Source organism: Triticum urartu, unplaced genomic scaffold (assembly GCF_003073215.2).
Source record: "Triticum urartu cultivar G1812 unplaced genomic scaffold, Tu2.1 TuUngrouped_contig_489, whole genome shotgun sequence".
NCBI lineage: Eukaryota > Viridiplantae > Streptophyta > Magnoliopsida > Poales > Poaceae > Triticum > Triticum urartu.
In genome coordinates this window covers 13,531-85,619 of record NW_024115516.1, presented here as the reverse complement: position 1 = coordinate 85,619, position 72,089 = coordinate 13,531, and the positions used below count along the sequence as shown (strand labels likewise).

Here is a 72,089-nt window from a genome sequence, read left to right as displayed (position 1 = left end):
CGCCAGAACAATGCACGTACCTGGACACAAGGGGCTTCTTACAAAGGCCATTATTTAGGCCCAGTTTATACCACAAAGACCAAATGCCTTAGGGAGTTTTCGGCGTCGCGAGTTTGGCCCTATATGCATCAGCTCCAAATCATTGTCTTTGGTCAAATGTTGGGTTTGCCCGGCTCCTGTGTTTTGGTGCCTTACGTTCCGCTTTACCGGCTAAGGTAGCACCAGGAGAACTACTGCGATTGTGCCCTGGTTCATCCGGACGAGCACCTCAGTAGAGAAAGCCAAAAACTGACTGTCATGATATAGCGTGAGACTGGTCAACCACTTGATGACCTGTGGGAATGTTAGAATTCCTCCGCCTTAACGAAGGGCCGTTTTTCGGCCAGATATGTACGCACCCTGGAACCGGGAGAGTGCGGAGCCACCAGGGGCTATCTAGTAGCCCCACTGTCAAACTCCTATGGCTAAGTGAAAGTGCTAAAGCATTATAGTCCGGTTGCCTCGCTCGCTCTGCTATCACCTCCTTAATAGGACCAAGACATTGGGTTAAGTGTGAACGCGTGTTTTTGCGAGCACCTCCGCATTATATGCGTGGGGGCTGAAGCCAACGACTGCAATCTTTCAGGTTATACACATGTATACGTAAACGGCCGCCTAGGAGGCATCATATTACTTTCAGGCAAAAGTATAAAAATAGCCTTATAAAAATTTATAAAAGCATTTCGCTTACAATGAGATTACATATCACTCAAACATAATATTTTTTGAGCACTGGGTCTCTATCAAACGGGCACCCTCAAGAACTTCTTCAAAATAGTGCTCAGTAGCCTTTCGACCTATAGCCGAATCCCGCGCTGCAACATTGGTAGCATCCATCTCCGCCCAGTATGCCTTAACACGGGCAAAGGCCATCCGTGCGCCCTCTATGCACGCCGACCTCTTCATCGCATTAATGCGCGGCACCACGTCAAGGAACTGCTGCACCAAGCTGAAATAGCTGTTCGGTTTTGACCTTCCCAGCCACAGCTGATCCACAACAGACCTCATAGAGAGTCTGGACAACCTGTTTAGTTTGGCCCATTTGGCTAATTGGTCAGTCAATGAAAGTGGACGCTTGGGAGAATGGAATTGTCTCCAAAATAGCTGGTCTACTCCACGGTCTGTCTGACCCTGGAAGTACTTGGCCGCATCGGCAGCGCTCGCCGCCAAATCCATATACACATCCTTCGAACTCCACAGTCGATTCAGAGGGGCATACCGTGGATCTCCGAATTTCCTCCGCAACATAAAGGATTTCCCAGCTACAATATCCCCGGCTTCCCGCAGCTCCTCCTTCTTTGCCCTCATAGCAGAGCGGAGATCCTTTTTCGTCGTAGCAGCCTTCTCAAGGTCTGATGCCTTCGCTTGGTTTTCCTTTTTGAGAACCCGGCAACGGTCGGCGGCGGCTTTTAATTCCACAGCCATCTTGGCCATCTTGTCTCGGGTCTCGCCATGCGTGGCCTTCTCGGCTTGCAACTCTTCGGCCGCCTTCACAGCAGCCGCATTACCTAACCTCGCTTGTTCCTTGGCTCGGGCAAGTTCTGCCCGTAAGGCTTCAACAGTGGCACCTCCATCTGTAGTCACAACATATTTAAGATACTGGCATCATGCTACTCTTCCTATGTGGTGTTTACCAGATATTGACACTTACCCTGTGCCTCGTCAAGCCTTTTGTTAACAAGCTCGATGTCGGCGTCTGCCGCATCCAACTGCCGTTCTAAATGGGCAAACTCGCTAGTCCGGCTAGCCACCGGAGCTTCCATCACCTACACATAGAGGAAGTATGGTTATTACCTGGGAATATGATCCTCTGTTCGTCGCCGTTTCCGACAACAACCAGAGTATCAGGGGCTACTATCTACACAGGGCACACCTAGCATGTGCAGGACTATCATACATTCTTTTATGTACCTCGAAGCCTGTTAGTAGACTCATAAAAGCTTCATGCAATCCACTTTCAGCGGACGATATTCTCTCCATCACCGTATTCATCAGCACATAGTGTTCATCTGAGATGGCCGCTCGCCCCACCAACTCCCTCAGAGCATCTGATCGCACACTAGACGGTGCCGTACTCTTTTGTCTGCTCTCTTCGGGAGCCGGACATTGGGAGCTTCGGGGGTCAACGGGATTATCTTCTGGCCTCACCGGACTCGGAGAGGCCCTCCGCGATGACACTTCAGGGTCGCCCGCTTCCGGAGCGGAGGAGTCCGGAGGAAGGCCTCGCACACGATAATAAATGTCGTGATATGAAGAAAAGAGTCCGGAGCTAGATCATGAAAATCTAGCCCGTAGTAAAACATCAAATCCCTGAAGAAAGGATCCAGGGCAAGGCCTAGGCCTCGGAGGAAGTGGGAAACAAACACAACATTCTCGTTAGATTCGGGGGTGGGGACAGCCTGCCCTCGGGGAGGCAGCCGATGCAAAATCTCGGCGGTCAGATATCTGGCCTCCCTCAACTTCTTGATGTCTTCCTCCGTGACGGTGGAAGGCATCCATCGGCATTGAAGGCTAGATCCGGACATGACTGAAGGTTCGGGGCGCCTGACCTGAACTTCGGGCGTTTAAGCTTGAGGTGGGGGAAGGATTCGATTGAGCACGGGAGGGAAAAATAAAAGCCTTGTCCCCCTTTATAAAGAGGGTGAATATCAAGCGTCCTCTCCATGTCCGTTTGGACTTGCCTACAATCTAGGAGTCCTAGAAGCGGTTGGGTTACCCACGCCCGTATTGATGAGAATCCCGGAATAAGGGGACACGATCTCTGCTTTAACAAGACGTGCCAAGGAAACCGCCTCGCATAACGCACTGAGATGGGACAATAAAACGGTTCGAATAAAAGCTTGGCCGTGGTGTGATGTCACACTACGGAATACGTCAGCAGATTAGATCTGTGTGAATATTATTCTTTCTATGGCAATATGTGGAAACTTTTTTTTCAGAGCCGGACACTATCTTTGTGTTCAAAATCTTCTATGAAGTACTTGGAGGAGGAACCCGCCTTGCAATGCCGAAGACAATATGCGCGCCGGACTCGTCGTCATTGAAGCCTGGTTCAGGGGCTATTGAGGGAGTCCTGGATTAGGGGGTGTCCAGATGGCCGGACTATACCTTCAACCGGACTCCTGGACTATGAAGATACAAGATTGAAGACTCCATCCCGCGTCCGGAAGGGACTTTCCTTGGCGTGGAAGGCAAGCTTGGCGATACGGATATGCAGATCTCCTACCATTGTAACCGACTCTATGTAACCCTAACCCTACCTGGTGTCTATATAAACCGGAGGGTTTTATTCCGTAGGACGACATACACATCAACAATCATACCATAGGCTAGCTTCTAGGGTTTAGCCTCCTCGATCTCGTGGTAGATCTACTCTTGTACTACCCATATCATCAATATTAATCAAGCAGGACATAGGGTTTTACCTCCAACGAGAGGGCCCGAACCTGGGTAAAACTTCGTGTCCCTTGTCTCCTGTTACCATCCGGCCTAGATGCACAGTTCGGGACCCCCTACCCGAGATCCGCCGGTTTTGACACCGACAACAACACATTGTTCTTCTCTTTGAGAACCTACAGACATAACGATTCTTAAATCGGTTGGTCTAATCCACTTCAAGTCTCGGGGGCTACTGGTATATATCTATTAAAAAATTACACAAAGCATTACTTGCATGTATTTTGAAAACAAGTGAGCAGCTCCAGCAAGTCCATCCCGGGCGGCTCGGATATATGTGTCCACGGTGCTGAGGGCAGTAAATTCCTTCTCAGTAGAAAATGGAGCGTGCATAGTCTCTTTCAGTCGTCGGTGATTCATCACGCTCTCCACTTCGGAGTTTGTGACGGATGCTTCATCTGAATCCTCATGAGGTGGATGAGCTGGCGCCTCATCTGTATTGGCTCTTGTCCTGGTTGATGAGTCCGGAGCTGGATTAGTTGATAATCGGCTAACGGGGACTTTGGACAGGGTTTGCCGTGTGCTCCTCCTGAGATAGGATGGGAGGAGAAATATGACAATCTGGTCTTATGCCTAGGCATATATTAAAGGCTATACCTCTTTGATGAAGGAGGGGCTCGACGGCGCTCCCGGTTTCCTTTGATTTTGAAGGCTCACCCTACGTAGATGCTACCTTCCTAGGGGCCACCCTCGATGGGGTGTGGCTCGCTGAGCACCGATCCTGTGAAGTACGATTCAGTGTGATGGATGAGACGCAAGTGGGAGGTTCCTTTTTGAGGATGATCTCCGAATACTTACATTGGAGAAAGAGAGGAGGTTGGGGTAGTCGGCCATAATGGCCACTTCCGAGCCATCAAGGCTCGCTTGATAAAATATTCCATCATCAAACTTTATAAATATATCCGGATCCTCGCGGAGGCTGGGGTCCTCATTGCGATCATAGTCCTCGGGCTATGGGGAGGGGCAATGAATATTTTCGACCACCTTCCTCCATGTCTGTTTTAAGACGACCAGAACAATTCGATTAGCATACCTTGATAAAGAGGTGGTACAATGTTGATAATCAAAAACTTACCCATTCAATGGGGTTATACATGGAGAAGCCTTCCCGACAATTTAAACGGGTGAATTCTTCTTTCTCCCCCTTATAAAGATCTGCCAGAATGGAGGCCAGAGCGGCTAGGGTATTCGGGACCTCGCGTTTATAACGAGATGTGTCGTCCTCTCCATTGTAACACCATAAAGGGGTTACTCTGGACTGAAGGGGCTGAATGCATCGCTTTATCGTGGTGTCCATGACTTCGACTATCGAGAGTTCAGAATGGGCAAGTAACCTGACCTTGCTGACCAACCTCATTACTTCCGCACTGTCCTCTTGTTTGGGGCTCCGGGGGCGCCAGTTGAAGCGTTTCTTCAAAGGAGGGCTGGAGAATTCGGGAAGTCCACGTCGAACTGGGTCTGGAAGGGGAACATCTTCAATATAAAACCATTCCGAAGTCCATTCTTCGGATCCCTTTTTGGGAGTTCCGATGAGGTAGCCTGATCCGGCTATGTGACATACTTCGGCGCCGCCCACTTCAAATATGGAACCCCCTTGATGACGAGGGACGAGGCAAAAGAACTTTCCCCATAGTTTAAAATGAGCCTCACAACCCAAAAACAGTTCGCAGAGAGCGACAAAACCTGATATGTGCAGAATAGAACCTGGTGTAAGGTTGTGCAGCTGGAGCCCGTAGAATTCCAATAGACCTCTGAGGAAGGGGTGGATCGGGAATCGTAAGCCCCTCAGATGAAACAGGATGAAGCACACCCTCTCCTCCTTGTTGGGGTTGGGGAAATTCTCTGCTAGCACGTCATTGCCAATTGAGGCCAATCCCGCCCGCACGGAGACTAGATCTGTGGGAGGGATATATCCCTGCGTCCGAAGTCGATTCAGTTGGAGGTGAGATACCGAGCAGCTTCGCCAATCGCCCGCTTGAGGGCCATGAGGGCGCGAAGAAGAGCTAGGGGCGCTGGCCATGTTTTGCTTTTTGTGGCTGGCTTTGATGAGCTCTACGCGATGTGGATGGCATTTGGAGATCTAACCTCCTTATATAGATGCCGCCCCCGCATGATAAAGGGCTTATTTGCAAAACAATATTATGGACCATTCGCATTCACCCGGCGCGTGGAAATCGAGGCAACGACGGGAAGGAATCATGAAGGCAGAACATGGAGGTCAAGACCGGACTATCGTCAATCCGGAGTATGATGAAGAACCCGCCTTGCAAAGTGAAGACATAAGGCGGATACTACATCGTCATTGAAGGCAAGTTCGGGGGCTACTGAGGGAGTCCTGAATTAGGGGGTCCTCGGGTGTCCAGTCTATTTGATATGGGTGGACTGATGGGCCGTGAAGATAAAACAGAAGACTGTCCCCCGTGTCCGGGTGGGACTCCTATATGCGTAGACGGCAAGTTTGGTGTCCGGATGTACTATTTCCTTCTTTTGCAAACCGACTCTGTAAAACCCTAGGCCCCTACGGTGTGTATATAAACTGGAGGGTTTAGTTCGTAGAGGCCATCAGAACAATCATAGGCTAGACAGCTAGGGTTTAGCCATTACGATCTCGAGGTAGATCAACTCTTGTAACCCCCTATACTCATCGAATACAATCGAGCAGGACGTAAGGTTTTACCTCCTTAAAGAGGGCCCGAACCTGGGTAAAACATCTTGTCCCCATCGTCCCTTGTTACCATTGATCCTTAGATTCACAGCTTGGCCCCCCTACCTGAGATCTGCTAGTTTTGACATCGACACCGGCCATGGTGTGGAGGCATTTGACAACGAATACCGGAAGAACAAAAGGATGGAGTGGGCACATGGAATGTGAGATGACAGAGGTCAGACAAGGATCTGAAGTCAAATATTGATTTGTGAAAACACTTTGGTGCCATAGTTATGATTTTCACCCTTCCTTCCATTCTTCAATACTTGCATGTGTATACTATCTAATATTGATTTATGAAAACACTTTGACGCCATGGCTATGATTTTCACCCTAGTAGATGTGATTTCAACTTTGTTCTTCAAAGTGCACTGTTTTTTTTGCATTATATGATTTTATTTTCGTTGCTAACATGTGTTCTCTCGCTGTACCAAATTTGAGACTACGACATGGACGCTTTTGTCACAAAACTTAGTGTGCACATTCAGTTTTGGCCATTGGAACTTGTGCCTATTCTGCTGAATCATTTGTTGCCAATTTATTACTGCGCACAGGCAACAAGTTGGACGCCAACTTAGGTACTCCCTCCTTCCATCTATATAGGGTCGCTTATTGAGTAAACAAAATGTAGATCCAACAGTCTTTAAATCGCCTTTGTTTATTTCATCATTTTTTCAAAATTTCACTTACCTGACATGTTCTTTTAATGTGTCCTCATTTCATACAAATTCAAACCTAGAAACTGGTACCAATATTTTACTTAATGCTAGATCATGACCAAAGGATACATAATTTTTTTTGAGTACCAATTTTTATATGCATGTCTATGTATCCGCAATTTTGAGGTTCTGTCACATGACACTTCTTACATTTTAATTTTAAGCCTACACATCATTATATGAAATATAGTCTTTAAACAAAATAATATCAACAACATACATTCTTCTTTTCATAAGAATATTCACTTCATAATTGTCACATTTTCCTGTATAATGCCCTGCTTTGTGGGATGTTGATCTATGCCCGGAATATGTATAGTTCTTTTATTTACTTACATTTTCCTGTATAATGCCCTGCTTTCCAAGGAATGATTCCTTATGTGTGTACCACCTGCATTTCTGTCAGAAATCCTCTCCCATGACACCACTGTCACATTTACCACCATGAATCTTTAATTTTCATGTTCTGTCACATGACACTTCTTAGATTTGGATACTGACCATACATATCATTCTTTATAATATAGTATTTACACAATAATATCACCAACATGCAGTCCTATTTTTTGTATGAATATTAACTTTATAACTGCCTGTAACAAGGCTTATTTTTATACTTCCATTTTCATAAGGTCATCCCATGCTTTGCAAGGAATGATTTCTTAAAACTTGCGGGATTACAAGATCTGCCAAAGTTCAAAAAAAAAAATTCTTCAGATAAAACAAGGATTCAGTTTTTCTATCGATGCCATCAACACTAAAGAAAAAACATGTTTCACTGGCAACGACTGGAGATAGCTCTTATATGTGTACCACCTCGATCGTGGATTTAATGAGGAGATGCACATCAATTATTTCCCAACCAAGTCGGCTCCTTAGATGTCTAGTTGTCGACTCGTCCTAGTTTTCATCCATGTATGTACCTATCAGAACATTTTCATACTGTTATCTCTAGTTACTACGTGTACTTGTACACCATTATTTCCTCTCCCCTTCTTGTTTGAACTTACTTTCTAACTAAGTTTCTCATATATTTGTCATAGCTTATTTCAAACTGAATCCAACCCAGAAAGAAATTGTGACGAACATTGATACTACATATACCTCAGATAATATGTGGATATACATGGGCTGTGCAATTAAATCTTCTATTCTTAAATAGTTGCAACTCACTACCTATTTTTCCTCATGCAACCATGCCACATCATCAAGTCATGCATGTTGTCATAAGTACTTGTTTTTCCTCTTCATGTTACCATGCCGCATCATCAAGTCATGAATGTGGTCATAAGTTACAATTTATGCACCAATGTACCCATTGTTTCACTAATTTTGTGTGGGCAAAATGGTATATACATTGGACGCTTTAGAGCAAATATATGTAGACCGTGTTACACATTTTTGTTTAAAATGGTACCATGTTTACTTCAATTCAATAGTTTATAATTTTTTATACATCATTTTGTCAAATGCTTCATATGATTTATTGTTTTCAAAATAAAAATAATGAAGTTTACTATGAAAGAATGAATTAGTGGCATTCATATAAACCTTCAACAAAATGAAACAAAAAATAAACAATGACAAAATTTGCACACAGTTTACACATAAATTGCACTTTTCTATAATATGCAAAAATAAACATATAATAGTGGAATTTTCGTTAAAAAATGGAAGTTTTCAAAGAATGAATGAATTAGTGGCATTCATATTACCGTTAAAGAAGACATAAATTGACACAAAAACTAAAACAAAATAAAAATAAAAAAATTATAAGGAAGAATGAATTAGTGGCATGGTATTACCCTTTAAGAAAAACAAAAGGAAATTAAACTAAAATAAAATAAAATGAAATTTACTAGGAAAGAATGAACTGGTGGCTTGATATTACCCTTTAAGAAGAAAGAATATGAAATCAAATTAAACAAAATCAAAACAATAAGGTTTTCTAAGAAAGAATGATTGATGGCATTGGTTGTCCTTTAAGAAAAAGCAAAATGAAAAAAAATCTCCATACAAAAAATCAAAAAAATTGCACACAATATACAAGAAATTGCGTTTTTTTAAAATACCTAAGAATAAGCATATAATGCTGAATTTTTCAGAAAAAAATATTGTAACAAAGAATGAATCAATGGCATCAATATTACCCTTAATGAAGAAAGAAAATGAAATAATAACTAAATCAAAATCAAAATAACAAAGTTTTATAAGAACAATGAATTAGTGGCATTGCTATTGCTTTTTAAAAATAAATATAATGAAAATGTGAAAAAAAAACTTGCACACAACTTTGCACTAAAATTGCACTTTTCTAGTATACAAACAACAATCATATGATAGTGTAATATTTACACATATTGTATAGCATTTGTATGTATATATTTACACTCACCCAACACCAAAAAATACCTACCAAAGAAAAGAATAAAAATCCAACTAATAAAGAATAACAAAAGGCACATAAAAATAGATTTCTGTTAAAGAAAAAAATGAAAGGGCGGAGAGGAGGGCTGGGCAGCATACGTGAGCTTCAGCCCAGTAGAAAGTTGACTGACCCAAATATTTGGTCAGTCAAAACACAAAACCTAAGCCAGCTCACAGAACAGTACGAATCTCAAAGCAAAAATCAATGTCCAAAAAATTGATTGACCCAAAATTAATATTCAGGTGACTTTCATATAGTTAAACTGAAAAAAGTTATCTCATGTAAGTTTGACAATGGATCGACGCTATACCGAAAAAAGCTTTTGTGCTGCTTTATAAATAAATTGAGAACCGAGAAACATACAAAGGTAACGCACACACTATCTCTGCTAGCTGGGGATTCCAGCTATACAAGAGAAGCTCAAAACAGCTAAACAGGAGATAGGAGCTAAGGTAAGCTAAGCACAAGCCTAGCAACAGAGATCTTGATGGTATCATTTGAGTAAACGCATAGTGGTCATAGACATGGACAGCGGGGCACCACTATATATACAAAGCTCTTGAACGCCTCTTAGCAACTGAGATCTTAATCGTATCAATTGAGTAAACGCATAGTAGTCACATAGACATGGGCAGACGTGGGTTAAAAGCATGTATACAAACATTGCGTTGTTCGGTTCGTGTACTTCCATTATGAAGTCGTGGGTGAAGTCCTGACACAGCACAGGGTCCTTGAATCCTTGATGCTTCAGTAGCCAGCTCAGAACTTCAGATCATGTACATTACTTGTTTCTGCGTTTTTTACGCAGTAGGCAGTCTGTGTTACTTGTCTTTTTCTTGGTTAATAGTTTTGCATTTTTCAGTGGCAGCAAATAGCAGGTGTTGTTTGGTAAACAAGTAATCACGGAGTAGATAAGAGTGACGACGTGCGTGCAACCCGCGCTGTACGCTAAGCCGTCCAGAGTTTGTCTCCTATAAAACCCGGATGACGACTGCGAGCGATCCGATCGAAAGCGAAAGCGATGGGATCGAGTACTAGCAGTATTTGCATAGCAGTGGACTGGATTGATTAGTGGGCACGCGCTCTGTGGAGTATCGAATAAGACTGCTCATAGTGGGGAGTAATATAGAGTAGTAACTTGTTGATGTTATTAGTCTATGTGTTCACACACGAACACGTCACCGTGTACTCTCGACGCCGGGGATGATACACCGCAGCTCGCGTCGAAGGAGGTCCGACCGGCAGCGCGATACACAGGACAGCCGGCAGACGCTTTTGTAGACCCGAAGCCCCGCTTACCCGGGAGGGACCCCGTCAGGGCTCGCGGCGGCTATGGGCTACACCAGGTCGATTCGCTCGCCCCTAGAGCCTCGTGATTCCGCAGCCCTCCGACATTAAGAACTAGCGAAGAACGACAAAAAAGATACAAGGGAGAGATAAAAAAAAGATGAACACGAAAAAGTAGTAGATGTGTTTATTCGATTGTTGTTGTTCCATCGGCCATCATCCCCAACATATATAAGAGGCGGCTGGACTTTCCGTACAAACAAAGAATTCATCTAGGCTTTCCTTACAAAAAATTACATCAATTCACGTCCTAGAGTTTTAGTTCTATTCCAACTCGGATTTAGTCTGAATCTGGCTCAACTTCTGTCTTTCTCTTTGCGCGGCCCGCCGAGCTTGCATATGACCTCCGATCAAGACGTCCCAAATATGAAACTTGTGCGCCTCGACGAGACGAACAATTCTTATGTTGAACACTTTTCCAAAAAAGACCATCTTGAATATTCTACAAAGCCATCTTTAATATCCAGTCGGACTCGGTCATGTAACGGACTGGATTGTCCGAGTCTCGTAGTGAACTTACATGCCGTATACTATCTCATATGATAATGACTCCAAAACCAAAGTTCTCCGTTTTGACGATGCGCACAACTTCCGTGTTGGTCACTTTTCCATCCGAGGTCATCTGGATTACCTTTCGGGCACATCTTCAGTTTCACTCGGATCCGAACTCATCCACTCGGATATTAGAGTTTTTCGTTCGACTGGATCTTTTCACTCGGATGTTAGAGTCTTTCACTCGGAAGACAATATTTCACTCGGATGACTATAATTTCACTCGAAACACAATCTTTCACTCGGATGACTATATTTTGCTCGGAAGGTAATATCTTACTCGAACGTCAAGTTTTCATTCCGACGGTAATCTTTTCACTCGGAATAACTTCACTCGGATGATAATTTCACTCGGATTACTATATTTTCACTCGGAAGCCAATATTTTACTCGATAAATAAGTTTTTCACTCGACCTTTTACTCGATCGGTAGGTTTTCACTCGGATGGTAAACTTTTCACTCGGATTTCCCGACTGAAAACACAGCCTGATCTTGATTTGTCTCTCCAGGTTGCATACGACCTCGGATTGAGACAAATTTTATATGAAAAACGATCGGCTCGACGAGACAAAACTTTTTCATGTTGAAGGTTTTTCGATTCAAGGCCGTCTTGATGGCCGAATTACTCGCGCAACCTATCAGACAAGTGTGTGGCACCTCGCGCCATATTTCCGTCGAGGTTCGGTCTGCAGTGTATTGCCTCTAACTTTTGCATATGAACTCGGATTGAGATGATTTATATATTAAAATCGATTGCCTCAACGAGACGAAGTCAATTTCTTAAGAGTGCTCCTTCATCCGAGGTCATCTTGAAGACGTGATTGGCCAAAAACCACTCGGAACATTGAATTATGCCACTCGGAGTATAGTTTCGGTCCGTAAGATAAGGTCAAATGAATACAACCGAAACATCAAAGTGGTTCCACTCGGCGACGTGAATCTTTTCATGCTGAAAACCCGTTCACTCGAGACCATCTTCATTGCAATCTGTATCTTGCCAAAATTGGGTGTCAACACATGCCCCCCTGTTTTCTGGCAGAGCTTGCGTGCCAGAAAATACTTTGTCTCGGGTATTTTTTAAGCACGATGTCAACACTCCATCAGCTGTGTATGCTGAGGATGATAATTGTTATCGGCCATATGCTTGGGCTTGTTGCTGCTTGAGTAGAACTTCTTCGGATGATAGTCGTTTGAGAACAACCATTGAATGTCACAAAGGCCTCCACACAAATTTCTCATGTCAATTCAAACCTTACTTTGTCCAGGTACTCCTTGGAGATATTAGAACTGCTCGACGATACATCGCCAAGCCGTCTTGCCAAGCAATTATAACCATGCACCTCAAAGGAATACTGTCAACCGTTTGGTGACTCAACTCATTGTTGACCAAAGTACACCATCAAGCCCCCGCCAAACATCGTCTGTCTCCTAACATGGATCCCGCAGATAACTCAAAGGAGCTTGAAAATCCGTCCACCAAAGTGTGAATAGCCGAAATAAATCAGATATTTCAGCTGGGGATATATTGTTGGGCACCAACTCTGATGTGACGGTTGCAGAACATGGATGATGCGCCGTTTGGAGTCTCATATAGTGACATGAAAATCGTTGTTTTCGCCTACCGGCTTCACGCTTGTCCTTCCTTACTCCTGCTGGCTTCACAACAGGAGCTGGCACATCATTCTCGCCTTGACGGCTTCCCTTGGGGACCCATGCCATATTCCTCTTCTCCAAGTCTTTGGCCCTGAGCCGCTTCAGCTTTCTTTCTTGCCAATGTGATAAGCGAGTGAGCATCCCGGCTGTGATTTTGTTTTGTGCACTAGAAACTCTTTCCTGACCTTTGGCACTTCCGGCTTGGCCTGTCCAGACTCGATGATTGGGTCCTTGAAAGTTACCCGCTTCACTTCCTTTCCATTAGTAGCCAACGTAGACCCGACTATCTTTTTGTCATCCGGAGTCGAATCTGAAACAACACACTTGCGGCCATCCTTTTTTACTCGGTACACTTACTTGACCACGTCCATCTTCTTTGCTGACCCCAGACCGATTCTTTTTGGTTGAGTCGGTCTTTCACATGTGGTTGTTGAACAAATGATGATCCTCTCGGAGCTGCATAATTTTGGTGATGTGGTTTAGAATATGATGGACAGTGTGCCCTTGATTTATACTTGTTCCATGATTGATCTGAATAATAGACAGCATGGGGAGGTATCCATGACATCGGCATTGGTGGCCCAAAAGGAGGATATGGAGTCTGTTTGCTCAACTTCTTCCTTCGCCAATCCTGGTCCTCAAATTTATGCCTTAGGGGTGACTTCGATGCTTTTGTTTCACTCGGCCGATAAGCACTCTTTGCCTCACTTATATTCTGATATTTTTCTAATAACTGCGCGAAAGTGACTTTCAGCTTTTTACCTTTGTGCTTACCATTGCCTTTGCTTTCTTTAACTGTGCGTGCATCGCTCTTTGAATTTTCTTGTTGCCCCCCAGTGATAGATGTCGCCATTGTAGCTTTGATGGAATTCCCATCTTCAAGATTGTTGTTGATGCACTTTTTAACCATATCCTTGCTTGAAGACTTGACCCCATCATCATTGGTGTGTACATGTTAACCTTTAGGTGAATCGGCTTGAGATAGCTGAGTCAACATTTGATCGCCATCAAAACCAATCTGATCCGACTGTTCATATGATCGTGCCTCAACAAACTTCAATCGTCTCGATTGTGCGGCTTGATGAATCACGTTGTTGTCTTCGATATTCTCTTCAAACAAACATTGAATTTGTTCTTGTCCTGATGGCTCGACATCATGATCAATTATAATAGGATTAGTCGACGATGCACCAACGATGTGATCAACTATGCCCGGACTGAAGGTACACTGCTCGTCCATTAATTGATATTGTGATACTAGCTCTGAAACAAAACAACCGAGCAGTGCTGGCTTAGCGTCATCCGACTCGGCTATGCATTGATTTTCATCCTCTTTTCCCGATGCTTTTGAATCGTCTTCGAAGGACTTTGGACCTGGCTTTACGTTTCTGCAACCAAAATAATTACAGAATATACGTCTCATCTGAGACCAAATGTTAGCCAGGCATGAAAAAAACAAAGTTGTCCATATGAATACAAAGTTCAGTTGGCATGACAAGAACAACTTTGGTTTTGATAAGTTGTCACTATTAGCCTCTATGAATGATACCATGTGTTGACTATCATGATTAGTGACAAGATCATTCCTAACAAATAGATTACTCATTTCAATTGGTCTTTCAAAATTAATTAGAATCTTACTAACAGGTGCATCAACAATATGATTTTGACCGAATCGAAAATTGAGTAAACTATCTCCTAGGTGTACCTTTGTGAAGACGTTGGAAGGAGAAGATGGTTGCACCACTAGAACAATACATTGCTCCACTTCTGAATAATTCTCCAACGCATGTTCCTCTTTTTCTGGATCTGGTGCCTCATCACTCGGATTGCCCGAGTATATTTCACTCGAATTGCCCGAGTATATTTCAGTCGGATTGCCCGAGTGGATTTTACTCGGACGCTCTTTGTCAGTTGAACTTTGCTCGGCCGCATTTTCTTGGTCTTGATGTTCATCGTTAACTGAACTGTGTTCAGCCATATTACTTTGTTCTTGATGCTCATCAATATCTTTAGCACGAAACTCATAGGGTAGCATGTAAGCTCCCTTACATCCAGAAAAATCGAGCACAACCAATTTGTTGCATTTGTCGTTCCTTTGCTCAGCCAAGCTTGCATCTTCTATTTTGGTACACACGGCAATAGTTGGCTTGATGCACTCGGCTTTATCCGGTGATGCACTCGTCTGGAACGATGCATTCGGCTGGCATGATGCAACGCACTGAGCCTTAAACATCCCAGTGCTTAATCCGGTTTCAATCGAATCCACCGTATTAGCCGAGTGAATCCTTTTTTGCTGGTTTGCTTGCAAAGCTTCTTTTTTATCTTGCCTCAAAAGTTTAGAAGGGCCAAAATGGTTGCTACATGGAGGAAGGCACTTGACGTATTCTTGCAAATATCCCTCTCCACGCTTCTTCTTGAGTGCTTCGTAGGCCTGTTGATATGCTGCTGGTAATTCCTCAAGGGTATGTGTAGTAAATTCATTGACTCTATTCCCTGTGAGCTTTGGCTTGATCTTGTCCACTTGGGCCAGATATTTTTCTTTAGACTCAGCCCTACTTGGATTCGCTTGCCCCCCAATACTTTTACGATCTTTCGGCAATGAATTGATGTTGCCGAAATTTTGCGATTGTATAGGGGGGGTATAACATGCTGCAATGATAGATGAAGACATGTGCACTGTTGTTGAATATTTTCTCACGCCAATTTGATCAATCGGCAACACTTCGTCTTCTTTCAAAACCCTATCTCTTATTGCCTCATAATCAGGAACCAATCCCTTTTCGTGCTGCTCAAGGCAAATAGCACTAATCTTATTATTTTGGGCTAAACTTTTTAATGCAGCCAGAGCCACCTCATCTCCTGCAATATTAGGCACATATGCTCCTGCAGAATCTCCATTCACTCGGCCAAGGTGATCCGAGTCATGAATATTTTTAGTTTCATATGCCACTGAACAATTAATATCATGAGGTGTACTATATGATGTTTGAGGATAACCGGCCAAATAGCTAATGGAAACATGGCTGATTCCCCCATCCATCGGCATGTTTGGGGATGAACCCACATATTGCGAGTCGGCTGCCGATGGATAAAACTGCGAGACGCCCTCCTGTACATGAGGTGTCATATATTGATCACTCGAACAAACCGTGTTGTTCACCGGCATATTGAAAGATGTTGCCGATGCACGAAAGTTCATATTCATAAGTTGGATGCCGCGATTCTGTAAATTCCAAGTTTCTCCAACGGAATAACTAGTCAGCCTTTGCTCGTTAGGGCTAGCCGACATGACTTGTCCATTGAAAGATCTAGCAACATCAACATAATGGCTATTTGCATCTACGTAAGGAGATTGATGATACATGTTACCGTTGTAGATTGCAGCCGCTTGATGACGCCCGACTCGTAGCAAGAATAGGCTGGAGACTGTTCAAAGCTTTGTCCCCAGCGGAGTTGCCAAAAAGTGTGTTCGCACACGAACACGTCACCGTGTACCCTCGACGCCGGGGGTGATGCACCGCAGCTTGCGTTGAAGGAGGTCCGACCGGCAGGGCGATACGCAGGATAGCCGGCAGATGCTTTTGTAGACCCGAAGCCCCGCTTACCCGGGAGGGACCCCGTCAGGGCTCGCGGCGGCTATGGGCTGCTCCAGGTCGATTCGCTCGCCCCTAGAGCCTCGTGATTCCGCAGCCCTCCGGCATGAAGAACTAGCGAAGAACGAGAAGAAAGATACAAGGGAGAGATAAAAAGCAGATGAACATGAAAAAGTAGTAGATGTGTTTATTCGATTGGTGTTGTTCAATCAGCCATCACCCCAACATATATAAGAGGCGGCTGGACTTCCCGTACAAACAAAGGATTCATCTATGCTTTCCTTACAAAAAATTACATCAATTCACATCCTAGAGTCCTAGTTCTATTCCAACATGGATTCATTCTGAATCTGGCCCAACTTCTATCTTTCTCTTTGCGCGGGCCGCCGAGCTTGCATATGACCTCCGATCAAGACAACCCAAATATGAAACTTGTGCGTCTCGACGAGACGAACAATTCTTATGTTGAACACTTTTCCAAATAAGACCGTCTTGAATATTCTATGAAGCCATCTTTAATATCCAGTCGGACTTGGTCATGTAACGGACTGGATTGTCCGAGTCTCGTAGTGAACTTACATGCCGTATACTATCTCATATGATAATGACTCCAAAACCAAAGTTCTCCGTTTTGACGATGTGCACAACTTCCGTGTTGGTCACTTTTTCATCCGAGGTCATCTGGATTACCTTTCGAGCACATCTTCAGCTACACTCGGATCCGAACTCATCCACTCGGATATTAGAGTTTTTCGTCCGACTGGACCTTTTCACTCGGATGTTAGAGTCTTTCACTCGAAAAACAATATTTCACTCGGATGACTATAATTTCACTCAGAAGACAATCTTTCACTCGGATGACTATATTTCGCTCGGAAGGTAATATCTTACTCGAACGTCAAGTTTTCATTCCGACAGTAATCTTTTCACTCGGAATAACTTCACTCGGATGATAATTTCACTCGGATTACTATATTTTCACTCGGAAGCCAATCTTTTACTCGATCGATAAGTTTTTCACTCGACTTTTTACTCGATCGGTAGGTTTTCACTCGGATGGTAAACTTTTCACTCGGATTTCCCGACTGAAAACACAGTCTGATCTTGATTTGCCTCTCCAGGTTGCATACGACCTCGGATTGAGACAAATTTTATATGAAAAACGATCGGCTCAACGAGACAAAACTTTTTCATGTTGAAGGTTTTTCGATTCAAGGCCGTCTTGATGGCCGAATTACTCGCGCAACCTATCAGACAAGTGTGTGGCACCTCGCGCCATATTTCCGTCGAGGTTCGGTCTGCAGTGTATTGCCTCTAACTTTTGCATATGAACTCGGATTGAGATGATTTATATATTAAAATCGATTGCCTCGATGAGACGAAGACAATTCCTTAAGAGTGCTCCTTCATCCGAGGTCATCTTGAAGACGTGATTGGCCAAAAACCACTCGGAACATTGAATTATGCCACTCGGAGTATAGTTTCGGTCCGTTAGATAAGGTCAAATGAATACAACCGAAACATCAAAGTGGTTCCACTCGGCGACGTGAATCTTTTCATACTGAAAACCCGTTCACTTGAGACCATCTTCATTGCAATCTGTATCTTGCCAAAATTGGGTGTCAACACTATGTTACTACCTCCATAGTGGGTAGTAACATATTTTTTTTGAAAGATCCAGCCCTAGCTGGCATTGATTTCATTAGCAAAGAGAAGGCGGGAAACAAGTTTGATCAAGTGATCAATGGGGTGAAAATGAAGAGGTACAAGTGGCCAGCCTAACGGCTATGCTGGCACTGATAGTATCGGGATATCTCTCATGGCACATCCCCGAAGGGGTGCTCTATGCAGGCTGCTCCAGCGATCCTCCATTGCTCCATGTCGCGACGGCACGCTTCGATAATGGTGCTAGAGCACGGCATCTTACCGTGGAAGGTGCATGCATTACGCTCAAGCCATATGTGCCAGGCAATGAGTGCAAGAATTGATCTGGTGCCCTTCCTGTCTGTTGGGCTTGCCGCGTCCGTGATCAGTCTCACTCTTTCCGTCGTCGTCGTTCCGGAGCTCCAGGTAGCGTGTGCCAGGGAGTGACAGCCCCGCCATGACGCCGCCGTTGTCCAGGCCTGGATAGCAATCGGGCATTCCTAGAAAAGGTGGGAGGAGGACTCCAAGCTTCGCAGAGAGAGTTGGCATAAGTAACTGTTCTCCCAGCCGCACCACTGCAGGCGATCGTTGCACCATAGCCTGTCGAGGTGGAGCATCCACAGGAACATCTTGAGCTTCCCAGGTGCCCAGATACGCCAGACGTTTTGGAGGGGAAGGGTGCCATTGGCGCCTGGAACTGACCCGCGTAGGCGGAGCGAGCGGAGTAGCTCCTGGAGGTGGTAGCAGTCCAGCGGATTGTGTCGCTGAGGTCATTGTTTATGATGCTGCCCGCTCTCCGAATCACCCTTGCTAGCTGGAATACAGAGGGCGCAATGCTACTGGTTTCCCCATGGCGGAGATCAAGGATCCATCGCCCGTCGAGCAACGTGTCCCGGACGGACCTGTTCTTGCGGATGGAGTGGGTGAAGAGGGTGGGGTAGTCCAGCCGGAGTGGCCTGCCGTCAAGCCATGGACTTGACCAGAAGGACGCCGTCATGTCGTCCCCGATGGTGACCACCGTGTTGGCAGCGAAGAGGGCCTGGTCCGGCAGGTTGCATGGCGTGTTCGTGCCAATCCATGGCCGCTCTGGATGGGTCCAGGAGATCCAGAGCCACAGCAGACGGAGGGCGCGCGCGAATTTGTCCAGATCATGTATGCCGAGGCCTCCATGGGATTCTGGCGTGGTGACCGTGCTCCATGCTACCTTACACTTTCCTCCGGTTGCTTCTTCGTCTTGTGCCCAGAGAAAACGTCGTCTGGCTTTATCTACCTCCTTGAAAAACTTCTTTGGCACTCTCAGTACCGTGAGGGCGAACGTCGGCATGGCGGAGAGGGCGCAGCGGACGAGCACCCTACGGCCGACGATATGCATTAGTCTGCCCTTCCAACGAGCAAGGCGCGCACGAATCCTATCTAGGATGAACTGCAGGTGGACTAGACGATCCTACTGGTAGTGATTGGGAGGCCCAGGTACGTGATTGGTAGTGACGCCATAATGCCGCCAAAGTTTTGCAAGATGGAGCCAAGGTCGAGGGCGCCGCAGCTAATCGGCACTGCCGAGGATTTGGCCAGGTTGACGTGCAGGCCCGTGGCCTCGCCGAAAAGGTGCAGGATGCTGAGCAGAGCATCGACCTCCGTCCTTGTGGGGTTGATGAAGATCACGACGTCGTCGGCATACAAGCTTGTACGCATACGCATGGCCGTACCAGGCAGACGAGATAGCTGGCCCACCAAGGTTGCCGCCTCTAGAAGACGGTGCAGGGGGTCGATGCAGAGAATGAAGAGCAGCGGCGAGAGCGGATCCCCCTGCCGCAGCCCACGACGATGCATGATGGAGGCGCCCGGAGAACCATTCAGGAGGCAAGACGACGAGGATGTAGAGAGCAGAAGCGCAATCCAGTCTCGCCATCTTGCAGGGAAGCCCATTTTTTGAAGAAGTTCAAAGATATATTCCCAAGAAATGCTGTCAAATGCCTTGGCTATATCTAATTTCAGAAGCAGGGCAGGTGTCTTGCGGCGATGAAGAGCTCTGACGGCGTTTTGAAGAAACTGTCATGTATGCACTTAGAACGCTGGAAGGCAGTTTGGGTAGGCGAGATCAGTGTGCTGATGATCGGGGCCAGCCTCATGGATAGAACATTGGCGATTAGTTTGGCGATGGAGTGAATAAGGCTGATGGGCCTATAATCAGCCATACTAGTTGCCCCGTCCTTCTTCGGCAGCAGCACAATCATGGCAGAGTTTAGGGCCGCAAAATCACCCCTAGCTAAGTTGTAGAAATGATGGAAAACAACCATGATGTCATGCTTAATGAGGCTCCAGCATGATCTGTAGAAGGCGCCCGAGAATCCGTCAGGTCCAGGTGCCTTCTCAGAGGGGGATGCTTTGATCGCCTCCCAAACTTCAGCTTCCGTGAACGGGTTGTCTAGCCCAGCATTCTCAACTGATGGCAGCAGAATGGAGTCCTAGTTGATCGAGCAGGAGCGTGGTCGCCTTGTGCCGATCAGCTGAAGGAAGTGGGCGTGAGCAATGGTGGCCTTGTCTCCATGCACGGTGGCCACACCAGATTCAGTTTGCAGCGAGTGGATGTGGTTTTTGTGCCTCCGGGAGTTAGTTCTGCTTCCGGCCGCCCTCGCAACGTGCAGGTGTGCAATGGGTGATGGGCCCAGACCCCTGCGCCATAGGATTTAGACCGGCGTGCTGACCTCTCTGTTGTGCCTAGGTAGGGCTGCGACGTGTTGATCTTCCGAGGCCGGGCATGACCCAGAAAAGTGTGTCCAGCCAAATGGGATCGAGCGTGTTGGGTTATGTGGTGCACCCCTGCAGGGAAGTTAATCTATTCGAATAGCCGTGATCTTCGGTAACAGGACGACTTGGAGTTGTACCTTGACCTTATGACAACTAGAACCGGATATGTAATAAAACACACCCTTCCAAGTGCCAGATACAACCGGTGATCACTCTCTCACAGGGCGACGAGGGGAGGATCATCGGTTAGGATTATGCTATGCGATGCTACTTGGTGAACTTACCATCTACTCTCTTCTCTTGCTGCAAGATGGAGGTTACCAGAAGCGTAGTTTTCGACAAGACTAGCTATCCCCCTCTTATTCCGGCATTCTGCAGTTCAGTCCACATATGATACCCCCTTTACCATTTGATACCAATGCATACATTTGTAGTGTAGCTCCTTGCTTGCGAGTACTTTGGATGAGTACTCACGGTTGCTTTTATCCCCCTTTTCACCTTTCCTATATCCGATTGCTGCAACCAGACGTTGGAGTCCAGGAGCCCGACGCCTCCGTCGACGACGACTACTACTACTCGGGAGGTGCCTACTACTACGTGCAGCCCGCTGACGGCGACCCGGAGTAGTTTAGGAGGATCCCAGGCAGGAGGCCTGTGCCTCTTTCGATCTGTATCCCAGTTTGTGCTAGCCTTCTTAAGGCAAACTTGTTTAGCTTATGTCTATACTCAGATATTGTTGCTTCCGCTGACTCATCTATGATCGAGCTCTTGTATTCGAGCCCTCGAGGCCCCTGGCTTGTAATATGATACTTGTATGACTTATTTTATTCGTAGAGTTGTGTTGTGATATCTTCCCGTGAGTCTCTGATCTTGATCGTACACGTTTGCGTGTATGATTAGTGTACGATTGAATCGGGGGCGTCACAGCTGGAGCCCGCCACAGCCAGAGGGACCGACCACCGGGGGCTGGCGCCTGCCCTGTCCCTGGCCATCCTCAATGTGCATCGACCACGTCCCCGGGTAGACCCGCGGGAACGGGCGATCATCTTCGGACCCAGAGGACGGGATGCCGCTCTAGCCTGAGTGCGAGCAGCGAGGCGTCAGGGGCGTCCAGTCTTCAACGCGGTCGACGTGGATGAGCATGACGTTGCGTCGGACGCGTGGTGGAGGGGGGACCTCACGGCTGGGCGGCGAGAAGCCCAGCATAGCCTCGACGCGGCCGGCACCACGCGTCGCGTGCCAGATGATGTGCTTGGTGGGGATGAAGGCGGCGTCGTACACCCACACCCAGCACGCGAAGGTCCGCGTGTGGCCGCGCTTGTGCGTGCGGCTGTCGAGCCGGTCGATGATGCATTTGCCGCCGAGCACCTCCGCCGCACCGTCAACGGACCACAGGTGCATGGGCATCTTCTCGATGACGACACAAACGTGGAGGAGGAAGTCTTCATGGTCGGCGTGGACGTCCTCGTGCCACGGCTTGATGATGAAGGCGACACCATCAACGTTGATGGAGCCCAGGCGGACGGCGTTGTCCCGGTGCGCCGGCAGCTCGAAGTGGACGAGGAAGTCCTCCGGGTCGTGGCTGGTCACTCGCAGCAGGTGCACCGGGGTGCGGAGAACGGCGTCGAAGGCGCGGCCGACAGACATGGGGCTCGCCGCGTGCCGCTCAGCCGTGGAGATGAGGAGGACGGCGTGTCGGCGGAGGAGGAACATCTGATGCTCCATCTCCGGCGACTCGATCACCACCTTGTGGCCGTCCCTTGGCCGGCGCGAGGGGTCGGTGTGGCGGCAGCGGTCCATGGCCGATGCGGGCGGAGGAGGCGAGGGGAAACGGAGCCTCTCGCGGACAGGAGCACGGCTAGCAGCAGGCGCAAGACCACCACTATGGCCACGCCGGATTTGAGGGCAGTCCTTGGCGATGTGGCCCGGCAGCTTGCACTCGATGCAGTGTATGGGATCTCTACAATCGACGCGGCGGTGCTTGGAGCTGAGGCATCGGAAGCAGAGCCCCCTGGGGCTCTTTCATAAACTGATTTAAAGATCAGTTAGTCCACCATAGTTTTTCTTTACGAAAAGATAATGAGATGGCTCCCTGTGCTCTGATTGATTTTTTGTATTATGATCTATCTAGGAGCAATGAACGCCTTAAGAAGGCCGCGCGGGCAGCGTCCGCATTGAAGGAGAGGCGCTGGCCTCGGGGACGCCGCGAGCGCGCGGGGGAGGCATGGGCGCGCGCGACGGCGCGGCGCGCGTTGCGGGACAGGACCGACGTCCATCCATCAGCTTGGCCGGGAGAGGAATGGTCGGTGCGGGGGGAGGGGCAGACCACGATGGATTTTAGGCGGAGCGGCTCCATTGGGCGATCCCTGCTAATATCTGGCGTGGATAGTGCGGCAGCGGCCCCAGAGCACCCCCCCCCCGGAGCAGAAGGCGCGGCGGAGAACCGGGGTTGACAGCAGGAGGGCTGGGGGGCGGCGGAGGGACCGGATCCGCGGACGGACCGCCGGACGGACGCAGATCTGGGACGGAGGCGGGTTGGCCCCATCCTTCGCTGCCGCGTGAGCTGGAGCGTGCAGAGCCGCGGGAGTGCACCGAGCGTCCGCGCCCCATGGATTCGGGAGGGTGGCGCCGGTGGCCAAGCGGCCAGCGACGGGGAAGGTGGCCGCCGCGGCCGGAGTGGCCGACGGCGCAGGGGGAGGGGAAGGGGAGAGACGTTTCCCGGCGTAAGTGGAATGTGATGTTTGCCGGGTGGTAACGTATGAGTGGTATCATGAAAGAGTTTATTTATTAGGCTACAGACTCATTATGCTTTGAAATGTGTGATGTTACAGTAACTACTCTCTCCTTATTAATTAGCTGTCACATAAGCAATCTTGTATTGAAATGTGTGATGTTACTAGTTAAGTTATTCTCATTGTGACTAGTCTAACATAAGCTGGACATCAGATTTGTGTTGTCGAGACGGCGCGGCTCATCTTGTTGGCCACCTCGGTTTTCGCCTATATAGCCCAGAGAGCGCGCCGGTTAACTCGCAAGGAGGCAGAAGCACCAAGTATCGTCTCCTCGGTCGGGCAGTTGACTGGTAGCTGCCGCATTGCATTCGTGGTACCGATACCGCACCCTACTGGCAGTGGCAGGCCACATATTTTCCTTTTCAGACCGGTCCAGTCCAGTGTTGACTCTCTTGGCATACAGGACAGGAGAGATCATCGATCATCGATCGATGGCTTCCTGTGCTGGCGGTGGCGATGAGCCGCTGACGGACGCGCTGCTGGCGAGGGCGGGCAGCGGCGACAAGGATGACCTGGAGGAGATCCACAGCGTGTCGGCGTTCCTGCGCTGCGCGGCGGAGGAGAACCGGCGGCTGTGGTGCCTGGCCGGCCCGGCCATCTTCACGTCGCTGGCGCAGTACTCGCTGGGCGCCATCACGCAGGTCGCCGCCGGCCACCTCACCACGCTGGAGCTGGACGCCGTCTCCACCGAGAACTCCGTCGTCGCCGGGCTCGCCTTCGGGATCATGTACGGCATGGGGAGCGCGCTGGAGACGCTGTGCGGGCAGGCCTACGGCGCCAAGAAGCTCCCCATGCTCGGCGTCTACCTGCAGCGTTCCTGGCTGCTGCTCACCGCCACGGCCGTCTGCATGCTCCCACTCTACCTCTTCGCCACCCCGATCCTCAGGTTCTTCCACCAGGACGACCAGATCGCCGTCATGGCCGGCCGCTTCTCGCTCTACATGGTCCCGCAGCTCTTCGCGTACGCGCTCAACTTCCCCATCCAGAAGTTCCTGCAGGCGCAGAGCAAGCTGATGGCCATGGCGGCAGTGTCGGCGGCGGCGCTGGTGCTCCACGTCGCGCTCACCTGGTTCCTCGTGGTGCCCATGCGGATGGGCCTCGTCGGCCTCGCCGTCGCGCTTAACGCGTCGTGGTGGTTCGTGGTGCTCGGCCAGCTCGCCTACATCGTCATGGGTTACTGCCCCGGCGCATGGAACGGCTTCGAGTTGGACTCCCTCGCCTTCACCGAGCTCTTCAGCTTCGCCCGCCTCTCCATCGGCTCAGCAATCATGATCTGGTACGTGCATTTCGTACAGCTACCTACTTATGGTCCAATGAACTGCCATGAACTGTTGTAATTAATCACCTATGTTCCCGCTCTTTAGCTTGGAGTTCTGGTTCTACATGTTCCTGATCGTGATCGTGGGCAACCTTCCCAACGCTCAGGTCGCCGTCGCCGCGGTCTCCATCTGGTGAGCTAGCTAGCTGTTATAATTTCCACTTTCCAAGCTGAGCAAAACGGTAGCTAGCTTTAGTAAAGAGTAAATAGTAGTATAGTAGCACTGACATGTTGCGATTTGTGGATGTGGCACATTGGCTGCCGCGTGCAGCACCAACCTGTTCGGGTGGCAGATCATGGTGTTCTTCGGATTCAATGCAGCCATCAGGTAATCTCATCAATCAATCAACCAATCTGCATCAAAACACATTCATGCCTGCGCGTTAATCCAATCTTTGGAGCAGCGTGAGGGTGTCGAACGAGCTGGGCGCGGGGCGTCCGCGGGCGGCGAGGTTTGCGATCGCGGTGGTGCTCATGTCGTCCGTGGCCATCGGGGTGGCATTCTTCGTGGCCGTCCTGCTCCTCCGCGACGTCTACGGCGCGCCCTTCACGGAGAGCCCCGAGGTGGTGCACGCCGTGGCCAGCCTGGGCGTCGTCTTCGCCTTCACGCTGCTGCTCAACAGCGTCCAGCCCGTGCTGTCCGGCGTGGCCGTCGGCGCCGGGTGGCAGTGGCTGGTGGCCTACATCAACCTGGGGTGCTACTACGGGGTCGGCATCCCGGTCGGGTACATGATCGCCTTCCCGCTGCGCCGCGGGATTCAGGTACGCGCTCCGCTCCGTGCATGCATGTCTTTGTTCGTTTTGTTTTGAACCGACCGTGGTTGCTTGACTTTGGATGGGATGCAACAGGGGATGTGGGGCGGCATGCTCACCGGGGTGGGCCTGCAGACGGTGATCCTGATCGCGATCACCATGCGCACCAACTGGAACAAGGAGGTGAGCGATCCTGGTTTGACTGCTGGGTTTCAGCCCCGGGCAAAACGAGACAAGTCCTGATACTACCATCTTTTTTTATCTGAAACTCACGCTTAAACTACCATCTTGGAATGTGTTTGGCACTTGGCAGGCAAGCGAGGCGAGCTCCAGGATACGGCAGTGGGGTGGTGGCGGTGGTGCATCGCCCAGGATCCCGGACAGCTTCTAGCGCCTCTGCCTGTTTCTTGGTGGCCAACCGAATTATTTAAATCATGTGCGTGTTAGGCGAGCTATAACCAAAACTGGTCCCGTGGGCAGTCCCTCTTGTCCCGTTTGTGTTTTCTTGTCGACAACACGCAACACCGCAAGGTCCTTGCGCCGTGTTATGAATGAAGACGGAAAAGGAAAAGGTTCCAGGAGATCCCCGTGATGTGGTTTGGTTTGGCCTTCTCCTTTTCTTTTTGGAAGCTCGATCGGTGAGGTTTGCAATGAGTTTGTTCTGGCCATGTAGTACGTCGTGTGACAGTGTGCCCAGCTGGCTCTGTCTCGTCCGAGCCTCTTTTTTTTTCTGACGCTTGAGAAACTCCAAGACTACCCGGCGCTTGGTTTGCCGGTTGGGCCCATACGCAACCCTTGTTTATGCATTTGCAGCGACATTAATAAGACGGATCTCGTTTGTGCTACGGCGCAACAAGGGGATGTAGCTTAGATGGTAGAGCGCTCGCTTAGCATGCGAGAGGTACGGGGATCGATGCCCCGCATCTCCATCTGTTTTTTCGTAGTTTTATTTCCTGGGATTTCAGATCTCAGAGTTCCATAATGGTCAACCGCCCGATCGTGCTTACCCGTGCTGTTCGCCATGGCCACGCCGGCCTGAGCAAACCACCAGGCCACGCGCAAAGATCACCGCCGGTCGAATGGTAGGGCGGCGCGACCACGTTGTTTTGTGTGTTGCTGGTGTACTATTGGCAGTTTGGCACACGCGCCTCAGGCCGTATCGCCTCCTCAATGCTCGACCTTGCAGGAACGCACGGCGTTGCCGGTGTTAGGCCAACTCCAACGGGCTGAGTCCGTTTGTTGCTAAACGAACACAAAGTACGGTCCAATTGTATGGGAGCAGATGGTATTGATTCATTTTTTGTCCAAATTTAGGCCATATTTACGTTAAAACGGACAACGCGTAGACAGACACGACGCGGGCCCTTGTCCTTCCTTGATCTGCTCGTCGATGACACAGATTTTCCTTTTCTCTTCCCCTGCTCCTCCCTCAGCCTTCCGCCATCGTCGCTGCCACTCGTCGACACCCATTTTCCACGCCATGCCATAGCCAGCCCACGTTCTCGTTTCCGAGGACTTTTCTCTCAGCGTTCGTGGCTCTTTGTTGCTGCAGCCGGTGTGAGAGAAGCTACGGCCGCCGACGACGCCCATCAACCCCAACACCTTTCGGCAGACGCTGTATAGCCGGAGGGCGCCACCCACCAATGCCAACCTTGCCTTGCTGCCCATGAGGGGAATTAGCAGAGGAAGTTGCTGATATATACAAAACCAACTGGCCTTGGCCCATCAATGCTCTGGATGAATGGTCCTTCTTAATTAAATTCCCACCAGAAATTGATGTTGCCACTGTTGCAGGTTACCCTTGCTTTGGACTGAAGAAAGACAATGTCATTGTTAATGTGGAGGTCTGGAAAGGTAATGCAGAAGCAGAAAAGGAGCTGCAAAATGTCTGAATCAGAATCAAGAAGATGAACCCCAAGTGGTGTGAATGGAATATGCTTGATCAGATCACTTCCACCCTATGAGTGTTACTGGATGTTGACTGGCAGCATAACTTCAAGACGTTCTATGAATCTGTTAGAGTGAAGATCTCCTGCAAAGATCCCGCAAGAATCCCTGCTGAAAGGCTATTTGGGATCAAAGGAAAAATTTACAGACTCCTGATTGAGGTTGAACCAAACCCACATGAGGTGGAGGTGGTGACAGCAACCATCCCCCCATAGACACAAACACTTCCTTGGAAACCAGGTCGAGAGACAGTGCTTCTACTGGGGGAAGATCTCAGCAAGACTCTAGGACTGACTCAGAATCTGGCTCTCTCACTGGACAGGGTAACACTAATCATAGAACGCAGCCTTCAGGGCACCAAAACTCCCAGGAGAGAGGCGCTCCTACCTCCTTGCTCAAGAATCAACTCCCAGAGACACAAAATCGGCTCAGGATGGATATGTTGGAATAACTCCTTAACACTGAACAGGGGGACTCGGTGGGTTTCAATCTGCTGAGGGAGATGGAACTAGCTGAAGATGATGAGATTTTATCTGAAGATGGAACAGAAGACCACGACTCTGCTGCTGGGCCTGAACAGCCAGACCTGGAGATGTGTTATGACACAAACTTCCCTGCTTTGGAGGTGGCGAAGGAGAACAAGAAATGGGGGCCAGTTCAAGTGATACGTCTCCAACGTATCTATAATTTTTGATTGCTCCATACTATATCATCTACTGTTTTGGACATTATTGGGATTTATTATCCACTTTTATATTATTTTTGGGACTAACCTATTAACCGGAGGCCCAACCCAGAATTGCTGGTTTTTTGCCTGTTTTAGGGTTTCGAAGAAAAGGAATATCAAACGGAGTCCAAACGGAATGAAACCTTCAGGAACGTGATTTTCTCATCGGATAAGACTCAGAAGACTTGGACCCTACGTCAAGACACGTAACAGGAGGGCACAAGGTAGGGGGGCGCGCCCACCCCCACCAGGCGCGCCCTCCACCCTCGTGGGCCCCCTGTTGCTCCACCCACCTACTTCTTCCTCCTATATATACCCACGTACCCCCAAACGATCAGAATAGGAGCCAAAACCCTAATTTCACCGCCGTTACTTTCTGTATCCACAAGATCCCATCTTGGGGCCTGTTCCGGAGCTCCGCCGGAGGGGGCATCGATCACGGAGGGATTCTACATCAACACCATAGCCTCTCCGATGAAGTGTGAGTAGTTTACCTCAGACCTACTGGTCCATAGTTAGTAGCTAGATGGCTTCTTCTCTCTTTTTGGATCTCAATACAATGTTCTCCCCCTCTCTTGTGGAGATCTATTCGATGTAATCTTCTTTTTGCGGTGTGTTTGTTGAGACCGATGAATTGTGGGTTTATGATCAAGTCTATCTATGAATAATATTTGAATCTTCTCTGAATTCTTTTATGTATGATTGGTTATCTTTGCAAGTCTCTTCGAATTATCAGCTTGGTTTAGCCTACTAGATTGATCTTTCTTGCAATGGGAGAAGTGCTTAGTTTTGGGTTCAATCTTGCGGTGTCCTTTCCCGGTGACAGTAAGGGCAGCAAGGCACGTATTGTATTGTTGCCATCGAGGATAACAAGATGGGTTTTCTTCATATTGTATGAGTCTATCCCTCTACATCATGTCATCTTGCTTAACACATTGCTCTATTTTTAACTTAATACTCTAGATGCATGCTGGATAGCGGTCGATGAGTGGAGTAATAGTAGTAGATGCAGGCAGGAGTCGATCTACTTGTCTCGGACGTGATGCCTATATACATGATCATATCCAGATATTCTCATAAATATGCTCAATTCTGTCAATTGCTCAACAGTAATTTGTTCACCCACCGTAGAATACTTATGCTCTCGAGAGAAGCCACTAGTGAAACCTATGGCCCCCGGGTCTATCTTTATCATATTGATCTCCTACTACTTAGTTATTTCCTTTGCTATTTACTTTGCCTTTATTTTTACTTTGCATCTTTATCATAAAAATACCAAAAATATTATCTTATCATATCTCACTCTCGTAAGTGGCCCTATAGGGATTGACAACCCCTATTTGCCTTGGTTGCGAGGATTTATTTGTTTTGTGCAGGTGCGAGGGACTCGCGCGTAGCCTCCTACTGGATTGATACCTTGGTTCTCAAAAACTGAGGGAAATACTTACGCTACTTTGCTGCATCATCCCTTCCTCTTCGGGGAAAACCAACGCAGTGCTCAAGAGGTAGCATCAAGCAGTTAGAATGAGTACCGGGATTGCTGGGGACAAGAGGACCATTATGGAGAAAGCACATCACCTTAAGGAGGTTCAAAACCTGGAGATCCACAAAACTCATGGTAAGAAACAGGCCTCCTTTACTCTGTTCAATAATCTTTCTTTTCTTTCTGTTGCATCTAACATTGGAGTAGAAGTAGATTTAGTTAATAATGGACAAACTAATACTACTACCCACTCTGATAGTTATTACTACAAAAAAGACACATCTGTGACATTTTGGGCCGAACGAAATTTTTTCCTGTCATACATATGACACTTCTATGACGATAATTGTGACAAAACCCGGTATCATCATAGATGTGGTGGGCTCCTACTTCTATGACAAAAAATCATGACAGAAAATGGGCTTTTCGTCCTGGGCGGGCCGGAGATGCAACTGCATGACATTCTTTGGGCCGTCCATGACAGAAAAAACCGTGGTAGAAGCGAGGGCGAGGAAAATTTCGGGGAGTTCCCGGTTACGGTGGGAGGTCAGGGGCCGAGCAATGCGTGTTTCTCTCGTACACGTACGCGCGTGTGTGCGAGGCGTTGGCTCTAACTGAACCCGAGCAAGGCGTTGGGCTCTAACTGAACCCGAGCGATTGCACTGCAGGCTACGCGTTACTGAACCCGAGCGATCTATCGATGGCTGTTAACTGAACCCGATCGAGCGATTCCTTTGCTACTGCTGCTAACTGAAGCCGATCGATTGGATGAACAGTGAGTGTTGCAGGGGGGGTGGATGAACAGTGAGCGGTGGCGTTGCCTCTGGATGAACAGGACCCAGTGGTGTGGTGGAGGCCTGGATGAACAATAGACGGTGGAGGTGTGCCCGTGGAGGGGTGGTTGAACAGGACCCCGTGGTGTGGAGGGCTGGATGAACAGTAGACGGTGGAGGAGTGGTTGAACAGTAGCCGGTGGAGTAGCGCACGGTGGAGGCTGAATGAACAGGAGCCCGTGGAGGCTGGAGGAGGTCGACAGTAGCCCGTGGAGGCTGGAGGAGGTCAACGGTGGAGATGACCAGTATCCCGTGGAGTCTCATTTTGCGGTACGCCACACCCCTCCTGATGAATAGGACCCCTGTTTCGACCGTAGGAGGTCCGTTTTGTCCGTTTTGTGGTACGCCACACCCCTCCTGATGAACAGGACCCCCGTTTCGACCGTAGGAGGTCCGTTTCCTCCGTTTTGCGGTACGCCACACCCCTCTCGATCAACAGGACCCCCATTTCGACCGTAGGAGGTCCGTTTCGTCCGTTTTGCGGTACGCCAGACCCCTCCTGATAAACAGGATCACGTTTCGAACGTGGCCGGTCGAACACAAGGTCGTTCCCTCCGTTCTGCGGTATGTCAGGCCTCGTTTCCATCACCTGTTCTGTCCAAGACCTTCCGATGAACACGACCACGCATTCCGTTCCGACCCAAGTGGTTGGCTCCCACGCATTCCGTTGCCTCCCGATGAACACGACGTATTCCGTTGCCTCCCCATGAACACGACGCATTCTGTTGCCTCCCCATGAACACGACGACGACGCTGTTTCTCCGTTCTGACCCAGCCATGTCAACGAGCCCTCGCCGTACGTATGCGCGAGTAGGCGTTTGAGACCCTGCCCGTATGTACACACACGTGGTTGTATTTTCTTTCTTGCACCCTGGCCACTGTACGTACGTGTACATGCTACGTGCGCGCCTCTACTACGACACGTGCGCGCCTCTACATCCATCAGTATATATGTACGTACACGTTCGCGACCAGAATGACAATGCTACGTACGCTTCGACCAGGTGGGTCCCGACTGTCAGGCACTTCCTTGCGTGCGAAGATGTAGCTGGTGGGTCCCAACAGTCAGGGGGGGCGAATCATTTTGTTTTTTTGCCCAGACGCACTTCCTTGTGTGCGAAGGTGTAGCTGGTGGGTCCCAGCAGTCAGGGGGGAAACATTTTTTCGCGAAATATGGTGGCCCGTCCGGTGGGTCCCTGTTGTCAGGTGGAGGAATAATTATTTTGCGCGTAATAAGGAGGCACTTCCTTGCTGCGGCCGTGGACCCAGCTGTCAGCGTCTCCACGCACAGTACTCTTCCGATGTAAGTCGGTCGTTGACCACATTGACCACGCCGTGCCGAGAGCGCCACGGCGGTGGACGACGGCGAGGCCTAGGAAGGGGACGACACGGAGGCAGGGAAGACTCGGCAGTTATTTCCCACGCGGAGGGGAGTACAATTGTACGAGGGTTTACTGGTTCATCTGTCATCGCCGGAGAATAACAACAGGTGTGGATGAGTAGAGGGATGGCTAGGCCAGCGATGGGAGTACGATGGGGCGGTGAGGCCTGCGCGGCAGCACAGCCGGCCGCGGGGAGGAGGGAGCAGGCAGTCGCGCTGGCGCTTGTTTGAGCGGCTGGAGCAGGAAGAGCAGAGATTGAAGAAGCACGACGGCCGTTGGATGGACATCCAACAGTCAGTGCTTGTGCGTCAACCTTTTTTTAGGAAAGCCTCAAATCTGTGGAAAACAACATACAACCCATCTGCCATTATTTCTAATAATTTACAGCCCATTTGCTAATTCTTAAGGGTTTTTTTGGAGCCCATATTCTTTTTGTTAGCATTACAACCCATATTATGGCCACGGTTAAAAAATTATACGAAATTTTGCATATTTCGGTGCGGTTCGAACTGTTTTTAATCCCGAAATTTCGAATCACATTCAAACTGATTTAAAAAATAAATGTATATCAATAAAAAATCCAACAAATTCTCCACGCATAAAAATTAATGTAATTTAAAATCTTGAAATGAAAAAAAAGATATTTGAAACTAATTGCCGGTTTGATGTGTTTTAAAAATGTACAGCCCATTTCTCATTACTGATGGGCCATTTTCTCGGCCAGTCGATTGAAATCTCTCCTCGTCTTGAAAGATTTGCAGCCCAACAGGTATGACAAAGCGACTTACTTGGCAAATCACAAAAAAACTGGGCTGTGGCCATGGACCCAGTTGTCCGCCTCTCCATGTACAGTACTCTTCCAATGGAAGTCGTTCCTTGACCACGTTGACCATGCCGCACGGAGAGCACCACGGCGGTGGACGACGGCGAGACCTAGGAAGGGGATGACGCGGAGGCGGGGAAGACGCGGCAGTGGAAGCCCGCGCAGAGAGGAGTACGAGGGTTCACTGGCTCGGCTGCGGTGTGAGGCTGTCGTCGCTGCAGAACCTGGCCAGCGATGGGAATAGTCGGGGACGGTGAGGCCTCTGCGGCAGCACAGCCGGCCAGGGGAGGCAGGAGCATGCGGCACGACCGGCGCTGCTTTGGGCGGCTGGAGCAAGAAGACCAGAGGTTGAAGAAGCACTACGGTCGTTGGATGGACATCGTACGGTCACTGGAGCTAGAATCGTTCATATTGAAGAAGTTGACAAAGCCCTTCGTCCCCGTTAACTTAGTGGGCCCACAAGTCAGCCTCCCACCAAGGTGGGTCCAAGCTAGCCGGGGGAGTATTCATTTTTATGTGCGTAATAAGGAGGCACTTCCGATGGGTCCGAGCTGACAGCGGGGGGAACGTTTTTTTCGTGAAATACGGTGGCCCGTCCGGTGGGTCCCAGCAGTCACGGGGAAACGATTTTTTCACAAAATACTGGTGGCCCATCCGCTGGGTCCCTGCTGTCAGGTGGAGGAATAATTATTTTCCGTGTAATAAGGAGGCACTTCCTTGCGGCTGCCGTGGACCCAGCTGTCAGCCTCTCCACGTACATTACTCTTCCGATGGAAGTCGGTCGTTGACCACATTGACCACGCCGCGCCGAGAGCACCACGGCGGTGGACGACGGCGAGGCCTAGGAAGGGGACGACGCGGAGCCGGGCAAGACGCGGCAGTGGATGCCCACGCGGAGAGGAGTACGAGCGTTCACTGGTTCGGCTGCAGTGTGAGGCTGCCGTCGCCGCAAAATAACAGGGGGTGTGGGTGAGTGGAGGGATGGCCTGGCCAGTGGTGGGAGTAGTATGGGGGCGGTGAGGCCTCCGCGGTAGCACAGCCGGCCACGGGAGGCAGGAGTAGGCGGCACGACCGGCGCTGCTTTGGGCGGCTAGAGCAAGAAGACCAGAGGTTGAAGAAGCACTATGGCCGTTGGATGGACATCATACGGTCACTGGAGTATTGACTAAGTTGACAAAGCCCTCCGTCCCCGTCAACTTAGTAGGCCCACAAGTCATCCCAACAATATGGTGGGTCCCAGCTAGCAGGGGGTATTCATTTTTTTTGGGTGTAATAAGGAGGCACTTCCTTGCGTGCGAAGATATAGCTGGTGGGTCCGACCTGTCAGCGGGGGGAACATTTTTTTCATGAAATACAGAGACCCTTCCTGTGGGTCCTAGCTGTCAGGTGGAGGAATCATTATTTTGCGCGTAAGAAGGAGGCATTTCCTTGCGTGCGGCCGTGGACCCAGCTGTCGGCCTCTCCACGTACAGTCTACTTCCGATGGATGTCGTTCATTGACCATGTTGACCAAGCCGCGCCGAGAGCACCAGGGCGGTGGACGACGACGAGGCCTAGGAAGGGAACGACACAGAGTCAGGGAATACTCGGCAGTTGTTTCCCACACGGAGGAGTACGAGGGTTTACTGGTTTGTCTGCCGTCGCCGGAGAATAACAGCATGTATGGGTGAGTAGAGGGATGGCTAGGCCAGTGATGGGAGTACGGTGGGGCCGTGAGGCCTGCGCGGCAGCATAGCCGGCCGCGGGAGGAGGGAGCAGGCAGTCCCGCCGGCGCTTGTTTGAGCGGCTGGAGCATGAAGAGCAGAGATTGAAGAAGCACGACAACCGTTGGATGGACATCCAACAGTCACTGCTCTCGTGTGTTGACTAAGTTGACAGGGCGTTGCGTGTGCGTCAACCTTTTTTTATGAAAGCATACGCGTCAACTTGTAGTAGGCGCACAAGTCAGCCTCAAATCTGTGGAAAACAGCATACATCCCATCTGCCATTATTTCTAATTATGTACAGCCCATTTGCTAATTCTTAAGAATTTTTTTGGAGCCCATCTTCTTTTTGTTAGCATTACACCCCATATTGTGGCCACGGTTAAAAAGTATACGAAATTTTGCATATTTCGGTGCGGTCAACTATTTTTAATCCAGAAATATCGATTCACATTCAAACTATTTTGAAAAATAATTTATATAAATATAAAATCCAAATAATTGTCCACGCATAAAAATTAATGGAATTTAAGATCTTGTAATGAAAAAAAGTTGAAACTAATTCCCGTTTGATGTGTTTTAAAAATGTACAGCCCATTTCTGGGCAAACCGAATGAAACTCTCCTCGTCTTGAAAGATTTGCAGCCCGGCATGACCGATAAAGCAAGTAGGCCTTGTTTGCGTATTTCTTTAAAAAAATAGAACTGAGCTAGCCATTTTCAGCAAGAAAAAAACACAACTGGGCTCATGATGTGGTAAACATAAATAAAACCCTGGCTAGACAGGCCACAGCCCCCGCACAGCCCCGTTGTTACCCTGATCCGTTGCTAAAACTAGTATAAATAAAAACTGCTTGTTCCTCAACAAAACTGCGCGACTTGCTGGGTCCCTGGTGTCAGCCGCTCGTAGTGTAATTCTCTCATTTATTGACTACGTTGACAATGGCGTGAGCCCCAGATGTCCAACCATTAGGAGGAACCATATTTTGGGGCTTGTACTATAGAGGCACATGCTTGCGTACTGCCATGACGCTGGTGGGTCCCTACTGTCATCCTCTCCACGTACAGTCATCTCCTTGTTCCTCTCGGTTGTTGACGACGTTGACAACGTAAGAGGGCGGCGCACCGCGCACGGCGAGCGAACCAAGGCCGCAAGGCGGAGGACGACGGCGAGGCCTCAGATGAAATGAACATGAGCCTTTGAAGATGCGCCGGTCCAGTCGCAAGCAGAGGGGAGTACGAGGGTTGACTGGTTCGGGCGCGGGTGCGTGTTGGGGCTGACATCGCCGGAGAATAACATGACGTGTGGGGGAATAGAGGGAGGGACTGGCCAACGTTGGAGGGTACGTACGGTAGGGCGGCGGAGGCGCAACCAGCCATGGGAGGCAGGAGCAGGCGGAGCCGACGGGGTGGTTTGGTTTGGGCGGCTGGAGGAAGAAGAAGACAAGAGATAGAAGATACACGATAGATGTTGGATGTCAATCCAACGGCTGGTAGGCAGAATCGTTTGTTGACTGTCTAGTAAGTCGACACCACCTTGGATAGGCTATTTCCTCGCGGGTCCCAAATGTCAGAATCCAAATCTGTCATGGTCATGCAGCCTTTCCTATGAAAAGTTACAGCCCATTTGATGTGCTAGTTCAAAATAAGTTTGTGGGTGCTGGTGGGGGCTAATCACTTGGCTTATGTAATGCACAGTGAGCTCAAGAAGCCGGCGAGAGTGATGTTATTTCCCTTGGTTGGGATTTGTTACAATATTTCACTCTAAATTAAACGAATGGCAAGCCATTTGCCTTGTTTCAAAGAAAATATGATAGTCACAGCCGAGTTGAAAAGGGCAGGAACATCTAACTCCAGCTTACAAACTGTACAAAAGCACGAGGGTTAATTGTTCATCAGGTTTACAAAAAAACAGATTGAAAAGCGCACCAACATCTAACTCCAGCACTGTTTTCGGCAGTCACAGTCAAATGAATCGGTCAGGTCCATAGAATGAACATCCTGGGTCGTAAAATTTACTGGATTATGACCACAATATGTTGTAAATAGAAGCCCGGCACATTCAGAAGCTCTTTTGCCCACCTGAAACTCCTTTTTTGCTCTTCGACATACCCATCCGTCAATTCAATAAATATATGGGCTTTTGAATTGATTTTACTATTTACTAGTGTGGATGGGCTGTTTTGTCTTGGGCCCAGAGAAACAATTACTACTAGTACAGTGGAGACACTCTACAACTACCCAGAAAAACAATTACTACTTGTACAGTGGAGACACTCTACCGCTTCTGGCTCCTCCTAGGTCATTGAAACGTCTCCCTCTACTGAATGTCGTTATACTTTTGTTCACCGACATGTGGGCCATGCAGCGCGCGGGCCCAAATGCCATCCACCAAATTAGAAGGCAGTATGCAGGCGGAGAGTCACCCCGGTCGTAGCGCGGCAGTAACGAGCCGTCGTATCACAAAACCCCACCTCCCTGCAGTCTAAGTTTGACGAACGAAGCAACGATCATTTCACTCTTTGTTGAATCCCCTTCTCCCTCACCGTCTTCAAGAAAGGCAACACTCACATCTGCCACTGTTCTTCTCTCCGAACAAAGGGAAGGTAAGCAGATCTGTGATGTTGGTATATTTTCGTTCAGAGAAAAAAAAGAACTTTTGCAAAGCAGTAACCGATCCTCACTCTCTTTTTTTTTCATTGTCATTGCGATTGTGTTTTCCTTTTAGTGGTCTCCTAGTATTCGTCAGTTTCATTATGGACCAAGGAGAACTAGGCAAAGATCTGCCGATATTGGAGCAGACACAGGAGGATGATCCCCACGAGACAGAGAGCTCCAAGAAGATGGAGGTAACCACCGAGCCGACCCCTGATACGCTCACGACCACTACTGAGATGGTCAACGCCCCGTTTGAGGTTATAGCCCCCGTGGCACTGCAGGAGCAGTTTTCCCCCTTCGAGGATGTGTCCCCCCCCCCCCCGCCCCCCTGCCCAAGGTGATTTCCTTCTTTGCCGATCTCGATTGTGGTTTTTCATCTAAGTATGTGGTGATTTTTTTTAGACAAGGAAGTATGTGGTGATTAATAATGCAAAATTTTATTAGCTTCAATGCCATGCTATACATAGTGGTTTAAATAACTTGTGTTTCTTATACTGAAAAGTAATTCAGAATTTGTTTCTGTTTCAATTAGAGCCCTGATGCAGACAAGGATTGTGTGGTTGTACATGTCACTCGCTATGAGGCGGATGACCTGAATATACGCACTGGGAAAACAAAGTTCTTAGGTTGTTGGATCTTGAAAGCCATTTGCGGTTATACCAATGAAGAGTTGTATTCCAGCCTCACTGTTGTCAGGCGTGTTGTCCAGGGTGTACTGAAGCACCAGAAGTTCAAAGCTACTCCTTCGTTTGTGAGGCATACTGTTCTTGTCAAGCTTACACAGGAAGATGACATGGCATGCCTCCACAAACAAGTTTATCAGTGGCAAGGCCACAAGGTTGTCTTCATGAAGGTTCACAGGATTGAGCTACTGCGGGACGTCCTCGATGATGTTCATGGCAAGGTCCATCTTGTGTCCAGCCCAAATTAGATCGATGCATGAAATAGTTGCCCCAGCTAGTGTTTAATAGTAGTTTGGATTGTGTCTAATTATCCGAACCTTGCCTGTTATCGACCCCTCTGGGGCTAGTACTCTGTTTGAATCCGTCTATGGGAACTGCTGCTACTTTTGTGTGCCCGTGAATCATGTGAGAACCATCGTAATTGGTGCCAAAACAGATGCGTCCTCACTAGTTTTTTCATGAATATGGCATGGTAAGACATAAGTTGTCGGTTTATCATACGAGCAGTGTGTGTTTTGATGAAATAGAGCACTTGTTCGAGAACCGTGCACCGACGTATACATAAGTACTTGTAAACACTGTTGGTAGTACCCCACTTGTAAGCAGTTGTGCAAAACACGGCACATTGGCTCAGCTCGCTTCAACACTAGGCTATCGACCAGCTAACAATCAACAATCTACTGTCTGACATATAAGCAACTATGTATCTTGTTACAGTGGTTCATGCAGTTAATTGAGGCCACAATGTAATAAATTCCAACGTTCACACACTAGTCCAGCGCTCATGTGGAACACTCACATTAAACTCGTCTTCATAAAAAACTTGAAAAGCATAAGTTAAGCAATTTTATACATCTCAATGATTCATAGAACATAACAAACATATACTAGTTCACAGCAAAAGACAAAGTTGTGAGAAGGTTTACAAATCAGGAAAAAACAAGCAAGGCTTCTTTGAGCAAAGCGCCTCCCGGCAGGCTTAAATTTCTTGGAGTTCACTTTGGTTTTTTCTTGTTGCCACCATCCAGGGTTAGGTTCTCTCATTCCAGAATAACCAATTATAATTGTGGTCTCAGTTGGAATGCTGAACTGAACCATGCAGTGTACTGACCAGCTGAAATGCTTGTGCATTCCACTAAATTTAAGCACCGCTATTTGCAGAAATAAGCAGACCACAATGCCTCTTGTCCGCGCACCTGTCCAAAAAACCGCCATGCAGCCATGCCAGCTAGTCCTCGGTCCATGGATGAACTGGTAGAAAGTGCATTCCAGACTAGGATGCAGTTGTTTTCGCTTGTCCCTGCACTGTAATCAGGAAATAAAACGTATGAATCAGCTTCTTTAGATTGCGTTGGTCATTCTACCTTAGTTACTACCAATGTAGGGATACCTTGAAGACGGGAGGTTAGATGACGGCAACGAGGGATAGCCATCTCATTTTGCACAGTTGTACTAAAACCGAGGTGTGTGCTTTTGATTGCGCGGATAGAAACGATACGGAGACAGACATCCCGAAACGATATGGAGACAGACATCCCTGTTTGCGCAAATACGAAATACGGTTATTTAAACAGTGACAGATATTACTACTTTCCCCTGTTTCCTCTTAGAACCAAGTCCTAGATTCATGCTACAGCTTTCCCACTTTCTTCCCTATTTGAACCAACGCTTTGAGTCGACTATATGAACTAGCTTTACTTCTAATAATAGTAGAATTCTAGGTGGCTTTGGAAAAGCGGACGGAAGTAGAAAAGGATCCACACGAAGGGAGCTGGGGCAGTAGAGCAAGGCAGGTTTCGAAGGAATATATACCTGAGGGTCGTCGGCATGTGGCAAACACGGCGTCGGGAGGCTGCATCTTGGCCACAATACCGCAGGGAGGAAGAAGGGGTCGGAGGCCCTCCCGAGCCGGCGCTCTCTCTGATAGAACGGCATGGCCGTCGATCGGGACGTGCGGGCAGCCGTTGGTCTCCTCCCTCGTCGCCGACGACAGCGTGAGCGATGCACCTACACCCCTGCCCTGTTCGTGGTTGTCCGGCCGGATTTGTGACCAGTCGTGAGCTGAGAGAGAGTGTGGCCACCTATGTGTTGCTTAGATCTGGAGAGCATGAGAGAGTGAACGAGAGGAACCCTAGTAAAGCAAGCGCAAAGGCTCCTACTTTTATATATGGTGGACTGATTTTGTTGTACCAGCTTCAAAATAATGTGCTCCTACATGTACCCGCGAGTGGGTGTGAGAGAACTAGTGCGTGCGTGCACCGCTTCTCTTCGTGAGAGTACAATATACTATGCCCAAAGAACGTTCGCCGCAAGAGTAATAGTATAAGTGTGTGACGTGTGAGCTAAAATAAAATGTGCACGTCGTCTTTTGTTTTTTAGAAGTTCTGAGCGTAGGGTGTGAAGAGCACATATGTGCGTGACGTCTACCTGCAAATAGACGGTGGGTGCGATGTGCGAGTCTACGAGAGGACTCGGGAGAGTCGTGACTCGTGAGGGTGCGTGTGCATGAGAGAGAGGGGGGCATGTATCAATGCAATGCATGTGTCCATAAATCATTATCCGACAAATGTTCGCCACAAGCCTTTTCCTGACGAACGCCGTAAGAACCGTTAGATCGGCATCCGACAGTGTCAGTTTTGCCATGTCAGTTAACAAAACAGCCACTCCTCCTACACACAAATCTTCCACGTGAGTGTTAGCAACTGTCGTATGCTCCCTCCGTTCCGAAATGCAGTGCATATAGCTTTATTGAAAATTCAAACCTCGCAAACTTTTACCGAGTTTTCGTGTACCAAATTGCACATGTAGAATACCATGTATATATCATTTCATTCATCTTCGAGAGGTAACTATAAAGATGAGTGAGGAATCTACAAAGAAAGACCATCGTATCACCCGCAGCAATTTCAAGCATCCTTTAGTGTCGAGGAATATCATAGGAACACTATATGAAATGTTTTTGTAGGATTTTTTCCTTTAGAGGCAATTGGTTCATAGGAATAGATTCATATACTCCACATTTCAAAGGAAATAAACATGATATCATTTCTATAGCTTTAGAGCCACTTGGTTCATATGAATGGATTCCTATACTCCCTTAATTTCAAAGGAAAATAAACATTAGCGTATATTCAATTGAAAAGTTCCTATGATATGAACCAAATTACATCTCTTTTCTAATCCTTCCTCATAGGAATTGAGATACATGTCATCTCTAGATTCAATAGAAAAGTTCCTATGATGTGAACCAAATGACATCTCTTTTCCAATCCCTACTCATAGGAATTGAGATGCTCCATGTCATCTCTTTCCCTACAACTTCCATGTATACATCTTCTATTCCTAAATAGATAGTACAACCCACTAGTAGTTTTTTTCCAAAACATGCAACTATGGCACAAGAACTATATAGTGTGCCAATAACTTTGAAAGATGGTCGCTGGATGAAGCTAACCCGACAGTGCAGAGATAGGCAAATCCGAGCACTACTGGCGTTGGATATCATCAACATTCCACCAGATCTGCCACATGTATAATTTAGAAGACTCCATGGTTGAACTTAAGCATAATGCACAAACCTCAAAACACAAGCACTTCTCCTTTGTTCTAGAATCTTCTGTATCACAATTGATTATTTTTTCTAAATGAATTGCCATTATTTGTTTTTTACTTTATGATTTACAATACACAACCCCATGAATCTTAACATTTTGATAAAACTAATTGATTTTGAATGAGATGAACTATAAGAACTAAACGGACATCTACATCATGCATATATGACTCAAAGCTTTACATGCTATAGTGTGTATTTATTCATAATTTGGTTTCGAAATCTCATGCGTTCAATACATGTGTACCTTACTAGTTTTGAGTAGAGTAGCAAATTTCACGTGGCCCCGGGTATATCAAAATGCAGGGCCCATGCATCATTGCCTTTCGGTCGAACCTACGTCCACAATTTTTTGTACGTACTATATCTCCACTGGTCCCCGAACCCAAAATGTTGCCTCGTTCCCGTAAAACCAAGTGGCCCACACATATTTAAGGCATCGACTCGAACCCGTTTACTACGACGTGGCCCCACACGTCGTAGTACTCCTAGAAACCCTACCGCCGCACTAATCATCGGTTTTCTTCAAGAGGACGAGGGAGAAGCCGATTTGTAGTGGAGGCACTTTCAAAAAAAGGATCTTTGTGGAGACCCCTACCCTAGGGTGCCCTAGGTAGCTGCCGCACGCATCATTGTTTTCTCTTTTCTTTATGCTCTTGCGCCCTAGAGTGAAATGATGGTTGCTTCGTCCGTCCAGCAAGGTGGGGCTTTGTGATTTGACGCCTCATTGCTCATTTTCTACTACGGCGGCGCTATGACCGGGGTGCCTCCAATTCCAACCGCTGCTCCGAACTGTAATTTGGTGCATCGCACATGGAACAAGACGGTGGATGAGCCAAATGTTGGCCAAAGGGGTCCTGTTTAGTGTGTCGCCATTTCGTGTGCGGACTGACCTTGCTTGGGTTGCTACGCCAACACGACAGGAGCAGCCTACCACTTGGTTTTGCTCCTTGGTGAATCCCGACTATATTGATCTAAAAAGATACGTGCTGAACTACCCTCTCCGTCTTGGTTTTTTTATTTTTAGGCGTCTCGGTTTATAGGGCTTGCACGTAGTTCTAGGTCATCCATTTGACTAACTAAATATGAGTTACTATGCCACAAAAAGTATATCATTGAATTCTTAAGCGGATTTAGTTGTATTTAAAAGTCGAGGGCGGGGCTTTTCCTGCGCGGTAGGCGGGGCAGTTCCGCCTAGTCGGTTCGACAGAGATGCGAGAAGACAAGGGAGTAGGCTGCTGCAAACATAGGGCTGTCTGATTTGACAGTGAGTTACTGCTGGACAGGTGGGGCCCCGTGATTTGACTTGCCATTATCATTTTAATTGCGGCGCTACGACTGACGTGAGTCTCCCGATTCCTGACCACCTCCATACAGGTGCCTCTCCCAATGCTCCACCATGTAGTAGAGGCTGGCTCTTGCATGAGAGCCCACTTCTCCACTTTTTCCTTGCCTCTCTTTGCTCCACATATGCAGAAATGCCATGTAAAGCGCACTATTGTACTTACTTTTACTTGCTCCTACATGTGCTTAAGCTTGCCACATAGGCATAAAGTTTGATGTGGCAAGTTAATCAAGAAGAGAGAGACTAGTTTGGTGACCCAAGGAAGAAACGGTGCTAAGCACGTGTACCTAGGTGAAAAGACAATTTTGAGTCTATAGCTAATTAAATGAAGCAAACTTAGCAACACCATTTCATTGGAAGAGGTCACTCCTTGGCAAATGCAATAAATACTAGTACTCCATGTGTCCAATAATATAAGAACATTTTTGGCACTACACTAGTGTCAAAAACGTTCTTATATTATGGGACGGAGGGAGTACGAAGAAAGAGATAGAGAGGAGTAAAAAATACACTTATAGCCAACCTTATAGCCAACCTTGTTGTAGTATGAGTGACTAAGTGATGACTATGTATGACATGCCAACATCAGATAGCCTAACGCACCGTGTTAAATCTCCAAGGGCGACCATGTGAGCGACGCGACGGTCGTGGTAGGCGCGACCATGATACGGGCTGCTGGCAGCCCTTGGATCAGAGATCAAACGGTCACATGCTAAGTTGCTGAAAATTTGCAAAATAACCCTTCAGGATAGGATATTCACCCATAGGTCTAGAATCACGCCATGCAACCGTTCGATCTCAGATCAAAGGGCTCTCGGAAGCCCGTATCATGGGAGAATGGAAAGCCACCACCCTACCGTTCGCACACTGGCAGTTCGCTCCTACTCGTCCCCGCACGTCCTTCAATACTACGGTGGTTCGCTCCTAGTCGTCCCGTCCATTCACATTACGTCAGTTCCACTAATCTAACCCTCCTCCCAAATCCATGGTGTCCCAAATCTCCATGACCGGCGGTGAGTACAAGGTTAGAACCATCACCGGCGATGAGTTCGACGTCATCTACACCGTTCTTCCGCGACGGTGAAAGGATGCCTTTCTCGCTTCAGACGCATGTTCGAAGACTCAGATGATGAGTGGGTCACTGGGCTAGATATTGAGTACACCACCGTCCTGGGACCAGAGAAGGATCGAAAGGACGAAGAGAGGAAGAAGCCCGCTGTGATCCAGGTTTGCGTGCATGACTTATGCTTGGTCTACCACATATGCCATGCCGACGTTGAGGGCCAGGATTTTAAGGACTTCCTCCAGAGCAACCTAGTCAAATTCGTTAATGTAGACTTTGGTAACGACAAAGAAGTCCTGCGTCGGTTAGGCCTCGTTGTAGGCAACACCTTCGACCTCCAGAAGAATCGGTTGGTGTCCTCTCGTCAGCCTTCAATCCTGACCCTGGCAGGAGCCATGGTTCATCCTTCGTATGGTAAACTGGAGAAACCTCCATACACGTTTCATCGTCATGCATGGCAGCGGAATTTACTAGATATAGACCACATCCACTATGTTGCAATGGATGGCTACCTTTGCTTCAATATCTACAAGGGTTGGATGAAGAGAAACAACCAAGTGTGCGGTTCAAGCAAAGAAGTATCGGCCAAGAGGGAGAGGGACAAGGACGAAGTCGAGGACGTGGACGAGGACTCCGAGTAAGGTGGCAGTGTCGTTGCTCATGGTGGTTCTAAACTTCTAATGCAGTGTCTACCGGATTAGTTGCATAGTTTAATTTCAGGTGTGCTTAGTTTAATTTGAGGGGTGTGTTGTGCTGAGCCCCCAGCAGAACTATGTTATGTTTCTTCTCGTTACTTTAACTCTTCAGTATGTACATACTACTAGTATTTCTTTAATAGAATTTAGCACCCCAATTAAGCACGTACTAGCTTTTTTAATAGTACTATATGCATAATTTGGCGACGAGCGCTCTCTATATGTACCACCTTTTTTAATTTTCAATTTTTGCTCCATGGTGCAATCCATCGATAGTACTACTGTACAAAAGTATACATTTTTTAAAAGGCTAGAGTACTGTTCATCACATATATAGCCAGTTAAATTCTCAACCTAGAACGACGTGCATGCCATGTAGTAAACCGATACGGAGGAAGTATAGTAAAAATGAGGTGATTTTACCGAGCGATCGGCGGGGGAGCATCCCACGTGTCATGATATACCAAGGCGATGCGCGTGTCCCTCTTGAGGCAGAAGCAATACTACGTGGTTTGAGATGATGGCGAACCAAAGTGTGAAATAATGGTTGCTTCGTCCGTCTGGGAAGGTGCGGCATTGTAATTTGACGTCTCATTGCTCATTACTACTACTGGGCCGGTACGAGTGGGGTGCGTCCCCCTACTGTTCTGCACTATTATTTGGTGCTTGACACGTCGACCCGGTTGCTATATGTCCCACATGTCGGCGACAAGAAGTACATAATTCATGAAAGGGAGCATCGACGGAGGAGTATACTACAGAATTCATGAAAGGGAGCGACTTAGTTTTGGAAAAATCTGTTTTTATGGAGTACGTACCCACTAGGGTTTATAGGGCTCATCTAAAAAACATTTGTTTTTCCGTTTGATAAGTCTCAATTCTACTATACTAGTAGTAGTACCATTACATGTTGGATTTTGAGGTGCGTTAGATCACCCGATGCAAGTAGTGTCAAGAGGAAACTAACCAATGCATGTACAAGTTCATGGAAATTTAGTGTCATTCATGCATTCGTTCTAATTAATGCCTCGGTAAACATAACTTCTTGAGAAAAACGAGCGTACTAATTACTTGTGCAAACTACGAAATTAATTCGACCACTCACCGTCTACCTTGGTTGGAGAGATTTTGTAATTGAGCCATAAACTGGAAAGGAGGGAGTAGTAACTTTTGTCTCGATTACTATTTGTGGCCTTGTATAGATGCAAAATGTATTTTTTTATAGTGGCCTTGTATAAGTAAATGGTGGGAGTACTAACCAAAGTACGTAGTAGGGACGAGGAGTAAACGGAGGGAGTAGTAAATTTTTCTCCTCGTGTTGCGAGCCACCACGCGCATGGGCGAGGGAGCGGGCGTAAAGGCGTATAGTAGTAGTAGTACTACTACTCGTAAGCAAGCTTCACCTCATCATGTGAGCCACGGCGCCCGTGGCCGGGGGAGACAGCGTGCTAAGCAATCTTCTCCTTGTTCTGTGAGTTGACGGGACACATCAAAAGTACTCTAGTGTATAGAGCCTTGCCTCTAAGGTAGGCCCCACATGGTTTGCCTCTTTTTTAATTTAACATAACTCGTCAAGTCGCAATTTGTTTTTTCACCCGTGGTAAACGATCCTCCCTCCACCAAGTGGACAACCAGTACACGTGCCAAATTACCATGTGGGCTGCCTTTTTCGTACAGAAATGAGCTCTACCGTGTACCCGCGCGGGTGTGGTTGGGAAAGAGACGGGAGTACGTGCGCCGTGCGTGCACCTCTTCTCTTCGTGCACGTCCCCCACCTACGTGGGTGTGTGTGAGAGAGATACAAACCTAGACATAATGCGCCGTCCATCCCCATGCCTCCGCCCAACCCGACCACCAGTCACCAGCACGCCCCACTCCTCCTCACCTTATCTCTCATCTTTCTCCCTCCATTTTTATATACAAGGGGCCACTATCAAAATTACAATTTGCAGATATACAAGGCCACTAACACTAATAGATGCAATATTAATGGTGTTTGCCTCTGGTACTAGTAAAGGAGGACATTAATTATCCCTTGCATGCATGCGGGAGTTTGTAAAAAAATGCATCTTGATGTTCCGTGCAATGCACGGGCATCTTGCTAGTCCATGAAAACAACACATGGCAAAATTCCACGGCGAACGAGGGATTTGAATCTATTGGGAGGGGCCGTTTGGATCTTGCCCGGGGTAGCCAAAATATTGGCGACCCTTTTGTCCACTGGTGCCTTTGCCACCGATGAACGAGTTATGGATCGGGTGCTCATGCTGTCATAAAACCTCCAGCGCGCACGTTGGAGACGAGCTCGCACGAGCTGTGTTTTTTTTTCCCACAACGCCGCCCGCAGACCGACCGGCGACCCGCAAATTACGCCATCCAACCGTAGCCGCACACATTACGATAGCAACTCAACCAACCGGACGATATTCATGCAAACACGTAGACAAACTGATATTTCATATAAACAACGACGGAAAACATATAAAATACCGGATTTTCATACAAACATGACGGATTTCATTACATTCAAATGAACTACGCGGTGCTAGTTCTGGACAGCACATGTATATAATACCTGGCCTAAATGGTCGCCCACCGATCGATTTGTGTTCCTCATGTCCGACAACACCATCACCGGACTGCCGGGAGCCCCGGAGGTATATGCTTCAGCGCAAAGGACGGCTCTCTTCCCCACTGCCCAACTGATATCATTGGCTGGTGCCAAAGATGATGGTGGCTGGCACCGGTTCGAGTTCATCATCGGCCACTGCTTCGCCATGGCCAGCACCGACTCGAGTTCATCCTAACATTCCCCTCTTCCGTGGAGCCCATGCGGGGTCGACGAAGGTCCTCACAACAAAAGGATCCGGCAAGACACCTGCTGTGTACGCCGGCGTCGCCTCCGCGGTGGCCTTCATGGGACCCAAGCGGCGGCGGCCTCCCGTGTTCTACTTCTCCTCGATGATGGCGGCGGACGCGGAGGCGCTGGCCACCGACTCGTCGCTCTCCGCGCACCCAGCTTCTGTCGCTGCTTGCATGGCGCGGCCGCCGGCATGGGAGTCTCGGCCACAGAAACGGGAGACGCGGTACGAGGCGGCGGCGTGGATGGAAGCAACGACGCCCTGTGCGCCGCTCCTCTTCGAGCTGGCCTGGAGCGGCGAGTTGATGAACCGCGCGCCGGCTTGGGGAGGCAACTGGCTCCGTCGGGCGAGGGGAGGGAGGTGGATCAGTGAGCTACATAGCTCGTATCCGGCGGGCTACCCAGCCGGCTTGGATGCGGAATAACTAGTCTTCGTAAGCCATTGTAAGAGTGGACAAAATGGTGGAGGAGATAGGGGAGCGACGGAGGTGTGCGATTCTTGGTCGGCGTTTGGCCTCGTTTAAATAGGAGATTAAATAGACGGCAGACGGGAGGGGCTCGGCCGGCGTTCCGTTTAACGCCGGCCCCGTCATGAACGGACGTGTGTCCAGAGTCGGTTTCTCGGCTTCCACACAGGTGGGTTTCATGGAGGTGTTTGAATGCGGCACGGAGGCGTGTTCAGCCGGGCATGCCATGACTGGCGCCCTTGACTCTGACCTAGGACACCATGTCGTTCTTCCACTGACGTGTGAGCTCTTTGGGTGCATGGCATGCATGTCAGTGACCCAACACAGGCAGCGCACAGCAGAGGAACCTTTGGTGGGCCAGGGCAGTCAGAAGCGGGCATTTCATAAACCGATGATTGTTCATTGAGTGTGACGTCATCTTTTTCATGTAGATAAGCCTACTAGGTTGATAGCCCGTTCATACGTTGTGATTCATAAAGACCGCTGCAAACATCAATGTTCTGCTTATCACAGATAAGATTGATTAATACCCATAACAATCCATGTCCTTAACAAAAGGTGCATGCACGTATAGGTTGAGCGTGTGTCTTGCGTCGTGTGCTGTGTGCATGAAGGCGTGCGAGTGCTGCGTGCGTGCAAGGGTCCATTTCAGTGTTGCATGCATGGGTGCGTATGTGCGTGTGTTCGTGAGTGCATGTGTACGTGTCAGTGTTGCACGCCAGCATGCCTGCGTGTGTACGTGTCAGTGTTGCACGCCTACATGCGTGCGTGTCTTGCGTGCGTGCATGTGTACGTGCAGGGTGAGGCTACACGTCAGTCGACTGACTTTTTCATCTCTGTTCATTAGATTTTCCAGCCATTGGATATGAAATCAAGGGCCTCCAGTTTAACATCAAACTCCACCCCGCTGAGCCACCAGCCACCACCGGCCGAACCGCCCGCCCCCGCCGCCCGCAGCCGGCCCGCCCTCCCCGAAACCACTCCCCACCGCCGGTTCGCCGCTGCACCGGCCATCCCTCTAGCCCCCCTGCCGAGCTTTTTCTCCGGGGATCCCCACCCCACTGCCCAATGAATGCCCCCCAACCGCCGGTGACTGCCAACCAGAGGTCTCACGACTTCGAATACCCACCGACCACTAATTTATTACCATTTCTGTCCTTCATATACGCGCTGACGGGTGGGCCCTATGGTAATGTGCGCTGCTGAATGTGGACCGTTTGACTGGTCAATTGATCGTGTTATCAACAAATTACGGAGCTGTATGGTGATCTAGTGACCGTATGATCACCCTAAAACGTACTCCTATTTTATTAACACAGTACAGACTCAAACTACCATTTCTTTCTTTCATATACAGGCTGACAGGTGGGCCCCACGATTACATGCCCCGATGGTGCAACACTAGTTGCACCACGTGAATGTTTGACTGGTCAATTGATTGTGTCATCAAAAAATACGAAGTTGTACGGGTGAGCCAGTGACCGTATAATCATGATATGTATTTGTTTAACACGGTATAGACGCAAGGGCTCATATATACGCGCAAGCACTCACCGCTATAAGCGCACACACGTGGACCCTACCCCTAGAGCACCTTCGAGAGAGTGGGCCAGCATATATGATCTTGAGATTTTACGAAGTCACCATAGGTGCCTCGTAGTCGAGTGGAACGTCTCCTCCCACTGAACGTACATCGCCGGAAAATACTGAAATTAACACAAGATAAATGTGAGCACCGGGACATTAACCTTGGTGGGCTCAAGAAACCACTATCCTCTAACCATCCAACCACATGTTGGTTAGCACGACAAAATGTATGTGGTGACCGTGATCAGCTTATTCTGAAGTCCAGTGACCATATCGTGCTTTCGCTTCAAATACAATGACCGTGTCGTCAACAAAATATGGAGCACACATCAAATGCAAAGTCCGTCAGTGTCATCAACAAAATATGGAGACGTATCGTGAGCTAGATATCGTTGTACTATTGTATATGCTTATTTTCTTAGTGGCCGATTGTGTGTGTGGTGTGGTGGGCACATCATTTCTAGTTGTGGTGGGTCAACATGAAGACTCATGGGTCGGTTCCATCTCGTGCCACATATAGGTTGGACTGAGACGTGTTATATGAAGACCCATGTGGAGGACTCGGCGTACAACACGAAGCTACCAGAGTCGCGGAGGACTCTATCCCCACTGGTGATAAGCCGACTATATATGATTTGTAACCCTAGGCCCTTAGTATGTTATACAAGCTTGGGGGCTAGTTCGTCGGTAGTATACACGCACGCACAATGGCTGGTATTCACGTGTACTTTGTACACACCCCTATCACTAAATATACAATACCAGGAGTAGGCTCTTTCTTCAACTGCAAGGGTCCGATCCGAACTAGGGTAAAACTTTGCCTCGTATTACCATCGAGCCTAACAGCCAGGGATATCCTACCGAATGATATGATGAAATCATATCTGCCAACTACTAAGAGAGAGGTGTGTCAGGGGGGCAATGTGTGCGAGAGATGCCTAAAGATAATGTGCGTGCGGGAGACACGTAGGCACATATATGTGCGTATAGAGGGCTAGTAGAGACTGTGCATGTGTATATATGCATGTGAGAGAAATAGTGTTTTCCAACTGAGATTAGTGAAAAGAGTGGTACATAGTAGTCAGAAAGAGAGAGAGAGAGAAACAGAGAGAGCATGTGCGTGAGACACCCCGACACCCTGAGAGAGATTGTGAGCATGTGTGAAAGAGAAATGCCGATGCATATAAAGTGTGTGTACTTATGCGTTAGATAGAGAGAGATATAACGCGTTTGTGAGAACGGGGCGAGGCATAGTGCATCTACGTGTAAAAGGCAGTTCTACGCATTAAATTAAAATATAAATGGCATTATTATTTTTGGATGAGATCATGAATTTTGCAAATTGCGTATGGACGAAAATCGGTCTATCAGACACCCATACTCTATTGAATTCTAGCATGTGCATGTGTTTATTTCATATTATCGATCCATAGAGTGAGAGCGGTTTGAAATACAGGCAATGGATGCTTTTGCAATTCATATATAAACATTAATTAGTGCACTTCATGTTGTTAGTGTGAAGCACTTTATACATTTGTCACTTGCATGGATACATTCCAAATTGCTAGCTACGAAATAGAATACATGTTGAATTCAACATAAAGGGGGTTTCGAAGATTCGAATTCATAGGAAGTGCATTCATCTATTTGAACCCGAGATAATGGCATTTGTAAATCAAATGTAAAAGAGGGCATCAATCTTTGTTGTGAGTTTGAACATGCTATATATATTCATACGCATATCTAACCTTTTTTTTGCAACCAAGGAGATTATATCTGGAACCATGCATGAACTGAGGTAAGTTGCATATTTTTTAATATATACTCGTGTACAATGTATATTCAAATGTAACCCCTCCATTCCAAAATAATCATAGCTTTAGGATTTTCAAGAGTAAAGATTTGTGAAGTTTGACAAATCCTGAAAGTTCAATTCAAGAGAACCGAAAACGTTAATGCTTCTGCTCCCAAATATTGAACAAAGCGCCAAATAGGCCTTTGGTCACCCGAAACCGCGCGAGACTAATGTTTTGGTGGTAGGAAATTACTGTCCTAACTGTGGCCCATGTAGCCTATCGGCCCGATGTCCAAAGGTCTAAACCGGGGTAGGTTTGTAACTTCACCAAGACGCCAGTCTCAACCGCCTCCGAGAAGCATTCATACGCCGTGGGCGCCTATCCATGTGCTCGGCCGAAATCTATCCCGCCCACATTTAGGACACCTGACATGACTGTCTTACCCCCAACCCGCAATATGTCCGAAATTTTAGATGGGGGCAAAGTTTGTAACTTTCCCCAAATTTCAAACAAGCGCGTCTCAAACCGAAACATTGTTCCCCCTTAGTTCCCCGCCTCCCTCCGTTTCCCCATTCATACTCCATGGGCGCGAAGAAGCCCTCTCCACCAGCCGTGAAACCCCAGCCTCCTCCGTCCTCCACCCCATAGCGGCCAATCCACCACCACCCTCCTCCATCACGCCGGAGCCGGTACCCCGATGTCGTCGTTCAACACAACCGCAACCGCAACGCCCTCAAGGACTTAGCAGCTGAAGTTGAGGCAGAGCTGCCTCCACGACACCGACACCGACGTGTGCCATACTAGAACCACTCCGACCACGCAGTCCTGCGCCTCACTGCTGCGGGTCCACTGTCGCAACCATCCACTGCACCGGAGCTGTTCCCACTACGTCGTCGTTCACCGCCTCGGATCTGCTTCCCCGCCACCGACAGACGGCCACCGCACCACACTCAACAACTTGGCCATGGGTTCATCCAAGGCTGCACTGTCCTCCACAACTTCTGGTTTCTGGCGAACAACAAGAAGATCATTGGAAAAACAGAAGGAGGACACAGCACTGCCAGCAGAAAGAGGTACTCATCTTCCCTTATTCGTGCAAATCTTACGTCTCCGCTCACAACGTATTCATCCCACGAAAGAAACTAGTTGAGCGCTTCTTACCGCATCTTCTTCGTGATACTAAATGCACAAGGTTTCCTCCCTTTTACTATTTCACCTTTGCTAGAGGTCAGTAGCCCGCCTGGATTTTAATTCAGGGTCAGTCGAACCGTAATTAAAAGAAGCAGCACCCGCTTAGGCGTGCGGAGCACCTAGTCCGCCTATTCCCCGGGGAAGCGGCGCATCAGTGTCTATCATAGGGGTGTGGGGCGCAGGAGCTTCTTGCGCCCGATCTGGAGGTCGGCAGGGCTTGAATGGATGGCCGGGGGGGCGGTGCCAAGCATGGCGGTGCGGTGAGGTCGAGGGGAGGGCGCAGGTAGGGGAGGAATACTGGGCCGGTGGTCGCTGTCATTTCAAGGAAGATCGTCAACACTGACTGGCTAGAGGTAGATGAAGGCGATCTGCCCGTTCTTTGTACATCGGACATTGCAGAAAAAATGGACTGACCTATTTGCTTTTAGTCGACTGTTATTTTCATAGAATCCTGTAGTAATTTAGTGTGCCATCCATGTTGTAGAGCTATCATATGTCTCCCGTCATTTATTTCTCACCGACCTGTTATCTGCTACCTTTACACTGTACTAATTGTGCACACACTTCACGCATACTCACACTATTGTTTTTTATGCATGGGTATTTCAGACTCTGACGCAGTGTTGATGAATGCAGAAAAGAAAAGACAGAAGTCGCTCCAGTGTAATTCGAAGATAAGCACTAAGCGTTTCAGTGCTCTAATGGGTGCAGTGCTAGCAGTTGGAGATAGTAAACGTAGCTTTGTAGTTGATGATCTCAATTGCCACACACAACCATCCCAGGTGCTTGCTTTAACTTCGCGCTGTCAAATGTGGTTGCATGTTGCATATGGTGTCTAGCTTGTATAGCTTCCAATTTGGTTAAATTGCATCTGCTTACTTTACACATTATACCTTTGATAATGACATGCCTTCCTATTTTTGATACATACTACATATGTCTATTAACCATGTTCATACATCAAACTAATCCTCTTTTGTATCCCTCGTCAATCACTTATGATGAGACAGTCACCCGAGTGGGTTACTGTGAGACGCCCTACTCGTTTAAAGAGTCCAGTGTCATCCTCCCCACATGATTCTCAAGAAACAGCAAGGCTAAATGAAGATAGTCAACGTAGCTCTCTTGTTGATCACCGCAATTCCCCCACACCACCATCGCAGGTGCTTGCTCTTACTTGGCAGTGTGATATGTGGTTGCATGTTGCATATGGTGTCTACCTTCTAATGCTTCTAATTAGGGTAAATTGCATCTGCTCAGTTAACATATTATACCTGTGAATATGACATGCCTTCCTGTTTTTGGTACATACTACGTCTTTCTATTAACCATGTTCTTACATCAAACTACTTTTCTTGTGTATCCTTCATCAATGCTCCTAATTTGTTAAATTGCATCTCCTTAGCTTACACGTTATACATGTGAATATGACATGCCTTACTATTTTTGGTACATACTACATCTGCCTATCACACCATGTTCTTACATCAAACTACTGTTCTTATGTATCCTGCGTCTATCGCTTATGATGAGACAGTCACGCACGTGGGTTAATATGAGAGGCAATACTCTTATAAAGAATGCAATTTCATCCTGTCCACATGATTCTCAAGAAACAGCAAGCCTAAATGAAGATATTGAATGTAGCTCTGTACCTGAAGACCGCACTTCCCCTACACCACCATCACATGTGCTTGCTCTAACTTCGCAGTGTGATATGTGGTTGCATGTTGCATACGGTGTCTAGCTTGTAATGCTTCTAATTAGGGTAAATTGCATCTGCTTAGTCTACACACTATACCTGTGAATATGACATGCCTTCCTATTTTTGGTACACACTACATCTATGTGTTAACCTTGTTCTTACATGAAACTACCTCTCTTCTGTATCCTACATCAATCACTTACCATGAGTCACCTTTATTCGTTGCATATTGCATATTATTTCTAGCCTGTTGCCATGTATTGCTTCTAATTTGGTCAAATACATTTGTTAGGGCACCCTTTTAATTTGGCAGAGTGATATTGGTTTCATCTTTCATATGGTTTCTAGCTTGCATCGATTCTAACAAGTTCAAGCACCTTGTGCTTAGTTTACACTTTATACATCATACATGTCAATATGTCACGCCGTCCTGTTTTTCATACATATTCCATCCTCCTATCATGCGGCTGCCTTACATGAAAGTAGTGTTCGTCAGTATCATGCATCAATGAGTTCTGAAGAGCAAATTTTATTCCTTTTTCTTGTGGGTTTGACTTGACAAGGCAAAATCAAGAAAGAGGAAGGAAAAGAGTAAGGAAGGCGATGATGGTGGTCCTCTGCAGCAACATAAACGGAGCATCTGTACCGATTCTCCTTGTACTGATAGTGCATTACAAGGTCCAAGTCTCCGCTCCCCTACTCCACCATCCAAGGTGCTTGCTCTAACTTGGCAGTGTGATATCTGGTTGCATGTTGCATATGGTGTCTAGCTCGTATTGCTCCTAATTAGTGTAAACTGCATCTGCTTAGCTTACACATGATACATGTGAATATGACACGCTTTCCTGTTTTTGGTACATACTATATCTGTCTATCACACCATGTTCTTACATGAAACTACTCTTCTTGTGTATCCTGCATCAATCACTTATGATGGGACACCTTTAAGTTGGCAGTGTGATATTGGTTTGCGTCTTGAATATGATTTCTAGCATGTATTGCTTTTAGTTTGATGAACGCCACCTATGACGAGACAATTTTAACTTGGCAGAGTGATATTGATTGCACCTTCCATATGGTGTCTTGAAGTGTTTCTAATTTGTTGAAGTGCCTTCTGCTTAGTTACCACATCATAGGTGTGAATATGTCAAGCCGTCCATTTTTTCGTACATATTCCATCCTCGTATCATGACTTTGCCTTTCATTAGAGTAGTGTTCGTCAGTATCATGCATGAATGAGTTCTGAAGAGCGAATGATATTCCTTTTTCTTGTCGGTATGACCTCACAATGCAAAATCAATAAAGCTGAAGGAAATTGGCAAGGCATTGGATGATGGTGGTCCTTCCGAGCAACTGAAACGGAGGTTCTCTATAGATTCTACTCCGCCATCCTCCCAACAAGATTTGCAAGACAACGCAAGGCTAGACAGTCAACATAGCTGTGTAGATGATGAGCACATCTCCCCTACTCCACCATCATAGGTGCTTGATCTAACTTGGCACTATTATATGTGGTTGCATGTTGCGTATGATGTCTAGCTTGTATTGCTTCTAACTTTGTCGAATTGCATCTGCTTACTTTACACATAATGCATGTGAATATGACATGTGTTCCTGTTTCTACATCAGAGTACTATTCTTGCATATCCCGCATCAGTCACTTATGATAAGGCACCTTTAAGTCGCCACTGTGATATTGGTTGTGTCTTGTATATGATTTCTAGCATGTACTGCTTCTAATTTGTTGAAACGCCATACAGTTTGAACTTGGTAGAGTGATATTGGTTGCATCTTTCATATGGTGTCTAGCTTGCAGTGCTTCTAATTTGGTGAAATGCCTTCTGCTTAGTTACCACATCATAGGTGTGAATATGTCACACCATCCTGTTTTTCATACATATTCCATCCTCGCATCATGTGTTTGCCTTTCATCCAAGTAGTGTTCGTCAGTATCATGCATGAATGAGTTCTGAAGAGCGAATTTTATTCCTTTTTCTTATCGGTTTGACTTCACAATGCAAAATCATTACAGCTGAAGGAAATTAGTCCAACAGTGGATGATGGTGGTCCTTCGGAGCAACTCAAACAGGGGGTCTCTACAGATTCTACTCCGCCATCCTCCCAACAAGATTCGCAAGACAACACAAGGCTGGACAGTCAATGTAGCTGTGTAGATGATGAGCACATCTCCCCTACTCCACCATCACAGGTGCTTGCTCTAACTTGACACTATTATATGTGGTTGCATGTTGCGTATGATGTCTAGCTTGTATTGCTTCTAACTTGAATTGCATCTGCTTACTTTACACATAATGCCTGTGAATATGACACGTGTTCCTGTTTCTAGAACATACGTGTACATGATGAGCACATCTCCCCTACTCCACCATCACAGGTGCTTGCTCTTACTTGGAACTGTTATACGTTGTTGCGTTTTCCGTATGATGTCTAGTTTGTATTGCTTCTGATTATGTTGAATTGCATCTGTGTAGCTTACAACTTATACCTGCAACGGTCAGTTACCCATAAGACACATTTAACTTGGGACTGTGATGTAGGTTGCATCTTGCATTGTCTTCTAGCTTGTACTGCTTCTAATTTCTTGAAATGGCACTTACGACGAGACACTTTTTACCTGATAGAGTGATATTGGTTGCATGTTCATATGGTGCCTAGCTTTCATTTCTTCTAATTTTGTCGAAATGCCTTCCGCTTACTGTTTTTTCATACATATTCCATCCTCCTATCGTACGTGTGAATATGAAATGTTGTCTTTTTTGTATATATTCCATCCTCCTATCCTGCGCTTGCCTTACATCAAAGTAGTGTTCGTCTGTATCATGCATCAACCAGTTATGTAGAGCTAATTTTATTCATCTTCTTGTGGTTTTGACTTCATAAGCCAATATCAGAAAATAGGAAGGAAAAGAGTAAGTTAGGGGATGTTGGTGGTCCTCCGCACCGACGCAAACAGAGACTCTCTAGATTTGCCACTGCTACTGCTAATGAAGTTGAAGTCCCAAGTCTACATGATGAGTTCATCTCCCGTACTCCACCATTGCAGGTGCTTGCTCTAAGTTGACAGTGTGATAATTGGTTTCATGTTGCATATGTTGTCTAGCCTGTATTTCTTCTATTTTGATTAAATTGCACCTACTGAGTTTATACGTTATACATGTGCATATGACATGGCTTTCTGTGTCTAGAATACACTGCATCTATCTATCATACCATGTTCTTACATCAAAGTACTGATGTTGTGTATCCCGCATCAATCACTCATGATTGGACACTTTTAACATGGCAGTTTGATAGTGGTTGCATCTTGCATTGATTTCTACGTTGTACTGCTTCTAATTTTTCGAATTGCCACTTATGACAAGACACTTTTAACTTGGCAGAGTAATATTGGTTGCATCTTTCATATGGTGTCTAGCTTGCATTACTTCTATTTTCTTGAAAATCCTTCTGCTTAGTTTGCATATCGTAGCTGTGAATATGTCATGCCGTCCTGTTTTTCTTACATATTCCATCCTCACACAGTTGTCTTACATCAAAGTATTGCTTGTCTGTATCATGCATCAATGAGTTATGAAGAGTGATTTTATTCTTTTGTGTTGTGGGTACAGCTTGACATGGCAAAGTCAAAAAAGAGCAAGGAAAATAATATAGTAGGGAGTGTTGTTACTCGTCAGGTGAAACGGAAAAGGTTCTGCCGTCGAGATTCTGCTGGTACTTATAGTGCAGTAGAAGGTCCAAGTCCACCGGCTAAATCTACAAACACAGTATCACCTGCTCCACCAGCTGCAGCATTCGCTTCAACTGTACCAGCATCTCAACCAGTTACTCGTTCGTTTGCTCCGGAACTGGCCAGTTCCCAAGCTACCTTCACACCTAACACTACTTCCGAAGCACTGCTGACACAACAGGACTTGGCAAGATCATATGAACCTCATGAGCATCAACACCAAGACGGTACTTGACCGATTCAAGTTGCAGTTGCATGCTCCTTTATATGTACTCTTCCAGTTTGATGTACACTAACACTTTCCATATTCGTTGTTGAACTAGCACCACGGCGCAAGCGGAAACAGACATCAGGGATAATGCTTGACAGATTAACAAAATCTAAAGGAGGAAGAATGGAGATCCATTTTGAGGCAGGTTTAAAAAGGCCACGTGATGCTACAGAGTCAGCCAAGTTAGTATCAGAGGCAGTCGTTGCCGTTAGGTGTCATGCACGTATCCTCCCAACGTGGATCCAGTACAGGAATGAGAAAGAATACCCAGTTTAACACCTTCCTTGACCATTTATCCGTAAGTAATGTTATTCATCGCAATTAGTAATATTTTCTTGCTCTGTCCCATACTTTATAGCTTCCTCCTAATAAGACTCACATTCTTTTTTCAACAGATGAGGTTCAAGTTGAATCCGAAAGATGATGCAACTAAACAAGCATGCACTCATGTTTTTCAGTCTGCTCTGCGACAGTATCGGTACCACCTTAGAAAATCTCACTTTGAAGGCAAGGCTAACAATGAAATCGCCCAAACATCTCTAGTGGAATATATTATAGATGAAGACTGGACAACCCTCATTAAACACTAGTCTGATCCAAAGTATCAGGTAGGCTATATGTATTTGATCATACCTCATATTGAACTTATATTTATGTATGTGCCTTACAAGTGTATCTTCTTCTAGGCTAACTGTTTGAAGAACAAAACCAACCGTTCTAAAGTGAAATTCCAACAGACAACATGATCTCGTAGCTATATTGCACACTGCGAGGCTCTTGTAAATAGCTGCTACTTCCTTCTTTTTTTGTGCCATATTATCGTATCTATATTGACTTGTTCCAAATACAGAGGAAAGCCCGTGCGGACCAAAAAGAACCTGAACCGAATGCAGTGCAAATCTTCAAGGATTGCCACACCAGCAAGATGAAGGGTATGAGCACACTAGTTCAAGCCGCTGTTGTAAGTCCTTTTACTCCTCCTGCCTTGAACTGATTGGTACTGTAATGTGTTCATTTAACTACTTGGTTTGCAGCCAATGTCAGTTACTCTGTTCACTTTTATTCACAATTGTCTTAACGTATCATTTCACCTTACATGGTTTAAAAGAGAAGAAGGATATTCTTTTGGTCTTGATCTGTAATCTAGTTGTTATGTTCACGTGCGCACACAATGATAAAATAGCCTGTTTGTTTTATATCTGTTTGCCCATGATATGAATGATGTCATACTATGTTCATCCTACTTTAAACCACGTCTCTTTATCCTTAGATGTCAATGAATGTGAGGAAATAGACAATACAATAGGCATGCTACATGGACATATGTTCCGAAAGTGATTTTATTATGTAGTTGGCACTACAATACATGCTAATGTATTGCAGTAGTTCACCAAAATAAGTTATGTATAAACATTTAACCTACTTTGTTTGTTTTTGTCTCATTAGTAACTTATCTGGTACACTAATCTACAAGTTCAAACTTTCAGGAAGCTATGGAACAAATGATTGAACAACCAAAACCACCTGAAGGTGACGAGGCTACTACAGGCACAATGTCACCTCTTGCTGCAGTACGTCAGTATCTCTCCACTAATAGTGCAAAAAGCACCTTCCTGCATAATTCTGGGTTGGTTGTCAAGGTAACCTCGCCCAAATCGCCTACTGAACAAAATCTTCCTGCTAGACAGAGTGATATATCTGTGCTCCAGACACAAGTCCAATCCCTAATGGACATTGTTTCGGAAACAAGAATAGTGGTTGAGAAATGTCATCAAGATATGAATGGTTTTGAAACCAGACTATCAGACATTCGCTTCATTGTTCAAGAGCAATGACGGAAAAAAGGTGGAGATCGTGCTGCTCCATCAGATTCTACAGCCTGAAACATTAGCACTCAGGTCAAATGATATGTGCTTCTATACATCTGATGGTGCTTTTATCTGGAAGGACTGTAAACTTTATGCCAACATGCCTTTTGTTGTATGGTTGGAATTTATTTTGTTGTGATACAACATTTATGATGCTGCCTCAGGCTGCAGTAATTACGACGCTATTTTTATATAGTGTAGGTTTATCTTAGTAATGTATTCGGCCGAAAGCTTTGTAGGAGCCCAACATGCCAACATTCGTCGGGCCCATTTCAATTGGGCTAAAAACAATTACGGGCCGAAATTGGCATGTAGCCCACTAAAAATATCTAGGCCCAAATCAGCATAAGCTTTCATATTTTTCTGGTAGGCCTGTGCCCATAGTGGGCCTTTAACAGGCCTAAACATAATTTGGGCCCTCAGTAAAAATAGGCCGTTTACAGGTGTATATATCTCGAGCCCATAAAAAACATGGGCCTTTAATAGACCGAAAGTGAGATTGGGCCCTGATTGTGCCAAATAACCCACTAGACTTAGCAGACCGAAATGGTGGCCCATTTACGATGTGGATCTTTGACAGGCCGAAATTCGGATGGGTCGTAAATGCGCCGACCTAATACACAGGCCTTTAATAGGACGGAACTTCGGTCGGGCTAGATTATCGTCATTTTTATATGGACCATTAATGGGCCCGATATGACGTTGGGCCACATATGGCCATGGTTTACGTCTAGCGCTAACAGGCCGAAAATGACAGCAGGCCGAAAGTGTCCCAAAGCTATAGTGGGCCTCTAACAGGACGAATGTCAGACATGACCGAATATGACCCAAATCCTTCACGGTCGTTTATGGGCCGAAAGTTTTGATGGCCTGTAAATGGGCCCAAATGAAGCCGGACCTTTAACAGGCCGGAAATACACCAGGCCGTAATTCGGCTGAATTACTTAGTGGACTATTAACGGGCCAGAAGTGACCATGGGCCGCGTTGATGACAAGTTTAGGACAGGCCGTTGACGAGGCGATTTGATAGAGAATGTTGGGCCTTTAGCAGGGCGGGCCCCTTATGGTCTGCAGAATCTTGTGGACCTTTAACTGGGCCGGCCCATTATGGTCCGCAAAATCTTGCGGGCCTTTAGCTGGGCCGGCCCATTATGGTCTTCAAAATCGTGTGGGCCTTTAGCTGGGCCGGCCCATTATGCCCCGCTAAATTTTGTGGACCTTTAGCTGGGTCAGCCCATTATGGTCCGCTAAATCTTATGGGCCTTCGGTTGGGCCGGCCCATTTAAACTTTGTGGGCCACTTTTGGGCCGGTCCACATGTCAACATATCATAGGCCCATCTCGACCGTTGGATGAGCGACACCTGTGCCAACGCGGAGCTGACGCGTGGATCCGTCAGCCAATGAGAATTTTACACGTGGAAAATCGGCATTGGTCGTGGCTGTTAACGGGTTATCGGATCCAAAATCCGACCCGATAGCTTAAGGGCGTTCCATTACGGTGGATGCCACGTGTCGGTCACCCTTGACGAAAGCACTTCCGTGACGCGCGATTTATCGTCATGGAAGTGGACACTTCCATGATGATAATTTTGGCAATGTCATGGAACACTTCTACGACATCACATGTATGACTATCTTGATTCTGTCATAAATTTTTCATGGATGTACATGCATGACAGAAAACGCGACCTACTGTGACAAACACGTATCATCACGGAAGTGTATTTTTTTGTAGTGTATAGTGTTGTTACTGATAAAATGACTGAAGGTCATGTTGCTGTAGTAGAGGAACATTTAGCGGACCAAGCTGTTAATTCTGATCCCCCCTCCAGCCCTAATGAGGGGCTTTGGTCATTGGTCTGTAAGAATAGATGGGGCAAGCACCCCAGAAAAAGTGGGACTGAATGAATGCCCTTTTCTGGAACGTTAGGGGCATTTCAGCCACAGGGAGGAAACCCATTATAGTGGATACTATTTCCAAAACTCATGCCGCCATTTTAGGTTTCCAAGAGACTAAGGAGGAGTTTTCCCCCTCTTATCTCAAGTCTTTAGTAGGTAATAGAGATTTTTCTTGGCACCATCTTCCATCCAAGGGCTCTGCTGGAGGCATCCTCATGGGAGTGGACCAGGATGTTTTTGAAATCCTTGCTTGGTCTCACTTGGATTTCTCTATTAGCTGTGAGATGAAACACAAGTGCAATGGCAATCTGATTAGGGTCATTACAGTGTATGGGTCCCCATATGAAGATGGGAAAGGAGCTTTTATCTCAGAACTCCATACACTTTTTATATATTCTAAAATCCCTACCCTCATTGGAGGTGATTTTAACCTAGTTAGGAATGTAAAAGAGAAGAGCAATGGTGTTATTAACCATAGATGGAGTGACAATTTTAATGCATGGATTGAAATATGGGGGCTACTAGAGATTAAACTCTCTAGTAGGAAATTCACATGGGCAAATAATCAAAGTGACCTCATCATGTCTACTATTGATAGGCTCTTTTGCAACACTGATTTAGATAGTTTGTACCCAGTAGCTTCATGTAGGTCCCTACCTAGATGTGGGAGTGACCATACTCCACTACTATGGGACTCTGGGTTGGAATCTCAACCTAAGAAAAGTAGCTATAAAATGGAGAAATGGTGGCTCCTTAGAACAGATTTTGCTGATTTAGTTCACAAAATCTGGTCAGAACCTAACAGAGCCACTTCTACCATTGAGAATTGGCAAACCAAAATTAGGAGCCTCAGAAGAGTCACCAAGGGATGGAATTCTAATGAAGAGGCTAACCTTAGAAGGTATAAGAAAAATTTACTAGAAGAGTTTGATATGTTAGATATAAAAGCAGAAAACTCTGACTTATCTGAGGCAGAGTTTAACAGAATGAGATTTATTCACTCTGAGCTGCAGAAAATTTGGCTGCAGGAAGAAACTAAAGCCAAACAAAGGTCTAGGGATAGAGAGATCACTAAAGGTGATAGGAACACATCCTACTTCCATGTAGTTGCAAACCAGAGGAGAAGAAAGACTCTCATTCACTCTCTGGATGGCCCTAATGGCCCTGTCACAGAAACTAAGGACATGCTCAAGATAGCTAGTGATTTCTATAAAGATCTATTCAAAAAAGAAGATAGTAGTGGGTTCAAAATCAAGACTGGCTTCTTCTCACCTGGGGAAAAAGTCACCCCAGGAGAGAATGAAGCTCTTGAAGCACCCTTCTCTGAAGAAGAAGTCAAAAAAGCAGTGTTTGAATCTTACCCAGATGGGGCCCCTGGCCCTGATTGTATCCATTTCTTCTTTTACCAACATTTCTGGGGACTGATTAAAGCTGACATAACAACTATGTTTAATGATTTTCATTCAGGTAAGTTAGATATTCATAGGCTCAACTTTGCTATGCTCACCTTGATCCCTAAAGAGGTTGATGCCACTGCTATGAAAAAGTTTAGGCCTATCAATCTGATTAATTATAGCTTCAAAATCTTATCTAAAGTCCTCACCAATAGGCTTGCTAAAATCCTTCAGAGATTGATAGCTAGCAACCAGTCTGCCTTCTTGAAGGGCAGATATATCTTAGAAAGCGTAGTCACTGCCCATGAGGTGGTGCATTCGGTCTATGCCAGGAAAAAACAAGGTTTAGTCCTAAAACTAGACTATGAGAAAGCCTTTGACAAAGTATATATTAGCTTTCTCCTAGATATTCTTAACAAAAGGGGTTTTGGTAGCAAATGGATTAGCTGGATTCGTCAAATTACTCATAATGGCTCTGTGGGAGTCAAGATGAATAATGTAGAAAGTGATTTTTTTTCCTTTCTGGGAACGGGCTCAGACAGGGAGACCCCATCTCTCCCCTTTTGTTCAATCTGGTAGTAGATGTCCTTACTAAAATGATGTCCAAAGCAGCAAATAGTGGTTTGATTGCAGGGTTCTGCACTGAAGTGTGTCCAGGGGTATTATCTGCCTACAGTATGCAGATGACACCCTCCTGTTTTTAGATAAAGACCTTGCTCATGCAACCAATCTCAAGTCGGTCTTGACTTGCTTTGAAAAAGTTTCTGGGATGAGGATCAATTATAACAAAAGTGAACTCATTCACATACACATAGGAGATGATGAATTTTGTTCTTTCCTCTCAATTTTGGAATGTAAGGGGGGTGAATTTCTGGGTGGAGAGGCAAACTCCTCTCATATAGGGGCAGACTTGTACTCATTCAAGCCTGCTTGGCCAGCATTCCCATCTACTTGCTCTCATTCTTCAAATTCCCTAAGTGAGCCATTGAGATGATTAATTCTCAAATGGCCAACTGATTGTGGAATGACTTTGAAGGTCATAGGAAGCTGCACCTAGCTAACTAGAGGTCAGTGTGCATGAAAAAAGATTTTGGAGGGATGGGGATTCCCAACCTCCAGGACATTAACCTTTGCCTACTAGGATCCTGGGTAAAGAGATATTATGAAAGTGAAGGGAAACCATGGAAAATGATCATTGATCATAAATACATGGCTGGTAGAATCAATATCTTTGCCCCCAACCTGTCACCCCATGCCTCCAGATTTTGGAAATGCACTAAATCTACTATCCAAACACTAAAGTTTGGTTACAGATGGAAAATTGGCTCAGGGGCTAAAGTCAGATTCTGGGAGGATACCTGGTTTGGTACCTCCCCTCTGTCTGTGCAGTTCTGGCCGATCTACTCCATTTGTAATGAGCAGACTAAGAGTGCTTGTGAGGTTTGGGATGGGAATCAACTCAAATTAACTTTTAGAAGAAACTTCGATGACACCCTCATGGAGCAATGGCACCAACTGGTTGAGATTGCTGGAAGTGTGACCCTTACTGATGATACAGATGCTTTGATCTGGCAGCTAGATAACAAAGGAGTTTACTCCTCTAGCTCACTCTATCATGTTATCAACTTTAGGGGGTTGCAGCCAGTCTATATCCCAGCTGTTTGGAAACTTAGAACTCCTCCTAAGATCCATGTCTTTCTCTGGCTCTTTGCTAATAACAAACTAATGACTAGGGATAACCTTAGGAAGAGACAGATTATCAAACCTCTTGACTGCGTTTACTGCATTGAGGTAGAAACAAACGCACACTTATTCTTTGAATGTGTAGTAGCTAAACAGGTCTCTGCCTTTTTCGAGACAAATGTGGGACTTGATTATGAATCGATTGCTAAAATTTGGGTAGCTAATAGCAAGCACTCTGCGCTTAATACAGTTAATGCAGCTGTTCTTTGGTGTCTTTGGAAATATAGGAACTCTATTATTTTCAATAACACTTTGTGGACCTCGATTAAACAGGTGTTGAGGCTAATCCTCAACACAATTAAAAACTGGACAATCTTGTCCTCAGGCAAGACTGCAGAGAGGCTGGAGGCCTTCTCAGGGCATCTTGCAAGCTTTCTGCGCTGCCACCTGTTGATCAGTGGCTGATGAAGGAGTTGCCGCTAGGAACCCCTTTGGTGGATCCATGGGACCAGCAGAAGATTTCTGATGATAACAACAGCTTTGCTTCGCCCTCCAAGAAGCGAGAAACAGGCGCAATCACCTTCTCCAGCCCAATTTCGACCCTGACGGCAACCTGGTCCCCCCCAAGCGATGGCAACCCCTCCGTTGAAGACTCGCAGAGCCACCCAGGAGTTGCGCTGCGCCTAGTGTTCCTTAATTAGCTCCCTGTGAGCACGATTGGAGGCGTTCGCCTAAGCTGTAGTGCTTTTACTATTTCCTTAGCTCTGTACTCTTTTATGTTACTTTCTCCTTGCACTTCTGCTGAACTGCTCCTCTCAGTGAGCCGGTTGTATGATGCAAGTTTGATTTCATTCGAGCAATGGAATCAGGGAGGAGCCTTCCCTGTTCTTCTAAAAAAAGTTAGAGAAGCTACAATATACTAACTTTCCTTCTTTCTATCCATATGATTATGGCTAAAATGATTTAAATTAATTTTGAAAACTGATGATCTACTCTTTACATTTATAGTAATTGCATACAAACAAATTGATGGTGAAACAAAATTAATTTAAATTATTTATATCTGCAATCTACTATATCACTAAGCTTCCTAGGATTGAAGGCCTCTCATTCAATTGAGGTCATCAATTTAGAATTGGGTCACCGATTTTGATAGAGTCAACAATCCTCACACAATTCTTTTAATTGAGAAGCTCTCTAATTTTGGAGCTCTCTCATTCAAATGAGAAATTGAATATCGAATTTGTTCACGATTTTGACTGGGTCCACAATTTTTCAAATCAATCGAAAGCAACCGGCCAATAAAACCATACCAATCATGCGCACCCGCATCACTTAGGAAAAAGAAGTGCCATCATGTGATACTGTAGCACCAATATAGTACATGCATGCATTGACGCAAAAAATTTCTTCACATAAGTATGAGTTGATTAGCAGACAACAAAAAATCACACCACGAAAGGCCCATCAAAACCCCGCATTATATAAATAAAAGAACACACGCTCCATCTTCTCCGCTAACCTAACCAAATACTCCCATTTGTTCCAAAATATAAGGTGTATTAGTTTACTGAAAAGTCAAGTTCGGAGCTAAAAATATCGACATCCACAATACTAAATGAATGAAATGTGAAAATTCATTTCATGATGAATCTAAAAATCGGATTTGACATTATGGATACAGATATATTTCCACAAAAATGTGTTCAAACTTAAAGAGGTTTGACATTTCAAAAAATTAATACACCTTATATTTTGAAATAGATGGGATAAAAACATTATGGAAATCCAATGACATCAACGGCGCAGCAAAGCGCGCCCAACTCCTATAGTAAATACCGCACGTTGTTGCGGGAATATTTTGCAACATATTTCAATGTGATTCATTGTATGAAACATGAATATTTGAAGTAATAATATAAAAAGCTAACAATAAAAATACATATAATTTATTGTGCTTGATTACTATATAGTTGTAAAATATTTATTAAATGTATATAGCATAATAGAATGAAAACCCTCATGTATGTTGCATGTTGAGATAGGTCTTTTTTTCATGCATGTCATGATGAAGTGGCATGCTTGCATGTTGAGAGACATATAATAGTGGGGGTGGGCCTTTTCTCATGCATGTTGTACGATGATGTGGCATGCTTGCATGTTGAGAGAAATAGTTAGTGGGGGCTAGCTATTTAGATATAAAAGATACCAAGCGTAAACAATCTGCTAACTACCTATTAACAGTCCCTAACTTTTCTTCTTCATTTTACACTAGGCTAGCACTGTAGCACCGTGACTTTCCTTTTCCATGTTAGAGGATCCGGTTCCGTTTTCCGTCCGCTGCTCCGTGCCGGAGCTTCCGGTGCTACTTTAATGATCTGATGATTTGCGACATGAGTAATACTCCCTTCGTAAAGAATATAAAGAAATATAAGAGCGTTTAAATCACTATTCATGGAGGGAGTATGTCATGTTTTTTTTTCCAAAATTAGTGATGAGCAGACTCCGATACATTTTCATACCATAAAGAACACATGTGCTAATACATTCGAAATTTTGTAGGTCTCGCTTGAGATTGTGAGAATGTATTGTGGCATCAAGTGTGAGCATATCAAGCGATACGAATCCATGTTAATAGTGTTTATGTCTTTTTTTAAATTTTTTGGTAGTTGAAGGTCATGAATTTTGATTAAGTAGGCTTGCATTTGCAGATAAAAAATTTGAGAACTTAAATATTTGCCCCGGCTAACTTCAATTCCTGGTCCGCCACTATTGACATGAAACACCCAAAAGGCTTTGGAAGGTGATGACTGTTTGTGTTGTCATGCACAAGATGATAATGAAGGATGAGCGTGGTGACAGCATTTACGACCAAGAGTTTGGTTTTAAAGATGAAAATGTTGAGTCTGAGCACCAAGAACCGGCACATGTGAACTCATATTAGCAACCGATATTTATTTTTCATATATTCAAGAGAATTTTGATTGGGTTGATAAAACTATTTAATTATATTTTTATATGAACGTGAAACCATTTGTTTTGTAAAATTGTTCGTAATGTTTGATTTATTTGGTTATTTACATTGTTATAGAGCCTCCAGCCAGACGTGGTGGACCAGATGGGGCTGCGTGTTGGGCACACGATCGATACAATCCATATCCAAACCAATAAAATCCGGACAAAACAAAGGTCCGCTTAGAATGGTGTGTTGGAGTTGGCGTTATAGGAGACTGGCGTTATAAGAGGCGGCCTAATTGCTGTAACGTAATGTTGATTTCTGCAAGCGGCTGCGGACACGCCGTGCAGAGTTAAGCAAAACGGAAGACCAAGAAGAAGTGCGAACAATCCAGAAGTCGGCGAGTGCAGGGGTGCAGATTTTTCTTCACACCCAAGCGGGGACCACGAGCTTGGGACCTTTGGATAAGTCCATGCATGCATCCCAAGAACTGTTCACAGAGCAGCACTTCTTGGTCGATCTTCCATCATCTTTTCTCGAACGTACGTGCGCACCTTCTAGAATGTACTACTTGTTAGAATAAATCCGAGACGCTCCGTTGATCTATCGATAACCAAGCAATCACACAAGCACGACACCAAGATTTATTAACGAGGTTCACCATCATGGTTCTACCGATGACCAAGCAATCACACGAGGACGACACCGAAATTTGTTAACGAGGTTCACCATCATGGCTACATCCACGGGGCCTGACTACGGGCGCTCCTCCCCGTAACACCGTCACAATACCGCACCCCGGCCGCCCGGGCGCCGGCACACGCCGCCGGCTCCCCCGCATGTCCGTGCTATTATGTTGGCATAGGTTACATCGTGTGTCTACCCCCGCTATATATGAGAGGCCTAGGGTACAAGTGTCCTACAAGGACACGACTCCACATCCTATATAAACACAATACAACTCATAGTCCAACTGTAACCTACCTTGTATACTATATTCGACACAACTCCAACAAACTCCACCTTGGCGAATATTCTCCACCACCTTGAATTCGTCCATGTGTCAAACTTCCATGTACATTGGACTTGAGCTTATCCCATGAACACCGCTGCTACTTCAAAGACTCCATATGACTCCACCTGCAACTTGTAGTCCCTTCTTTTCATGACCACGGTCAACACTCGAGCAAAATTAAATTCCTTGTTACTCTAGTTTGTGCTCCCAACTTTCAGAGTATCAGTCCAACGCCATCACACACTGATCACTGACCTGCGTGAAAATGAACAATTCACATATTGGATGCCACACATAAGAGTAACCTGAACTCAACATCATCGCTCCTTTCTTGACCGCCTGCCTGAAACTTGAAGGAATTTCACCATTGCTTGTAGTCACCCCGAGTCAAATTCGCAGTTATCTCACCACATGTATGACCACCAGAGCCCTGGCCCGTCTCCATGCCCCGTGCATACCGCACACCTCGCGCTATTCCCGCGTCGAGCCTCCGCTGTCCCGGTCGAGTCTCAAGGGTCGCGAACCCACACCACTCAACCCCCACTGCAGAGTACCACCGATCATCACCGACCGATGACGAGTTTCACGCTTCCATCAGACCACTGGGCTCCAGTCCGAACTACGTGTCCCTCGCTTTTTCCCGCTGAATAGGCTTCGACTCCGTCCACTTACGCCGTAGCCCCTCAATCTAGCTCCACCTTCAACATGACTCCATGGTAGATGATCAGTCCACCCCTGCGCCCGGTCGATTCCAAGCTCCGTGTGCACCGTCTTGAATCAACCCCGCGCCATAGTCTTGTCGAAGCCACACAAGCCCTCGGGCCTGCGCTACGTGTTTCCACGGCCCAGAAGTCGGTCACCATCAGCATCACGCTCCTACGCCGTCGTCGCCGATCCCACCGTCTTCTGTATCAACCGACTCACATCGATCCGTCAGACTGTCTAGTCCGACCCAGCTGAACTTGTCCGGCTACAACCATGCTTCACCCTGCATCATGACTGCCTTGTAATCCGTGCATGTCTTGGACGCCCTGTGTATGCATGATCTAGTACAGCACAATATCCTCCACTTCACATAATCTCCGAGCCATCCAAGCAATCTTGACAGAAAAACTTCCATGCAAACCTGACCCGAAGAATTCTTTGCACATTATTTTTCCTTGTCACTATTTGCTAGTGCATGTCCACGTACCCTTAGCAGCAAAGATCACCATCTATCCATGACACACACCCACACTCGTATCATGCGAAAACCTGAACATCGTGCCTTTTGGTTTCGAACAAATCTCCAGTTCACCGCAACAACGTGCGTACAGCAGCCCCTGCACCGGTCCAACTTCCTGTGCGTGCACACCAGCCTCCGCCTCGGTCACCCAGTCCCACGGCTGCACAAGGGCCTAGCCCACCAAGCACGCACCACCAGTCCCCACTTGGGCCAGGCTGCCACGTCCTAAGCTGATGCCCATGGGCGGTCTTGACCTCCTGACCGAACTCTCATCGACTCCTACTGCCGCACGATTCGCCGAGAGCCGCCTCTAATGTGCTGCCGCTGAGATCGCCAGATCGAACAAATCCAAGAGACCATCAGCCGATCCAATCCCACGCGAACAGCTTCCGCACGAACGGTTCCTCCGACTGCTAAACGAACGGAGCATCTCGCCGCACATCGATTTTTCCGGTCGTTGCACGACCACCGATTTGATGAATTCTTTCACTCCGCTCTTTCCTCCTCTTGATCAATGATCTGCAGCCTCCGAACAACCTAGCTCATGATACCACTTGTTAGAATAAATTTGAGGCATACCGTTGATCATCCGAGAACCAAACAATCACACGAGCACGACACCGAGATTTGTTAACGAGGTTCACCGATATGGCTACATCCCCGGGGCCTGACTATGAGCGCTCTTTCCCATGACACCGTTATAATACCGCACCCGGTCGCCCTGGACACCGGCACATGCCGCCGGCTTCCCATGCATTCCGGTGCTATTATTTTGGCATAGGTTACATCGTGTGTCTACCCCCGCTATATATGAGAGGCCTAGGATACAAGTGTCCTATTAGGACACGACTACATATCCTATGTAAACACAATACAACTACAAGTCCAATTGTAACCTACCTTATACACTATATTCGACACAATTTCAACACTACTGGACTGGAGTACTACATCTCATACCATGCATCTGTTTCTGATGCAGTTCAGCCGCCTTTTTCCCCCCTCGCAATCCCGTTCACAGCACACGTAGATCGATCGTTAGCTTGGTCATTTTTTTCGTGGGATTTGGATTGATGGGCTTGCCGCCCCAATTTCATCCAGACCGAACCCCTCGTAGCCTATGTTTGTCTTTCTGGCTACCTTCCTGAATGACCCTTAAGCGCTTTGAGATTGTGGAACTACGATGCGGACGACTTGGTGTGGAAGAACTGTGGACGGTGGAGGATCGAACGGTGATACCCAGTTTTCCACTAGGCATGGATGGCTTGGTGTGCTGCAGTCGCTCGGGACGAACACCAACGTCTGCCATGTCCTGCCTCCTGGACGCCGACCTCGATCAGGCTGTATACGCCCGGAGCTAGCTACTCGTTTCGTCGTACGGCCTGCCGTCATTTCGCCCATTGGAAAGCTGATCGTTTGTACTAGTAATACGTAGAAGATTGAATCGGTGGAATAGACGCCCTCGGCTGGCTCTTCTAAAAACCACCAAGCAAGAACAAATCAGATTCCATTTCAAGTCTAAAAGCGCCGTGATAAATCACTACAGTACAGTACAATGTTAAAAATCACCAAGGGGGAGAAAAGGCTCCGTGATAAATCACTACAGTTGTTGTAATTCAGATGAAAGTACGTAGATTCAATGGAGTCTCTGCTGCCTGCAAATCGATCCAAGCACAAGGTATTCATCCTGGTTTATTCAAGACTAGCTCGATGCAT

The 72,089-nt window shown here is 46.8% G+C and overlaps 2 protein-coding genes and 1 non-coding gene across 3 annotated transcripts in view; 2 read left to right on the top strand and 1 right to left on the bottom strand.

The window, feature by feature from the left end:
* The first annotated feature begins 23,858 nt into the window (after positions 1-23,858).
* LOC125528461 (protein DETOXIFICATION 33-like) lies at positions 23,859-26,334 on the top strand. Its single transcript, XM_048692933.1, has 7 exons — positions 23,859-23,995; positions 24,086-24,958; positions 25,047-25,133; positions 25,272-25,328; positions 25,405-25,762; positions 25,850-25,936; positions 26,067-26,334. Exons 2-7 carry the CDS (start codon positions 24,114-24,116, stop codon positions 26,142-26,144), a joined length of 1,512 nt encoding a protein of 503 aa, XP_048548890.1. The 5' UTR covers positions 23,859-23,995; positions 24,086-24,113; the 3' UTR covers positions 26,145-26,334.
* A 275-nt stretch (positions 26,335-26,609) lies between these two features.
* TRNAA-AGC lies at positions 26,610-26,682 on the top strand. The gene has a single exon. It is a non-coding gene; the product is annotated as a tRNA-Ala (tRNA).
* Positions 26,683-72,039: 45,357 nt separating this feature from the next.
* The window catches only part of LOC125528459, an 838-nt gene continuing 788 nt past the window's right edge, over positions 72,040-72,089 (bottom strand). Inside the window, exon 1 of the mRNA XM_048692932.1 lies at positions 72,040-72,089. This exon is cut by the window's right edge and continues 788 nt beyond it. The gene's annotated coding sequence lies outside the window, so the exon portion shown is untranslated.

What these genes read in the sequence shown, in the direction of transcription:
- LOC125528461 (XM_048692933.1), top strand. Translation starts at nt 24,114, where the DNA reads ATGGCTTCCTGTGCTGGCGGTGGCGATGAGCCGCTGACGGACGCGCTG. An exon ending in GTCGCCGCGGTCTCCATCTG is followed by an intron (nt 25,134 to 25,271) that starts GTGAGCTAGCTA and finishes TGCCGCGTGCAG; the next exon opens with CACCAACCTGTTCGGGTGGC. An exon ending in GGATTCAATGCAGCCATCAG is followed by an intron (nt 25,329 to 25,404) that starts GTAATCTCATCA and finishes TCTTTGGAGCAG; the next exon opens with CGTGAGGGTGTCGAACGAGC.